The 72,089-nt window shown below is 38.5% G+C and overlaps 1 long non-coding RNA gene across 2 annotated transcripts; it reads left to right on the forward strand.

Annotated features, from left to right (window-relative positions):
• Positions 1-30,537: 30,537 nt before the first annotated feature.
• On the forward strand, positions 30,538-43,037 carry LOC103546388 (uncharacterized). Of its 2 annotated transcripts, none has more exons than XR_543679.2 (4): positions 30,538-30,645; positions 41,250-41,353; positions 41,610-41,726; positions 41,818-43,037. It is a non-coding gene; the product is annotated as an uncharacterized lncRNA (long non-coding RNA). The 2 variants fall into 2 exon arrangements; XR_543680.2 differs by having other exon boundaries at positions 41,610-41,711.
• The last annotated feature ends 29,052 nt before the right edge of the window (positions 43,038-72,089 follow it).

Below are 72,089 nucleotides of genomic sequence, written 5' to 3' on the forward strand. Positions count from 1 at the left end.
TCTCCCCAAAGCCCCCCAGTACATAGTTGTATATTTCTCGTTGTGGGTTCTTCTAGTTGTGGCATGTGGGACGCCGCCTCAGCGTGGTCCGACAAGCAGTGCCATGTCCGCGCCCAGGATTCGAACCAACGAAACACTGGGACGCCTGCAGCGGAGCGCGCGAACTTAACCACTCAGCCACGGGGCCAGCCCCCTCTCAGAATATCTTGATCTTTTATGGCATTTCTTCTACATTCTATAATTTTTTAAAAAAGGAATCAAATGTTGCCACTATATTACTTTATAAGGTGGTATAAAAAATGTGTGTCCTGGAAAGATCATAATGTCAGAGCTGCTAATTAGGACAACTGCTTCAATTAGGAAAGCAATTTGAGACATTCTGCTAGCTGGGTGAAAAAGATGAGGCAGGTGATAACACCACAGTGCTGTTTTGACCTCATTGGCCTGTAAGCTAAATTTACAAGTGTGACAAGCGCTGTTTGAAACGCTTGTGAAGACAAAACCAAATCCCAAATGTGTGTTTCAGAAGAAGGATGGGGGAGGGGCTGGCAGAAATCTGGGTGAAAGCAAAAGAGCTGAATGTCTTATCTTTGGTCTTGGTCAATGAAATATCCATAGCTGACTTTCCCAAAGAGTCCTCAGTCAAGGCACAAACACTGTGACGACCTCGATGGAAAGGACTTTAAGAGGGAGGTCACAGTCTGAGAAAAGATGAAACCGACGGAAGAAAAAGAGCTTTCTTGCATAGAGATTAATTTAGCACAGCAAAAGCGAATCTTTTATGAGATTTTGGCTTTGAGTCCTCATTATCATCTAACTAAAAACATATACTGTGTGGGAATAACATAATTTTGAAAATTATTTGTTTCCCTTAGCTAGCATTTGTGTGACATTACAGAACAGTTTACCAATCAACTCATCAAACGCTTTCATTTTAGGGATGACAAAAACGAAATGTAAGAAGATGATGACTTGACAGACAGGGATGACAACACTACTATTATTTTGATATCTCCAAAATCCACATCTTTTTAATGAATCACTCTGCTTTACATAGATTTCCACATACAGCATGTTATTTTCTTATGGAAAATTCCAACTTTTGAGATCAGAAGCATGTAATTTATGAGCTTCCTTTTAAAGTATTTAATACATCATCCATAGTAATCACATTAAGAATCCCAGCTCCACAGGGATGAAATATTAAGATTCTTGTTTACACAGCTAGTGGATGGGGATTTGGGCCAGCACACCGTTTATGTATTGGCAAACTAGAGACTTGAATAAATCCTAGTGTCTCTGCCTCAGTGAAGGAGTTCAGCTCCATTTCTAATCTGGCAGCCAGCCTTCCCCAAAGTATTTGAAACTTGCTGCAGCCTCCAAACACCTGCGGAGCTTTTCCACAGGAGTGCATCCAGACACTAGCGGGATGCACGCCTTCCTTTTCCTGTCTCCCTGCATTCCACCAGCAGCTGGACCAACGATGACTCATTTATGCCAACTATCAAAACATGACATTTTGATTATTCAGAAATCATAAGGCTCTTCAAAGATCAGGACATATTTTAAAAGACTATTTTCCAAATAAGAGAGTGCTTATTGCAAGTATTCAGGATGCTTTTTGAAAAGAAACTTTTATATCACCACAAAACATCTTATTCAATTACTGGACCAATTTGTCACATCATTTCCTGTAAAATAACATTTTCCAGGTTAAGAAAAAATGTTTGCGTGCCTACATATCAGAAGAAAGTATAAGCTGGAGAAAAATTTTATCACAATAATTTGTTTCTTCTCCGTTTACAAAACTAACATGGAACCAGAGAGAGAGATGTAGTTTTTTTCTAGCCACACCTAGAAACAATGGTTGTGATATTTCTTTGAAAGTGTATATATATCTGCAAAAAGTAAGATGAGCATAAGAGAATCAAAAAGATACCATGGATACTTGAAATCCCAAAAAGTTGAAGTTCCGAAGTCTCTAGAACATACTGGCCTAAAATTTTCTACATGGTCATACCTTTATTTACTTTTCTAGATTAAAAATATACAAACATGACATTCAAATTGAGAAGAAATTGGAAATAAATAAGAAAAAATTAAAGCAAGAAAATAAGAATAGAAATTAAGAAAAAGAATTGAGATAATCAACATAACATATTTTTCTTTAAAAAGTTAAATTCTCTGACTAGATCAGTCAAGAAGAAACACAAAATTAAGCAACATTAAAAGTAAATATGAGAAAGTTTCTAAGGTACTGTAGAAAATTGAAAAAATATAAGTGAAAAATGTAAAATATTTACGAATCATTTGCAACATAGATAAAAGTGAAAGTTCTGGAAAAATATAAATTATCAAATTTAATCTCAGAAGAACTAGAAGTCAGATCAGATAATTCACCATTAAATTATTTATAAAATATTCTGTCACTCTCTAAAAGTTGTCAGCCAAGATCATTTTATGGATAAGGTATATCAATATTTTTCAAATAAAAGATAAGAAATATTTTATACACACTGTTGAAGATCCATTTCACCTTATTAAATAATCTTAATACAAAAACTGGGAAAATGTATACAAATAAAAGGACATAATAGACCAAAGTTTCTTAAGATAATGCTGGTAACTAACATTTATTTAGAGTTTATTGAGATGTAATTCACCCATTTAAAGTATACAATTCAACTTTTTTTTTAGTTTATTCACAGGGTTGTGCTAACATTACCACAAACTAATTTTACAATATTTCCATCACCCCAGTAAGATCCCCACACTAATTAGCAATCTTATCGATCCATATCCCCCACCCCATCCCTAGGCAACCACTAATTTACATCCTGTCTCTAGAGATTTACTGAATCTGGCCAATTCATACGGAAGGAATCATACAACATCTTACCTGTTGGGACTAGCCTCTTTGACTTCACGTAATATTATCATAGCTCATCCATGTTGTAGCATGTATTAGAAATTCATTTAACTGCTGAAAATTATTCCTTTGTATTAATACAACATATTATATTTATCTATTGAATAAATTGATAGACATTTAAATTTTTCCAAATTTTGGAAATTCTGTAAATTTCTGCTATGAACATGCATGTAGGAGTTTTTGTGTGGACATATTTTCATTTCTTTTGCATATATAGTTAGGACGGAACTGCTGGGTCATATAGAAACTATATGTTTAACTTTTTGAGGAACTGGCAAGTTGTTTGCCAAAGGGGCTGTGCCATTTTACATTCCCATGAGGAATATATGGACTTTCCATTTCCCCACATCCCTGCCAATGCTTGTATTGTCTGTCATGATTTTGATTACCCTAGAGAGTGTGCAGCCGTATCTCACTGTGGTTTTGACTTGCATTTCTCTGATGACAAATGATATTGAGCCACTTTTTATGCGACCTTTGGTCATTTGCGTATCTTCTTTGGAGAAATAATTGACTTCTTTTTAACTGCTTATTTATCTCTTATTGATTTATAAGGGCTGTTCAGATACTCTGAATGTAAGTCCCTTGTAAGATACATGATTTACAAATATTTCCTCCTTTTTTATGGGTTGTCTTTTCACTTCATTGATGGTGTTATTTGCAGCACAAAAGTTTTTAATTTTGATGAGGTCCAATTTATCTATTTCTTCTTTTGTTGCTTGTACTTTTAGTGTCTAAGAAAGCACTGTCTAACTCAAGGTCACAGTCTATTCCTACGTTTTCTTCTAAGATTTTTGTACTTTTTCTCTCTTATATTTAGGACTATGGTGCATATTGAGTTAATTTGTATGTATGGTGTGAGGAAGCAGTCCAAATACATGTTTTATTATGTGGATATCCAGTTGTTCCAGCACCATTTGTTGAAAAGACTAATTTTTCCCTGTTGAATTGTCTTGGCACTCTTGTCAAAATCAAGTGACCATAGATTTAAGGGTTTATTTCTAGTCAATCAACTGTATTCCATTGATTTCTATGTCTATTCTTATGCCAGTATCACATAGTCATGGTTGCCATTGTCCTAGACTGGGAGCTGGGGGTAAAGGAGCCCTGAGTTCTTAGCCACACCCTCCCAAAGTAGAGCTTCTGTTACACTTGAGAGTAGGGGCAAGTCATGGCTCAAATGCTGTAGATTCTTGCTATTCTTATCAATATTTAGTAGATTTTCTTGAATGAATGCTTTCCCATTTTCTGTATGCCCTTTGGACAATTTCTAGAGACATTAAATAGGTGGTTTATTTTTTTAATATACTTTTCACCAGTTATGATTATTTCTTTCGAATGAAGGTCCATGGAGCTCCTCACAACACCATTTCAGAAGTCCATTCATTTTTTTTTCAGTTATTTTATGCTCTGCTTTTCAGTTTGAATAGTTGCTGTTGCTGTGTGTTAAAGTTCACCGATCTTTTATCCTGTATTGCTTAATTTTCTGTTAAATATCTAGTGAAATTTTCATTTCATATATATTTTTCATCTCTAGAAGTTCTGTTTAGTTCCTTTTGTATCTTCCATGTCTCTCATCACTATATTTATGCTTTCCTTGAATCCTTGTTTATATTTAGTGTATTTATTCTAACTATTTTAAAATCTTTGACTGCTAATGCTATCATCTCTCTCATTTTTGGTCCAGTTTTATTGACTGATTTTTCTCCTGGTTATGATTCACATTTTTCTGTTGTTTGGTATGTCTTGTAATTTTTTATTACAAGTTGGGCATTCCAAATATTATATGTTTGAATATTTGAACTTTTTGTAAAAACAGAACATTAGACTTTTTCCCTGGATGATAATTAAGGAGATTAATAGCTTCAACATTCCTTTGTTTTGTTTTGTTTTGTTTTGTTTAAGGAAGATTCACCCTGAGCTAACATCTGTGCCAATCTTCCTCTATTTTGTATGTGGGTTGCTGCCACAGCATGGCTGCTGACAAGTGGTGTAGGTCTGTGCCCAGGAACAGACCCCAGGCCAGAGCATGTGGAACTCAACCACTAGGCCATGGGACCAGCTGTTAATAGCCTGAAAATTTTGAGGCTGATGTTTAAGCTTGACTAAGTTAGGTCTAGAATAGCTTTTATTTTAAGGATAATTTAGCCCTACTACTAAGATGTGATTTTTCTAGAGTCTCTACTGAATGCCCCAGAGATTAGCAATTTCTGTCCATTTTGGCTAGTCTGATCTGAAATATATGTCTGCCCTATGTGAAATCAGAATTGTTCAAGTTATAACATCCTGGTCCTTCTTTGCCTGGGCTCATGGAGTTTCACCTCACGCATGTGTGGTTCAGTAATCAGCCACAGACTCAAGGGGAACTCTGGACATTTCCGAGACTGTTTTTCTGTCTAGTTCCCTCTTATCCTAAACTCTGGCCCACAATTTCTAGTCACTTCAACTTCACTGAAGTATGAGCTCTACTCAACTCAGCAAGACAGATACTCTGCTTGGAGTCATTCCTGTGCACCACAGCTGTGAGAATGTGTGTATAGGCAGAAAGCCATGACTATGACAAGGCTTGCCTCATTTGTTTTCTTTCCCATGGGGCATAGTTCTATGATGCCTGTTATCCAAAATCTAGAAACAGTTATTGTATATATTTTGTCCTGCTTTCTAGTTGTTTACTGCAGAGCATAAGTCTGGTCTGTTTTACTGCATCATGGCCTGAAATTAAACCATCATGATAAGCTTTTAAGGAGAGGAGTCATATTGTGAAAGAATAGTTTAAGAAAATGAATTTGAAAATGATGGGCAAAATATAAAGAAGTAAAAAATAACCCCAGACCTCAAGGAATGTACAATTTAATATGAACGTTTCAAGAGCGTCTTATTAAAACGTATCAGGAAAATATGATCTCCCATTTTAAAGACGTTCTTGTATATTCCTATGTCCTATCTCAGAGATCCCCATGCCTGGCTATAAAACAGAAACAGTGGAGAACATTAAAAACATTTACAGACAATAAGGCCACACTCCAGACAGCTCTGATTCAGTTAGTCTGGACGGGACCCAGAAATCTGTGTTTTTAAATGGTCTTCTCAGGTAACTTTTCCACAGCCAAACTGGCACATTCTGAATGCAGGTTTAACTGCTTTAGATTGTCTTCTGGGAACCATGAAAATCTCAAAATTGTTCCTGGTTAAGTAGATACCCATCTGGGCTCTTTTGCCTCCCCCTTCTCTCCTGTGGCTATCTTATTACTCAGCTTCTAGAGGAGCTGTAATATTTCTTGGAAAGCCTTGGTGGCCCCCAAGTTTTCCAATCTTTTTAACATAACCCACTGTCCCACATCAAGTCACATAAGGAGATTTGCAGATCTGACTCATTCCATGGCCACTGCTATTTGGAAAAGCATCTAGTGAGTTCCACTCAACACTTCTCCAAAATGTGTGTTTACCCAGATGAGAGCCCTTTGCTTTCACACCTGGCCTTTCTGCCTGAATGGCTCTGATGCTCTGGGGCCCAGACAGAATTCCAGAACACCATTCCATGACTACAAAGATCACCAGGATGCCTGCTCCCTCAGGGACCAGTCTTTTCTTCAATATGACTTGATTTACCCCTCTTTAAGATCTAATTGTTTAGATTCCTCTTTCTACTTAGCACTGTTTACTAAGGAAACATCAAATCTGCTTCTGGAAACTTTAATGAGGGAAAACTATTGGCCTTTTTCTAGGTCCTCTGGACGAGCCAGCTGGCCTGCATTCCCTTTTCTCCACAGCTGTGTGTAAGCTCCATCTGCATTTTCACCTTCACACCACACAGAAAGTCAGTTCTCATCTGTGTGGTCGGCCAGCGTCCCTTGGCAGTGAGTCACGTCATCTCATCCTTCATGTCTGATCTAGGAAATTATTTACGTTTAATTGGGTAACAAGAAAGGCCAAATAGTTTCTAAGGTTGTAGTTACAAACACGCCGCAATGTAGACCTAAGTCTGGGATTTTGGAATGGGGCAATGTCAGACTAGATTTGGCTGATCCATGTCTTCAGAGCTTCCTTTTAGCTCATTCTGAAGAAAACCCCAAAAACCCCACAAATACGGGCAGTGTTGTAAGAGTAAGAGAAGGTCATGTGCTAAATTCCAGAGGGAATTTCTACTAATTGAAATATTGATGGAGTGGGATGAGAAAGATGTTCTGGAACAATGTGCCACTTGCACCAAACTCTGAAGCAAAGAAGACAATTCCAAAAGAGTAGGTAAAAAGGGTTGCTTCAGTACTGCCCTCCCCATGCCTGTGCTATCTGCAACATGCCTTGACCATAAGAATGGTAGCTCTCATATAAATGTAGTCAAGTTTATTCTGAAGCCATGCACTTACCTCCATTATCTCCAATCATATCCCTATCAGTTTCTATCCCGATACACCCATTCAGAGGCCAAAGTGACTAACACTAAAATCAATAAACTAACATGCTAAACAATTATAGAAAATAGAAATAGGCATAGTGCAACCAAGGCTTGCTGGTGCAGGGGAGGAAGACATTTCCTCTACCCACTCTAGGTCCTTCTGGCGGGCTATGAATAAAATTGACATGAGACAGAATCACAGGAGAAAATCAAACAAAGCTTTATAACATGTATACATGGGAGACACTCAGGAAAACTTAGTAATTTGCCAAAATGGTGGGAGCTCTTACCCTAGGTACCATCTTCAGCTAAAGTTGAAGGAGGATGTTGGGGGTAGGGGAAGTCAGTTATGGGAGATTACCACAAAGCATGGTGAACAAGAGTGAGGTTATTATGCCGATTTAAATCCTTGCCTTCCACAGCGATAAGATAAGGTCATCCTCCCTTCTTCCTGGTACAGAGAGGGAGATACGTTTACAGATAGAGATTTCTCTTACAAATGGAAATGTCTCTTACAAAGCGTTAAATTCTACTTTCCAGAGCTTCTCCCATGTCTGCAGTTTCTTGAAAGTAACCAGCCAAAGTAATCTCATGCAGAAGAGACATATTTTGGGGTAGCCAATTCCAATCCCCCACGTTGGTTACACCAGGAAAAGTTTCTAGAAAAGTTAGAATGGTGGGAGAAATGGGTGCTGGGCATGCATCATTCATTCATCCATGCATTCATTTACTTATTTTGCAAGGCACTGGGTAGACAAGAGTAAACAAAAGAGATCCTGCCCTCATAGTAGAGAGACAAAATTTAAAAATAAATAAAAATGAGAAACAGAAGTATCTTTTAATATCAAATCTATTCTATTCATGAGTTTTTTAGTGAGAGATATTATTTTACCTGAATATAATTGGTTTCTATCAAAAGGATGGAAGGGATATATCTAAAAATTTATTCAAATCTATTTGGGTCTTGAGTTTGGATATCAAGAATTAGAATAGCAAGAGATCAGGTACTACAGGATACCTGTGCTTGCAAATTGTGATAGCTAACATAAAGGAACAAAAACAGGTGTTGCGGTTGATAACAAAATGGAAGGCCTAATTTAGATCGGGTGTTCAGAGGACTCCTCTCTACTAAGGTGATGTTTCGGAGGAAATCTTAAGAATGAGAAGGAATTAGCTGAGTGAAAAGTGGGAAGAATGTTTTCTCTCTGACATTCTTTGGAGTTCAAGACAATTAAAATGCCATGTGCAAAGGGTTTAAGGTAGAAAAGGACTGAGAGAAAACTAGTGTGGTTAGAGTCAGGTAGGGGTATGTTTTGAGATGGAGATACAGGGAGACATCTGACCTGGCAGTACCCTGTAGGGTTGGGCCAATGTCTGGATTCATTGTAAGGGAAATAGCTAGCCACCGCAGAGCTCTCCATTACAATGCTCTTGAGAAAGGAACAGCATGGACTCCCTAGGTCCATCAGAGAACCCAAGGTCAGCCCAGGAGAATATCTATGAGTGTACCAGCCTTCCCTAGAGGAAATGAAGTCCTCCTTTACATTCAAATTTGAACTAAGGGCTGTTATCAATGTGACCCTTCAGATTTAGATCCTAGCAAATGGAACTTCTAGCATGAAAGGGAACTATGGGATTGATAAGAAAACAAAGTGACAAATGCTACTTGGATGTATCTCTCCCATTCTCAGCTGAGTAAGAGGATGGAAAAAATAAACAATAACCACAACCAGAAAAGTGACTAACTCTTATGAAGAGATATTGCAGCATAAGGCAAAGAAAAGCCCAAAGGATGAGCAAAGAAGTCAGTGCAATTACCAGGGATGGAAGTCACAGAGGACTATGGAAGTAAAAGATGTCATTTCAGTTGGAGCCCTCGATGGCCAAAATTTAACAGCTTGCAGAAGCATCTGTGAGAAGGCTGAAAGCAGTTGTGCATAAACCAAACCTCATCCCTGGGCTGTGGATATTTACCTGGATTCAACTTCTCACTAATTTAGAGGCTTTATATCCATTACGACACATTCATTTCTTAGACTTAATGGGGCTTCCCTATTGGGTTAAGACACTCTCACAATGTTGCTGGTAGCAACATCAGAAGGGAGACGAGATACAGCCAAACTAATATTTGGAGAAGATTTTGGACCTGAATAAAAGTCCAAATCTGCGAAAACTAGCCTCTTACACAGGTGTTTCTGCATGGAAGTGAATTTCCTCCTTTCAATACTTCTTAGAAGGCATAAGCAATGGATTAGTAATATTAATCTGCATCATCTGGTTCGTTAATTTATGTTGTAAGAAGATGAGTCAACAGAGTTGTCAATTTAAAAAGCAAATTTGCCTGTTATTTTATCTCTCAAAATGAGTTTATTTGGGAATAACCAAAAGAATTGCAATCTGGGATGTGCCTGCTATGGCAAACCTTACACAATTCTAACAAACAAAGAAGGGGAACTGCCTTTATAGAGAAAAAAGGGGAGTAGGAAGGGGCTGTTCTAAAGGAAAGTCCATTGAGGGACAGTAACAGCTCAGGGTGGCAATGGCTTCTCACTGGCTGAGCCGTGGTGTTTCTCATTGGCTGGGCAATTGCCAGGTGTGGAGAGAAATCTCCCTTCAGTAGTAAAGTAGTTTTACTTCCTGTGGAAGATGCAGGCCTCCATCACTTCCTGGTTGGTGTAATTGATGATGTGTGACAGGCATGAGAGCTCCCCGTACAGGCCTTCTTGACTCCAATTTAGTTGAGGGCTTTTATTAATTTCCACAACATCTACAAAGCAACGGCAGGATCATACTATCTTCTGGCCAAATAGCAGGTAAAGATAGAGCTGACTTTATTTGGGGATAAACACCAACAACAATAAAAGAGAACTTGAAAATATTCTGCAACATAAAAGGAGAGGAACTTAGCATGAGAAAAAACAGAGGAAGACATATGAATTACTACGTGAAAGCAAAAGCACTTTTAGTTAGCATTTCTTGGCATCTCAAGGAAGTGAAATCAGAGTGGTTTCTATCAATCAAGACATAAAAATGAAATAAGACAGCAAACAGAAGAAAGAGGAATTGAAAAAAGAAAGAAAACAACTTGAGGATACAAATAGTAGCATAGCATCTTTGTAAACAGTGTTCGATGCTTGAAAGACAGGGAACAACTGCAGAAAGTCTAAACAAAGAGGTGAAGGCAAGGTCAAAAGGCGTTTGATAAAATGGAGGAAAAAAGAAAAAAAATGAAAACCAAAAAATGAAAAAAAATAGACTGTGGTCAGGCAACAGAGATCCAACATACATGAGGCTGGCCTGGTGGCGCAGCGGTTAAGTTCGCACGTTCGGCTTCTCGGTGGTCCGGTGTTCGCTGGTTCAGATCCCGGGTGTGGACATGGCACCGCTTGGCATGCCATGCTGTGGTAGGCGTTCCACATATAAAGTAGAGGAAGATGGGCATGGATGTTAGCTCAGGGCCAGGCTTCCTCAGCAAAAAGAGGAGGACTGGCAGTAGTTAGCTCAGGGCTAATCTTCCTCAAAAAAAATAAAGAAATAAAAAGAGATCCAACATACAGATAACTAATATTTCCAAAGAAGGAACAAGAAAAAAAAAGGACCTCATTAGGCATATCAACCAAATCCACTATCTCCCCTCATTTCTGGCTACATGATAACTAAAGACTGAGTGGGGCTCATTTAACACTCACACTGTGGTTGAGGTTTTGGTCCTTTTTTGTTTGCATTTCTGACTGCTTTGGCTTTATAGATTTTACTGTCATTATTTTGTGTACTGTATTTTATATATAAAGAGCACCTACAAGGCAATAAGAAAGAAGAATATACTCATGGAAAAATTGACAAGGAAAGTCAATGAAAACACACAGTGAATAGACAAAATCAATAAACATTGCCGGTGATCAAATGTAGGACCGTGAAAATGGTAATGAGAACAATTTTCATCAATTAAGTTGGTAAGGTTTTAAAAATTATAATAACCTGTTGAATCTAACATGTGGGGAAATGGACACTTATAACCAATGTAACCTTGCCAGAAGGAAATTTGACAATATATTTATAAGAACCCCAAAATATTCATATTATTTGATGCTCCAATTAAAGGATATTGAAAAACTTGAGAAAAAAGTTCACAGAGCACTGTAAAGAATAAATATAGGTTATAAAATGTCATTATGTCTGCCATATATTAACACATGTATATGTATATACGCATGGATATTAGTGGATGAAAGGAGACACACAAACTTCTAAGAGGCTGACTTCTTTTTGTATTACAGGTAATTTATTTATTCTTTTGTTTCTCTGTGTTTTCCAGGTTCCAAAATGAGTATTGATTGCTTTTGTAATATATGAAAGTAAATGAGTAAAAATGGAATAGTGAAGAGAAAATAATTCCCAAGTAACAGTCCTTATAAACTCAAAGATAAACAAGGACCTAGAATATATTGTTGATCAGAGATAAACAAGGGCTTGGAACATATGTACAATATAGACTATAAAGTTGATTCAATAGGAACCAACTTTTGAATTCTGTGGATCGAATAAAAACCTCCCATCAGGCACTATTTTTTTAAAATTTTCAAGGGGTTCATAGATGACATTAGGCAATAAATAAGTCCTCACAAGTTCTAAATTGTAAAATTTTTATACCACATACTTTGACTACAGTGTGATTGAAGTGGAAATTTTTATCATAGTGAATACATACAAAGAAAGAAAACTCTATGAATCATAGATTTTTAAAAAAACTCCAAATATCGACTTGGCTGATTCTCACGTGTATTGCTCACCTAAAAATTCCAAATCTATGGCCAAAGCTGAACTCACAGGTACATCATTGCAATTATGCTGTCTTCTTTTGAAAAAAGCAAAGTATTCATCCTTCAAAACGTGAAAATAATCTAAAACACTAATAAAATTAAGATACAAGTTTAAATTGATGAATTAGTAAATACGAAAGAAGTAGTGTTGACAAGTAACATTAAGAGCTGGTTTGGGAGGAAAAACAACAAACCTCTGTTAAATCTAAAGGAAATAAAAGAGAAAATATTAACAAAATTGGACACAAGATACAGAATGAAACAAAATGTGGGCAGTTTTTTAGAAGGCACTGATTCTCTGATCTATCCTAATTTGCCTACCTTCCAGACAAGCACTTGACTTTTTTGACATCTTAAAACGAGGGAGGTAACCAAATTACACCAAGGCCACATGTAGCTTGTTTCGTTTTGTGATTCCCAGTTTCTTTATTGCTGCGATAGACTGAGTGCGTAATACCTGATTTAAAACACTAGAGGGAAGAAAAACAAAGAAAATGGGAAGGCATGCAGTGTCCACTAGCAAGCGCTACCGATTCAAGAAACATGGAAGCCAGTTTAGCATTGTGTAGACACGCCTCACGGTTCAGCCCCAAGCACAGCACTAGAAGTTTCCAGATAACAGCAAAAATAGTAGTTCTGCCTTATTGGGCAGTCTATTACCAGGAGCCTCCCTTCTCCCCACGTGTCAATTCTGGGTAAAGGCAGGTGTTAGGAATTCACTATAGACATTAACCTGTGACCTGCTGGTTTTGCATGATTTTTGTGGAGTTGACTATTCTGTCACTCCTCCCTTCAGACAGGGCCAAAGCCAGCATTATCTCATGTTCTGTTCTTCTAGCCTCTCTTGCAGGAGTCACTTACCAAAAACAATGCTTTTTCTTCTTTAGAAACCTGCTCGGGGCTTTGTTGGGACACTTGGGGCCATACAATGGGGTGAATGTGATCAATAGAGAAGATGGGTGGTGTGGGATTTGTGTGTCTTTAGGGGTTGAAAGGGTAGCGGCTCCATTGAAATAGCCCAACTGTGTGGATTGGGAGTTTCCGCAGAAACAGAGACTCCAGTCTTGGACCAACTCTGCCCCCTGAAGTGAAAGGACCAGGGAGGGGAAAGTCAGTGTGGCCCAGGCCTGGCAACCAGGTCCAGTGACCTTGCGAGCCAGTGTGAAGGACCTGCCAGGTCCTCTTAGTGCAGGGGCTCCTGGGAAGGTATCCTGACTCCATGGCAGAGCAGTGGTGTCTGGCAGCAGCCTGGTGTGACAGACAGAGCACTGCATCCATTTTCCAAACCTAGTCAGCCCACAGCTTCTTGTCTAGAGAAAATAGGAAAAACTCTGACCTTGCGCTTTGGCTACACTTAGTGCCTGGATTTCAAAACTGGAGTCTATTTTATTTAAATCTAAGCAGAGGACCAAGAGTAAGAAAGGAAATAGTCAAGAGAAAATTTAGCTTTATCCTAACTTCATAACTTATACCATGGTTTATGAAACCAACTTAAATTTATTATTATTTATTTATTTGTTTTGGGTGAGGAAGATTGTCACTGAGCTAACATCTGTGCCCAGCTTCCTCTATTTTTTCGTATGTGGGACACGGCCACAGCATGGCTTGGTGAGTGGTGTGTAGGTCCTCTGCTTGGGGGAGTGGAACCTGTGAACCCGGGCAGCCAAAGCAGCATGTGTGAACTTAACCACTATGCCACCAACCAGCTCCTTAATATATTTTTTTTAAAAAATGAAAAATCACTGTGAAATGAACTGAGTGTCCTGAAATAATTCATACCTGATAAACATCTTTATCTCATATAATCCTCGGGACATGAGAGAATGATTCTGATCTTCATTGTACACATGATAAAAGTGGGGCCTATGGGGTCACACAGTATGTAAGTGACAAGCCTGCCCTTTTTTCTCTTCTGTCTGTCCATTTGTTAACTCTGCACAGACAAGTTTTCAGATCTTCTCAGGAAACACAAAATCACATGCAGTTACCCACTAGAAGTTCCCAGCATACAAACTGAAAGACCTATTTAACGTTTGGCGTTTAACGCCTGTCCTTCATGTAAAGAGCGGTAAGTTTTTTCCCCATCTTGTGAAATAGGAGGATAGGACTCCAAGGAGGGTAGGTCCCCAGAATTATCATTTAAGTCTCCTTTAAGATCAGCGCAAACTCCTAAATTCCTGGGCAATCTCACGTGGTCATATAATTTTTAACAAGGAGATGTATATATATGAGCAGAAAGGAAGTACTGGCAGAAAAAATTCAAAACCAGTTTGAGCTTCCCGCGATACCTTTCATGGAGGTGCACACAAGAGGATACTCAAATATCTACTGAAAGATGGTCGCTTCAGGACTCCAAGTCAAGTGCCTGTTTCTGCAACTGGCATGATAGAACAGCTGGAGTGCTGTTGAAGAACAGAGTCTCAGGTCCCCTCCCTGCAGATTGGGACTCGGCAGATCTGGGGCAGAGCCTGAGAATCTGTATTTTAAAAATAGGCGAATCTTGTGGTTACATCTGGGAAACACTGAGAGGATTTCCTGGTGAGCATGTTCCATATTTACCTATGAGGGGCAGAGTCAGATATCTGCTTCTCAAGAGAACCAGTCAATTTGAGCAGTGGAAGAGGATTCATTGGTCCCACGGTCCAACCTTCTCTTTTTACAGTTGGGGAAACTGATGCTCAGAAAACTGATTTTAGTAGTGTATTACTAGGAATATATATATTATTATACTATATATATTACAGTAAGAAAATGTATACATGTATATATAACATATTTGGGGATCTTTGTTTTGTTTTCATTGGTTTATTTGTTTAATTAAGCATCTGAGTTCTAAGTAATGATGAAATATGACCAAAGGTCAAAAATAAACAAAGATTTAAAAGAAACAGGCAGCAAAGCCAGAGAAATGCTTGACAATTATATACCATCTCAGAAATTTTAAAACTTTTATTTAAAAAAATTTTCCTATGTCCATATAGGTCCTCACTACCACCTTAGGAGGATGGCTCATTCCGGCCATTTTCCAGACAAGGAAAGTAAGGATCCAGAGGTTCGATGAGCTGTTGGAGGTCATCGAGCGGTGAAGGACAGAAGCAGAACACGACCGGCCTGGCAGAGCACCCCATCTTTTCATTACTCTGAGGCGTGGCGGAAGCACCAGTCCAACATCAATATCCAGGATGAACAACGTGGTGGGAAAAAATGATATGAAACATAATGACTGTAACGAAAAAACCTCAAGCCTTCTTGCGGTGACATTTATCAGTCTGTCCAGAAGTGAATGCATGAGCTGGATCTGGAATCTATAACAACCACACTTGCAAAGAGCCCCATTTTCTGTGTGTCTGCAACTCGTTTGGTTGCGGTAAGTTTTTCTGCGGTAGCTCAGACCAGAACCCCTAGATCCACGAGCAGTTTGCAGGTCTTGGATGATCAGGTTTCTGAGGGAGGGAGAAAAAGAAAGCTCAGAAACCAATACAAACAAATGCGCTCCTCTTGAGGCATCTGCTGGTGGTTACTGGTGGGGATTGGAACAATTTGGGAGTTGAACCAATTGGACTTGTGAGGCTGTGGGTGAAATGCGGGTAGGGCAAGTATTCCAGGTCCCCAGCGCCAGCTGCACTACTTGAAAATGGCCAGGCATGCAGCCATATTTGAAAGCTTCTGTAAAGACAGAGGAAGGGCCAGCACAGAGGGCTCCTTTAACGCTTCTGCCTAGAAATGCTAACTGGGAACCTTGGGCTGGATTATCTGCCTCATCTTGCGTTAACAAAATGCTCCTTTTCGCTTTAACCAAGTCCGCTTCCAATTTACAGAGCCTCCCCTTGTGCCAGACATGATGCTGGGCACTCGGCATTCAGGGGTGAAGACAGCAGAGTCTCTGCCCTTGAGAACCTGAGATCTAAACATGTTTCTATGAGGTTAGCTGTTTTCCTGGTCCAGTGTGCTACAGAGTGATGGTGGTTCCTTGCTTCCCGCTTGTGAAGCCACCCACACTCTGAGTCCCCACAGGCAATGCATTCATTGATCCAGAAGGTACTTCCACAAGGATTTAGTGCCCAGAGCCACAGAAATCCAGAGAAATAAGTGACCTTATTAGAAACAAGCAAACAAACAAATATCCTCCCCTCGCAAATGCTCTCATGCTCTTGTTATGACCTAACAGTAACCACAAGAATCCCTCTTTGCTGTCAGCTTGGCCTGCCAAGGGATCTGCTGGCATCCTCCCCCTGACTTCACGGGCATCATGGAAACAGCAATGGTGTGGGTGTTAGGAGACCCAAATAAGCTTTTCTGTATCTGAGCGAGCCCCGTACCAGCCACACTGGCCTCTGTGCTGCTCCCTGAACAAGCCAAGCACACTCCCAACTTTGGGCATTTGTCCCTGTCTTTCCTTCCCTCTGGATTGTTCTTCCTCTAAGTATTCTCATGGGAAGCTCTTGAAGAAAAGAAAGAAGAAAGGAAGGAAGGAAGGAGTTTCCCCAAAGACGGGCAATCACAGTTCACTTTGTGTAAAAGCTGTTTTGGTAGAAAGAGCATGGGCTGAGATTCAGACACTCCAGTCATCATCTTGGGCTCTGGGCATTTGTTAAACAAACTGACTTCGTCAGTGTCATCTCAAATGCCTCCCCATCTCTAGCAAATCTATCCATTTCGTCTGGGGTCTCTCGGATGAAGCTTTTCTCTCTGTATCCACTTATACCGCGAACTTCTTCACTGAGCAGCTCCTCCTCATCTTACCGATCTCCCCTCAAATCCTCCTGTCTCCTCCCAGAAGACCTTACTGACCCCCCGCCCCTGATGGGTTCCCTGGGCTCCCCCAGCCTCCTGGGTCTACCTGTCGCAGTTTGAGCACTCCCAGCTGTTGGCATCTGGTATGTGCCTGGCTCCCTTTTTGATTGACTTTAAGAGGAACGTGCTTTGTCCCCAGGACCTTGGGCAAAATCTTGCAAGATGGGCGAGTTCTTCAAATGTGCATGAGCTTCAATAACTGCATCCCAGTGTCTTTGGGAACACAGAGGAGGTTTACCTAATTCAACCGGGAGAGGCAAGGTCAGAGATGAGGAGACTCAAACTCAGTCTTAAACCAATGAGTAGATATTGGTCAGAAACCAGGGAGTTGGGAAAGAGAAGGTTGGAGGCTTACCTAGCACTGTGAGTATTCCATGACCATATTCTGATACTATTTTCACGTATTCTAGGGGCTCTCCAGAGACTCTGGCCTGGGGTGGGGCCGGAGAGTGTCTTGGTAGGTGAGCAAGAACAATGGTTCCTTCCCCCGGCACTTCCCCCTTGCTGCCACTAGAGGGAGGCCTGAGCCCATTTATCATGCCCGTCCCTGCCTCCTCCCCACGTCTGCTACTAACAGATCACCATCATTCATGGGGGAAGCTTCTGCTTTATGGCCACATTGTGTGTCAAATCACAGAACTGTCCAACAGCCCAGCTTCTCTGAATGAGTGGTTTGCATATATTCATAGCATTAGAATAATATTAACCATATTTTAAATAATTAATTGCCACTTTGCCTAGATCTTAGAATATACTATGGTGGGTGTTCTCTTTGCATGATCTCTCGGAAGCTTCACAAAAGCCCCATGACATGGACAGTCTCATTTCCCCTTTTGTCAGATGGAGTGGCCGGCCCGGTGGGGCAGCAGTTAAGTTCACACATTCTGCTTTGGCGGCCTGGGGTTCACCCGTTCCGATCCCGGGTGTGGACATGGCGCTGCTGGTCAAGCCATGCTGTGGCGGGCGTCCCACATATAAAGTAGAGGAAGATGGGCACAGATGTTAGCTCAGGGCCAGCCTTCCTCAGCAAAAAGAAGAGGATTGGCGGCAGATGTTAGCTCAGGGCTAATCTTCCTCCAAAAGAAAAAAATCAAGTGTTTCACCCAAGTTCACCCACCCTCTTAGCCATGGAACTGACTGGAGGTATGAAGTCTGCATCTCTGCCCTCCACTCCCTGCAGTGGGGGACAAGCGGGAGCTGTTGTCTGGGGGGAGTGGGAGAGCAGGACTCCCTTAGGAATGAAAGGAAGGAGGGATGGAGAGTAGAGACCCTGAGATCAAAGAATGAGAGGAGGGAAGAGGCACGGGTGCTCGCTCAAGTATCATACACTTGATTTCACTGAAGCAGAAAATCGAAAAGGCAGTGTTGAGAGCTGAGGCCAGACATATAGCAGAGACCTGATAATACGGAGCCCACAGGCGAGAATGAAGAGTGCCGTTTTATTTCAAGGGAAAGGGGAGCTCTGGAAGTGTTCAGCCGAGTCATTTGTTTGTCAGCTGTATCCGCCTAAGACACTTTTGTGTTCTCGATCTTGAATACTTTGTATACCTGTTGGTTCTACTGCATTCTCTTTAATGAATTTGCATTGTTGCTTCCTATTGTTAATTTCCATCCTTATCTATTCAAGTACATTTCCAATGCCTATTTTATTTTATGTTTTTTCCTCCCCAAAGCCCCAGTACATAGTTGGATATCCTAGTTGTAAGTCCTTCTAGTTCTTCTATGTGGGATGACACCACAGCATGGCTTGATGGGTGGTGTGTACGTCCACACCCAGGATCTGAGCCTGCAAACCCTGGGCCACTGGAGCGGAGCATGTGAACTTAACCACTACACCACAGGGCCAGCCCAGCCAATGCCTATTTTAAAATCCTGGAATGCGTGTTCTATAATCCCTTGGCAGTGGTACCAGAGTGTCCTGCAGGTGTTGGCATTCCTGCCGTGGTGACTGTACTACTTGGCTCGGGAATTATTTTGCCCTGTGAGCTCAGGTTTCTAGAAGAGGACCAGCTACTCTGGCTGATACAGTGTGGTGGGGACAGAAAGAAACCCAAGCCGTAGTGAGGGGAACTCAGAGCAGGAGTCCACAGCAGGACGGAGTTGCTGTGCCTCGCTCCTGGTTATGGAAGACTGTTTAGGGCCATCCCACTGTGAGGCTTTCCCTCTCAACAGTTAGAAATAGGCAGCACTTGGAGGCAAACAGTCCCCTGGTTGTAATCCATCATTCCAGAGGGTTTGAGGGAAGATGGAGAGGAGTAACTGAGGGAGATGGAACAGACTGCACGAGTGCTCAGTAACTTCTCATCTCATCTCTGCCCTGCCACAGTTTTCTGAGAATGGACTTTGGTTAGGGAGCAAATTCACCATTTTGGCAGGAAACCAAAGTATCTCTGTTCCAAATATTGGTTAAGTTTCTACTAAGCGCCACACATTTTTCTAGGATATAGGGAAAAAAGAAGAAACGCAAAGCAACAATAACAAAATGAAGATCCTACCCCTCCTGAAACTTCCATCACAGCCACTGGGGGAGTGGAGGATGGGGGGTCGAGGGAGGGAAACGCAAATGCCCAATTAAATCTGAATTTCAGATAATCAAGAAATAATGGTTTTAGTATAGTTGTCTCAGACGGGTCATTCAAAAAATAGTTGTTGCTCAGTATATGTCAAATATTGAATGGAACATACTTATGCTAAACAATTTTCTTAGTATATCTCAAATATTGCATGGAACATACTTGTACTAAAAAGTTATTTATTGGGGCAGCCTGGTTACACAGCAGTTCGGCGGCCTGAGGTTCGCCAGTTCGGATCCCGGGTGGGGACATGGCACCGCTTGGGAAGCCATGCTGTGGTAGGCATCCCACATATAAAGAAGGGGAAGATGGATGTTAGCTCAGGGCCAGTCTTCCTCAGGAAAAAGAGGAGGATTGGTGGTGATGTTAGCTCAGGGCTAATCTTCCTCAAAAAAAAAGTTATTTATTAATTATCTTGAATTCAAAGTTAATTGGGGATATCTATTTTATCTGGCAACTTAGCAGGTGAGTGAAGAGAAAGATAATAAAAAAAATTAACTTATAAGACATATAGTAGGTCACATGGTAAGACGTGCTGTTGAGAAAAATACAGCCCTTCCATTTAGAGAAAGGAAAGGAAGAGACATCCTCACATTGAGGATCTAAATACCAGCCACATGTAGGTCTCTCTTGATCCCCAACCTTATGTCCTCGCTCCTGATTCCAAGGGCAGATGATTATGTCATGGGAAAGAGGAGGATGTTCTGAAATTAGCAGAAGCTGGGGAAAGATGCCAAGGGGAAAGTGATTTCTCTTGAGCTGGAAAAAATATCAAAAATTATAGTTTTGATCTAGTTGGGAGAGTTTGAAATCCTGACATCCCACGGATGTGAAGTAAACATAAAGAGGTAAATTAGATCTCCAAGGCGTTCTCCCAGCTTGGATAGTCATGTCTTGTATATTTTCATTTGAGAGTAACATCCATAAAGGTCAAGGATTCTGTCAACAGGGCCTGGGTACCACTAAAGTAACCTTCTCTGCTCTCTCCTAAAGACGCATCATAAAATTAGAACTGTTCATTAAGGGCTCAGGGTCACTGAGTATTGAGAATGAAGTCTTCTCTGTCGCATCAGAAACTTAGAAGAAGCTTTGACAAAGTAGACTTCCCACGAATTTTCCACTGAATTGAATGTTCACTCAACTGACCATTCATTGTTCGCACCATGTGGGTGTGGTATGACCACATGAGGCTCCCCACAACATTATTACAACTATTGCAGGGACTGCTTCAAGTTTATTTCTACCAAAAGAACTATCTTCAAACTCGTGTAATAAACAGAAAAGTGTTTCAAAAACTATAAGCACTAAATAGCTATAAGCCATTATTATTACTACTAGATACGGTAGAGATTCAGCATGGATCAATCTGAATGATGTTAAGAGCTGCTCAATATTCATAGCCTTAGGAGAGTTTTTGCTTAAGGAAACTAAACTATCTGTCTAAATAATGATGTGATTTAGATGTTTAGGGTCACCATCAATGGCAACTTGATACAACCCATGAATGGATCCTATATTCTAAAAGGATCTGGTAGAGAAGCTAAATATATCATTCGGGGTCCAGTCAGAGGGACTTCAGAAACCACACAGGAATTTGAACAAGAAAATGTTACTGTGAAGCATTAGTAAGTCTAACAGGGGAGTGGAGTAATGAAGGATTGGCTTACTGGAAGAAGTCAAGAGAACTCTGAAGAATGCAGAAGCAGCAGGTGGTAGGAGACGCTACTGCCCCCTAGGTCTGAGACAGAGCACCCAGCAGAGAGCTACCCACCCCTTCCCCCCACCCCACACTCCTCTGGGTTGAATTCCGGTCCTTACTGAAGAGGATGTGTCATGGCTCCCTGGATGGCAGAGAAGTTCCGAGTTTCTGTGCAGGTGCCACTGGCTGGAAGTCTGCCCTCAGGGTTGCTGGGAGTAATCTGTCCACAGGAAGGTGCTGCACCTGGACACTTAGTGCAAAACTGCCTGAGGAAGTGCTAGAGGGACGGTTCCTGGGGAGGTAGTGTACCCATGCAGTCTGCTGCCACGGTGCCCAGGGGGTGTCGGGGAAGCTGCTGGCTGTGGACACCGCTGGCCAATCTGCACTGCAGGAGCACTGACGAAGCTGCATATTGGAGCAGCCTAGGGAGAGGAGCCCCCCAGATCCAGGAAGAGAAACCCCTTCCTCCTACGACGTGGTGCCAGCTGACAAAGGAGAGCTATTTACAGGGCCTGTCTCTGTTATTGCAGAAGAGCACAATGAAGGGGATTGGGAGCTGCGAGGCGATACGCTGATAATGCCCACAGCAGGTGTTAACCACGAGGTTTTGCTCCTTAGGAATAAAGTATCTGAAGACACAAAGGAACAAGGTGTATTGTGAGACTGGATCATTGCTTCTAAAACTTTGGCACGCAATGAATTACCGAAGGGCATGTTTGAACGTGGATTTCTGGGTCCCAACCTGGGAGTTTCTGATTCAGGAGGTTTACAATGGGGGCTGGTCATTTCCCTTTCTTACCAGTTCCCAGAGAATGCTGATAATGTCCATCCCAAGAGAAGCTTTCTTCTCCCTTGACGTGATTTATTTCTACTGAAGAGCGTCTTATTTTTCATTTTATGATCAGGACCACACTTTGAATAGTTTTGTTTTGGTCCATTTATTCTCTTCTAATTTGGTTATCAAATACAAGAAGCAAGGAAGCTTTATCTTTCTAAAAGCACATATTTGAAATTTTACTTTATTTGGAATTTTTGGAATAAGATCTCCCCCATCCAATTGTACATTTGATTATTTTAAAAAATGTATCTTTTTAAATTGAGATTTCTGAACAGCTAAGCAAAGAAAACTAACTTCAGCAATATTTTCTCAATTATTTGAGTAAAATGACTACCCAGATCATTCTTTGAATATGACTTGAAATTGTCAGTTTCACACATGACTTAGCATTAGAAAATAATTCTTAAAAACCTGAAGAAACTGTAACAGACAGGATTTTATATTGAGAAATTGTGATGAAATGGATACAAAGATTTAGAGAAGAAAAGTCAAAACCATTCTCGGCAGTCTCTTTGCTTTTCTTTCAATTTAAGATCAGGTGTTAAGATGAAAGGTAATCCAGCCCAGCTCTGTTTTTCCTATATAATTCCTAGGTTTATAGAGTATTTTTCTTTCACATAACTAAAAATTATAGCAACTATGATATCTATCTTTTATCTTAATCCTAATATTTTTTATATGACAGTAATGAGCTTCCCTTTGAAATGAGGCATGCTCCTGAGTTTATGTCCCCCAAGAACTTATTTTGCTTTCCAGGCAGCAAGCCTCACTTTGTACACATCGCGTTGTATCACAGGGTCTTTAATTTTAGTCCATAAAATGATGATTGCGCTTCTCTCTTCCTAATTATTTCCATGACTTCCTGACGTGCTCTCCAATAAATTAGTGAGATCATCTTGTTAATGAATAAAGCCAAATTACAGGAAAATACCTAGCTGTGAGTCACAATACCTGGGGTTTTAATCTGGATTTACCAAATAGCTCTGAGGCCTTCCACAAGCGCTTATAATATGTTTTCCTCTCTGGCCCTAAGTTTTCTCATACGGAGAATGACAAATTTAAAGAAATTATTTCTAGCGAATTTTCTACTTCTCTGATTCTATAAATTTTTAATCAAAGTATCTTAAAAATTTAATAGTGTTTGGTTTAGTAAACAGATAATGCAACAAGGTCAATAAAATTATTGGGATTTTCTCTTTTATTGTGATTTTTAAAAATAACTTTATGAGTCTTTTGTCAAGATAGAGGAACAGTGCTGGCTAATGGTGGGCCTGTGCTAATGTCTGGATTGTCCTTGCTCTGATTTTTTTTTTTAAATAATAATACCTACAATGGCAAATAGATTGTTCTAGCTGCACTACCAGAATAAGATAAGCCACTAGGTGGCAGTACAATGCAGAAAATGGTAAGAATCACGTCTCCCTAATGAGATGTGCATTGTCGCGTCGTCTTTAACGTGAATTACTTACTCAATATAAACTACAGCAAGCTGGTGAAATACAAGATATTAATATCACTCTCTGACTGTTTTTAAATATGGTCAACATTTTACATGTTATGGTGAAATTCATTCCAAGAAATAATTCTGTAAGGTTGGGATTTCTCAATATTTCAAGAATTTTACAAGATTATTGAAAAAGTATAAGGATCAAATAAAGTGATTATTTAAAAAAATAGGTGCTATAAATTATTAATTGTGAGAAAAGGATATGGCAAGAGAAAAAGGCTTATTAAATTGTTCATTTTTTATGTATGTCTAAGGTTGGGCTGCTGAAGGGTTTTTGGTGTCATTGCCATGCTTGGTGTGAAGCAAGATGTTTGTAGTGGTCCAGACTGAGGCAACGTCCCTACAGGAGAGGACACCACATTCTTGAATCGCGGAATCGTCATCACTGGGGTTCATCCACCTTCCCACAGAATTCTTGAAAGAAGATTCCAGTTCAGACTCTAACACCAACCGCCACCCGCCCTTTTCTCCTCTATCACCATACACATTAGGAGGGTACTGGGACAAAGTGGTGAGTTCAGTGATCATGGGGAGATTGTTCTTTCCTCTCCCAATGGGAACACGGCATGGGCTTCCCACCAGAACGGGGAGACCCAAAAAGACTCACTTGTGAAGAGTTGGGAGAGCGGAACACAGTCAAGGTGGGAACTCAATTGCTGCTCGGACCTCCGCAGCAGAGGGAGCAAAGACTGCGGAGGATTGCAGCCTGATGAGTTTGAGGACAGCACAGTTGGGGGAAGTTATCGGGGAAAATACACAACAGTGTCACGTGCATACCCCAACCAGATGAGATTTCTGACATACCTTTATCACAAAGCTACTTCCTCTGCATTACAGCTAAATTTCAGCCGCCAGTCTAATTTCCTACTAAAACAGCACATTAGTATGTTTGGATTTGGCACTAACTATTTAAAGATGCATCTTGAAATTCTCAGTTTTTGTGTCTCAGTTCTGGCACAGAAAAGTCACTCAAAAAATATAGAACTAAAACAGACCTAGTTCGTGTGTGGGGTTTTTTCCTCCAGATCATCCTGTTTCCAATACTCAATGTTCTACATGCTGTTTCTGAGGCAGCTTTTGCTACAATAAACTCACATTAGAATCATTCACAGAACTTTCAGAAATTACTGATGCCCAGATCCTTTCTTCAGAGATTTTAATCTAATTCATGTGTTTCTAGCCTGGATGCTGGGATTTTAAAAATTTCCGGGAGATTGCAACATGCAGCCAAGATTGAGAACTATTGGGTGGGTGAATATTCCTTCTTAACAATTCTTTCTCGAGCTGTATCTAATTTGTAGTTTTACGTATTCATTAATTTTAATGACTATGCTTTTAATTTCTAAGACATCTATTATTATAATTGACCTGCTCTTTGCTATAGTCCTATTTTCTTAGGTTCTAAACACCTTTAATCATTCTAAATCTATTTGTTTATCACTTCTATTTGATGATTATTTTACTGGGAATTCTCAGGATTCTACCCCTACTTTTTTGCATGTGCCGTCTCTTGCTTACGGAGGCTTGTTTACTTGCACTATTTATAATTTTGGATTGGGAACCTAAATTAAGAAGAATTCTATCTGGGAATCCCGATGGCATGGATCTAAGGCAGTTTTGTCTTTTCTTTTGCCAAGTGCCCAGTAGTATCTCGACAGGCCTAGGAAACCTGTTTGTTTTTAATGTGAAATTCTGGTATTCTGTGTTCCTGGATCACAAATATTTGTACTTTCCTATTCCAAACCACCTTAGTGGACAGGGATGGAGTTTAGAAGCATTTTTTCCTCTAGAGCCAACAAAGGGTAGACAAGGTTGCTTCTTGTCTTCTCATGTGGGTGAATGAATTTCTTAGGTGCGTTATTTTCCTCAAGGGTGCAGATGCCTTCCTAATCATCACTTGCTTCATGCAGGCTAAAGGCCTTTATTTTTGGTTCTACTAAGAAATGACAGCCCAGTCCCCTACTCTGGTCACTGTCCCTCTGTTACACCTCCTAGGAAAGCTGTACATCTACTCACATTGTTTCCCCTGTGGTTTATTTCTGCCATATGTGGTGATTTTCCTTCTTTCTTGGCACCTGAGCTATGCATTGAAAATAATGCTTCTATCCTGTTACCAGGAATTTCTGTGAGTTTTTCTCAAGAGACTTTCCTAATTAGTCGGTCTTCTTGTGTTAAGTAACCCCCATCCTACCCCCACCCCACCTCAACACATTGTGTTTAACAGATGCTCAACAATATTTTCTGATTTCAATGTCCACCCAGGCTCACTTATTCTATCAACCCCTTCTGTCCTGCTGGGGCTCTCATTTACCCTGAGAAACATTCAAGATCCCTCTACCTCCCCTGTGGTTTATTAACTCAATTTCTTTCACATAGATTCGCAGCACTCAGAGCGTTAGCATTTTTGGGCTACTAAGCTTGTTCCTTTTTCTGGATGAAAGAGTTTCTTGAAATCCTACGTGTCTCAGGATGTTCACAGGCCACAAAGTGATCATTTAAAAATAGACATGGATTTTTAAAGTTGTTAATAATTTTGAAAAAAAAAAACATTTCACTACTTCTACTCCCCAAACAGTCTTGCATGGATGCATATTCTTAGTTAAATAAGTTCCACAAAATATATGAGTTTGCTAGCTTTTCCAATGCATTTTTAAGTAAGTGTGGTCCAGACCATGTGCTTTACCTTGTAAACTGAAATAGAAGCCTATATATTGAAATTTGGTGAGTTTGTTGATGATGAAACTGGTGTATTACGCTGAGACTCTTTTCTTGATTGATTGTGCTTATCTTTATGGGTAGGAAGTGGCTTACAAAAGACATTTTAAAAGACTTCCAGCAAGGTAATAATAAAAATAAGCAAGAAAAAGAGGTGGTCTCTCCTATTTAATATTGAGGGAAAACACAATAATAAAAATAACAGATATGTAATTGGAAATTAGTTTTTAAATTGCTTTGGTTTACTTAGATTTTCAAGGGACAAAGGAAATAAAAGATAATGAAAGTAACATTCATCATCAGATTTCTCAGATTGCATGAAAATGTCCCCGCCCTGAATTACAAAAAAAATAATCAGTGCCTCTTGCATATAATTAGCCAGACTTGGTTTTGATTGTCTCTATTATCATCTTCTTGTTAGAGTGTAATGAGATTCAGTCCTGCACATATGAATACCCACCGCCTGTCACTGAGCCATCTGTCCACGACTTAGAGGCATGAGCATGCTGTCTGCAGTGAATAGAGAAAAATGGAAATTTATATTAGAATTGTTTCTCTTTGTTCTTTGTTCATGACTTAAAGCCACTCGGCATTATTCTCCGGGACTTAGATATTTAGCAGGCAGCCTATCTAACAACTTTAAAGTATGTCCTAAAACAGGCGTATATTTTGACATCTGGACATTGACCAATCTTCCTCTTGTATCATCTATTTTTTTAAAGTTCTCTTTTTTTAAAAAAATAATAGATTTTATTTTCTAGAGCAATTTTAGTTTTACAGAAAAGTGGAGCAGAAAGTATAGTGCTCGTATATCCTCCCTCCATCTCCCCTGTTATTAACATTTTGTATTGGTATGGTACGTTTGTTACAACTGATGAACCAATATTGGTGCATCATTGTTAACTGAAGCCTGTACTTGCATTAGGGTTCACTCTTTGTGTTCTGCAGCTCTATGCGTCTTGCCAAATGCATAATGTCCTGTATTCCCCATTACAGTATCATACAGAATATTCACTGCCCTAAAAGCCCTGTATTCTACCTATCATCCTCCTGCCCCAATCCCTGGCAACCACTGGTTATTTTTACTGTCTAGACACTTTTCATTTTTCCAGAATGTCATAGAGTTGGAACCATGCACCATGCAGCGTTTTCAGACTGATTTCTTTCATTTAGCAACATGCATGGACCAGCTTTTAATTACTTTGAGTACATCCTTCATTTCATACCAATTCATTCCTCTTTTCTTCTATTTTTTCCTCCTTTAATTTTGATTTTTTTGCTACTCACCAGTCATATCGCTAATGGCCATGGTCAGTTAAAACAAAAAAAACTATGTTAGGATAATATTTAAATAAATTGTCCGAGGGAGACTTTAAAATTTACTTAGTAGTTCTATTTTTATAACTGGAGAGAAATAGGAAAGGCACATAAAACAGAGGATGATGTAGTGAAAACAAATGTGGGTATACCTCTCTGACTTTCTGAGCCTCGTGTCTTCATCCCTCAAGGGAGGATACTATTATTGAATTCCAAGTTCTCCAAGAGAATTAAACATTTCATGTGGTGTATATAGAAGACGCTCAGTGACAGTGAAAGAAACAGACAAGAAGTAGAAGATGAGAAAGCAGAACTAGAAGAAGGTGAGGAAAGATACAGGCATAGGAGGGAGAAGATTTTATTGTGACCCAAACCAACAGGCAGTTGTTTCTAAGAACAGAGTTCCATCATCAAGATATGAAATCTTTTTGAAGGGTGTGGAATAGAAAAATGTTTACCTTTCAGAAAGTCCCCATGACTGTTGGAACCTAGATGATTTTTTGTGGTCGTTTCTCAAAGTCAATAGAACAGGCATGATATTCAATGCCTATTTCTCTTGTCTAATAATTCCAAAAATAAATATAAAGGGGAAGAATTTGCCTAGCCATTGTGGAAAGAAAATAGTGATAAAATATGATATTTTAGCTATTTCAACCCCAAACACCCCGTTTTCTGATTTTCCATCAGTCCCGTCTTCAGAGATGACATTTCAAAGGGATCTTATTAGTCTTCATACATATTGTTGTATATTATGGATCAATGGTGCATGTACTCTTTTGACCTTGCATTCTTATCGTTGCACTTTTGTAGTAATCATAGAACTAAATAAGAATTTGTTTAAACACAGGAGATAACAAAAGGAAATAATCGTCAGGCATTCTGCACACCTGGATTAATGCGTTTTTCCAAGGAGAGAATTGCTTCTCTGAGTTTACGCAACAGAGTCCATCATCCTGGCCCTAGGGTCTCCTGGCGGTGATCGTTCCTGGAATATTACCTGAGAAGTACGGGAACTCTTTTAGTATTGCGGGCTGGGATCCTTGTCTCCCCCCGAGCCACCAGAGCTCCATGTCTTCCAGAGACAACATTACATTTGCAGCCTCTACTACTGAGAAGAGGCACCGAGAAGATTATTCACAAAGTGGGTGAGAGTGAGTCCTACACATTTTATAACCATAAGGCCCTGGTCCCTAGAATCCTATGCCTTAATCCACAAAGCCCAGCTACACTCAGGGTGAAGAATTAGCCTGTCCCTTCCTGCTCAGACTTGGGGATGCTGAGTGATGGTCCTTAGGCACATCTACCTTCTCAGTGGTGGTGAACCAGTGTTCTATCTGTGAAGAACTTCCAGAATCTTCTAGTTCATGTTCATTTATGATTCCTGGGGACAAGTCATAGTCTCCTTTGGTGTCCGGGGTGAACAGTCGAAGTCAGCCCTGTGGTAGCCTACTCTCTCTCATCAGGCTCTGTAGAAGCTGATGCAGACTGTCCTTGTTCGTGTTCTGGGATGACGCATTCACAGAGATATGCCTCTCAGATCCCCCTTCAAGATTGCCTCTTTGTAAGGACCAAGGTTAACTGATGACTTCCAACTGTTTGTTCCTTCAGGATCCACGCAAGTCATGCCCAGGGCTCCCTCCAGACCCTAAGTGAGCAAGGCCCTAACTGTTTCTATCCAAGGCAGGTCACATCTAGTGGGAAAGCTTTGCCCCAGAGCACCCCCTTTGGGCTGGCAGAGGCTTTGGCAGTCTGCATGGGTGTAGTATGGCTCCTCCTGCCCAAACCTGTTCCAGTTCCTTTTCTTTCACTAGTGTTTCTCCTTAACAAGCCTTTGCCCTCCTAACTCTACCTCTGTGACCATGTCCTGTGTCAGATATTATCTGCCTAAGTGATTAAACAACACCTTAACTGAAGAGGGTGTGACCTATGTTGGGGCCCCAACATCACGATTAAATGATAAATGGCTAGAAGGCGGGACCACGTCTTCTTGATCACCCACAGCAATTGCATATGGTAACCTTCCAATAAAGGCTTGTTGAATTCAGTTTTCCAGAATTCTTCTTTGGCTCCATTTTTGTTCTTTATTAACACAGACTTTACCCTTCCCCCCAAAGCGTGTGTATGTATATCCCAGCCTGAAGGTCTGTACTTTATTGCTTAGGCATAATGGTGCTGATTAAAAATCCCCAGGTAAACTCAGGTTAACTAAGTGACTGCCAAAACCCTCCCGCCTCACACAGGACTCGCAAGACGGCCCTCCTGTTCTTCAGCCCTCCTTCCTTGGCGTGACTTAGTATTTCTGCCGCTCTCTTGGCAGGCTGTGCTGAGGTGTCATTTTCCAAGAAAGGGATTCACTTATAATTCAGCTGACTGCCTCCTTTCTATGTTGAAATATGTTTTGGCAGCTATGGCAAACAGAGATTAGTCGTGGGCTGCTCTGCCTTTGAACACAACTTGCTGAAGCAGTGAGGGACACGTCCCCCCTATTCTGAGACATGTGCAGTCTAATGAGTCACATATGAGTCCCTGAGATTTCCATTCACAAAAGGATTGCTTTGGGTAGACTGAGTACTATACGGTGCCCTGGGTACGATATTTATATATAGGATACTTCTTCGTAATGACAGGGGATTATTTTCCTTGTAAAAGCTGTGTTCCCTCACTATTCATTAGGAGGTTTTTGGGTGATAGAGTTAGAGATTTTGGTGATTAGCCTAGCCTTCTTTTTGAGACAGACTTCCATGCAATCAACATCTGCCTCCCCCAAGGTGTCCACCAACTGTGGTCTGAATGCGTCTTGCTACAAATCCAGATGTTGAAATCCTAACCCTTAAAGGTGATGGTATTGGAAGGTGGGGCCTTTGAGAGGTGCTTAAGTCATGAAGGTGGAGTCCTCATGAATGAGATGATTGGCTACAGGAAAGGCTCCAGGAAGATCCCTGGCCCCTTCCACCATGTGAGGACACAGCGAGAAGGCACCAGCTATGAACCAGGAGGAGAGCCCTCATCCGACCGTGCTGGCAACTTGAATTTGAACTTCCTGCCTCCAGAAGGGTGAGAATTAAATTTCCCTGTTTATAAGTTTCTGCATCTGTGATATATTGTTATAGCAGCTCAAACGGACTATGACACTACCAGTCACCTTTTTTTTACTCCCTCCTTTCTGGTACCAACTACAAGCCACTGAGGACCACTTAGTCACCTGATCCAGCAATATTTTGTTTTATCCTTTTTGTATTGATCTCTCAATATTTATTCTAAATCTCTACCTTTTCTAGTGTGATATTCTGCTGTTTCTTTCTCCTTGCTCTTGAATCCTTTCACACCTTCCACCACCTGATGATAAGCCTTCCATCAGGCTTAATTTGGAGATAATTATTCTGTCACAAGAATTTATTCTCCTGGCTTCCCAATCCATATAGCATTCACTGAATATCTGAATGTAAATATTACATTGCACGAATGTCTGTTTGATTTTATTCAAGATTTCCTACCATCTATTCAAAATTAATGGTTAACTTGGGGTGGACACAGGCCACTCAGGAATGCAACATGAAGCCAATCGTTTAAAAACTTGGTTTCCTTAAGAGGATAAGCTCCCTTTCAATAACCAGAAGCCTTCAGTGTTTTTCTGGAAACCTGTTCCTCCCTCCTGCTATTTCCTTTGATGTAGAGAAAGATGAATTGAGCAATCTCCTGGCATCTTTTCACCCCCTTGCAGGAGAGGAGGAGCATCTGACCTTAGTTTAAAAAACAGTGAACATGCGACTCAGCTCCCGCCTTCTCTTTTCGTTTAGGAGATGCCTGGCTGTCTCTCAGTCATATGGTCAACTCTGCCCAGGAAGAAGCCCCTGGTGGTCCCGAGAAGCTTGATTGGTTGAAGTAGTCTCTAGATCTGGATTTACTATCAGCGATCCCACTTGGCGAACACGCTCAAGTCTTGTTCTCCAACATTGATATCAGCTGATTTATTATCATTCTTTTTTTTTTTAAAGATTGGCACCTGAGCTAACATCTGCTGCCAATCTTTTTTTTTTTTCCCTTTCTCCCCCAAGCCCCCCAGCACATAGCTGTAGATTCTAGTTGTAGATCCTTCTAGCTGTGCTATGTGGGCTGCCTCAGCATGGCCTGATGAGCGGTGCCATGTCCGTGCCCAGGATCTGAACTGATGAAACACTGGGCCACCGAAGGGGAGCTCAAGAACTTAACCACTTGGGCATAGGGCCCGCCCCTATTATCATTCTTAATTTTGTATTTCAGGTATCGTTCTTGTTTCTAATTTTACTTGTATTTTATTTCTTTTTCAACATTTTACTAGGAAAAATTTCAAACCCAGCAAAGTTAAAAAAATTTTCTAGCAAATACCCATAAACCATTAATATTTTACTAAACATGTTTTGGCACACACTATCCATTTACTCATCTCTCTATCCACCGATTGACCCCTCGTGGTTTTTGAGGCACTCCAACATAATATCTCAAAAGAAGACAACACGTAACTTTCCCCTAAGTTCTTCTCAGCATGCACATCATCACAGTTCATTTTTGTTTTGATATAAACTAAACATTCTGTGAAATGCACAAATTTTAAGTACACATAGGTTGAGTTTTGACACATGTGTACACCCAGCTAGCCCAAACTCCTGTTAAGGTGTAAAACATTAGCATCACCCCAGAAAGTCATCTCACGCCAGTTCCCAGTAAATTCTTACCCTTGTGCCTCAAAGGCAACTTCTGTTCTGATTGTTTTCCTGCTGTAGATTAGTACTGCCCATTCTGGAACTTTATATAAATGGAATCATGCATACAGTACAGACTGCTTTACGTAAAGTTTCTTTCACTCAGAATAATGTTTTTGAGACTGATCTGTTAGCTCCATATATTAGTAGTTCATTCTTTTGCTATGGCTGAGGAGTATTTCATTGTATGAATATACCACATTTTATCCATCCTCCCACTGACGGACACCAAGCAGTTTCCAATTCAGGGCTATTAAGATAAATATGCTATGACCAATCTTGCAAAAATCTTTTGGTGAACATACATTTTCATTTCGTTTGAGTAACTGTAGAGGATTAGAACTGCTGAGTGAGTGCATGCTTATTTTTATAAGAAAATACCAGACCTTTATCCCAACTAGTTGTACCATTTTACTTTCCCACCAAAAATATATGAAAATTCCAGTTACTCCATACCCTCAGCAGCAATTAATATTATCCATCTTTGTATTTTTAGCTATTCTGTTGACTAGTATAATGTCATTGTGGTTTTAATTTGAATATATCTAATGACTAATTGTGTTGAACATTTTTTATGGGTTTATTGGCCATTTGTATACTTCATTTGTGAATGGCTGTTCAAACTTTTGCCCATATTTTATGGGATTGTTTGTATTTTTGTTACTAGGTTAAGGAGTTGTATACATTGGATACAAGTACTTTGTCAGAGATGTTTTGTGAATGTTCTCTCCAGATCTATGTCTGGCCTATTAATTTTCTTAATGAGTTCTTTGATAAGAAGTTTTTTTTTATTTAATGAAACCTAAGTCATCGATGTTTCTCATTGCTTTTTGTGATCCAAGAAATATTTGCCTACCCTGAAGTCATGAAGATATTCTGCTATGTTTTCTTCTAAAATCTTTAGTTTCAACTTTTACATTCAGGTCACTATTCCATCTCTAATTACTTTTATATGTGGTAGAAAGTAGGTGGTCAAAGTTCATTTTTCTCCACATTTATATCCAATTATTCCGGCATCATTTGTTAAAAAGTTACTTTATACATGCCTTGGGAGTCATCTGCCTATAGAGACAATTTGCCTTCTTCCTTTATGATATTTACACACTTTGCTGTGTTCTTTGTTTCTTTCCTTTCCTTATTTTACTGGCTAGATTCCATTACAATGTTAAAGAGAGAGTGGGAGTGTGCATCCTTGCTTTGTCCCCAAATTTAAGAGGAAACATTCAATATTTCGTCATTAAGCATGATGCTAGCTGTAGCTTTTTCATAGCAGCTTTTTTCAGATGGAGAAAATTCCCTTGTATTCTTCGCTGAGAGTATTTAGCATGACTGAGTGTTGAATTTTGTCACATGATTTTTCTGCATCGATTGACATAACTGTATTGTTTTAATTTTCTGTTCCATTGGCATGGCATCTTACATTGATTGATGCCACCTTGTGTTATTGAGAAAATGTTCTTTTGTCATGAGGTCTAATCCTTTTTACATATAAGTTCTATACTTCTACGTTTATGAGGGATATTTTAATGGATATCTGTAATGTCTGTTGGGTTTTGGTGTGAGTATTACACTAACTTCATAAAATGATTTGGAAAACATTCCCTCTGCCTCTATTTTCTGCATAAGATTAATTTCTTTCTCAAATATTTGATCGAATTCACTAGTGAAACCATCTCAGCCTGAAATTTTATTTGCGTAAAGGTTTATGATAATGACTTCAATTTATTTAATAGATGCAGAGATATTCAGACTTTCTTTTTTTATCATATGTCAGTTTTGATAAATGGTATTCTTTGAGAAATTTGTTCATTTCTTCTAAGTTGTCAAATTTTTTGGCATGAAGTTGTTTATGATGTTGTCTTATCATTTTGATCCCTATAGGAGCTGTGGTTAACAACTCCTCTTTCATTTTTAATATTATTAGTTTGTGTTCTTTCCCTTTTTTTCCTCAGTCGGTCTGGTTAGGGGGTGATCAATTTTCTAGATTCTTTTTTTTATAGAAACAAGCATTTGCTTTGATTATATTCTCAATTTTTGTCTCTTTTCTATTTCACTGGGTTTTTGCTATCATCGTTATGGTTATTATTATTTCCTTACTTTTTCTTACCTTTACTTTACTTGTAATTCTTTTGTTGGCCAGTTAAGGTCGATTCTTTGGTCAATGATAGTCTTTTCTTTCTTTTTCTTTTCTTTTTTCCAAATATAAGCATATAAAGCTCTCTGTCTCCCTCTATCCAGCTAGCAGCATTCCAGAATTGTTGAAATGTATGTGCATTTTCTTTAATTAGAAAGATTTTCTACTTTCCTTTGTGATTTCTTCTATGACCCATTTATATTGTTTAACTTACAAATATTCTGTTTTCCCAAATAGTTTATTATTGTGTATTTCTAATTTAATTCTATCTTGGTAAGGGATTGTGTGAGAATGCGTGACCAGTTATTTTAAATTAATGAAGCATGTTTTATCGTTCAGCATATGGTCTATCGTCATAAACTTATGCACACTTAAAAAAGAATGCATATCCTGCAATTGTTGGTGTGATGTTTTATAAATACCAAAGGTAAGGCAGTTGATAGCATTGTCTAGATTATCTATGTTTTTTTCTGATATTGTCTATTGGTTCTATCAATTGTTGAGACGGGAGTTAAAATCTCTTACGAAATTTTCTATTTCTCTGTAGAATTCTGTCAAATTCTGTGTCATATTCTTTTGGAGCTCTGTTACTAAATTCACACATATTTATGATTATTATATGTTCCTGAAGAATTAAGCATTTTTATTATTATGAAGTGTCCCTTTTTATCTCTGGGAATATTTTTTGAAGTCTGTTTTGTCTGATATTAATATGGCCACTTCAGCCTTCTTAGGCTGTTTGCATGCTACATTTTTTGCCATCCATTTACTTTTCAACTGTCTGTGTTTAAAGTGCATTTTTACAGGGAGCATATAGTTATGACAATTTCTGTCTTTTAATTGTAGTGCTTTGGCCATTGCAATTAATGTAATTTTTGCATGGTTGGCTATAGGTCCACCGTTTTATTAGTTGTTTTCTGTTTCTCTATTGCTTGGAATCCTGTTCTTTTACTGATTTTACTTTTTAAATTATTTGAATATTTTTAGAATCCTACATTAATCTATCTATTTGCTCTTCAGTTATACTCCTTTGCATTATCTTTTGAAGTTTAATCCTTTGTTTTCCAGAGTCTACTTAGACTTAACATTATGCCACTTCAGGTTAAATCTAGAAATCTTGCAACAGTATAAGCCCAGTATCCCCATATCTTTTATGATATACTTGTCATATGTATTAAAATATGTACTATGTAAGCTTCACATAACAATGTTATAATTGTTGCTTCTGAAGAGGGATTTAAAGAAATGCTTTAAAGAAAAGTGCTTTAAAGAAATTAAAAGAAAAATATACTCTTTTATATTTATCCATAATTTTACCATTTTGGTTGGTATTCATTTTGGTATCATTTCCTTTCAGCCCAAAGAATTTCCTTCGCATATTTTCCATGTGAAAATTTCACTTAGTTTTATTTTATCTAAAAATGTTTTACTGTCAACTTTATTAGTGAAAGATACATTTGCTTAATATAGAATTTTGAGTTGATAAGTTTCTTCTTTCAGCACTATAAAGATATACTCCACACTATGTCAGTATTGTAGTTTTTGTGCAAAGTCAATGTTCTTTTGAAAAGCTCTTTGTATGTATTGTGTCATTTTTCTCTGGCTTCTTACAAGATATTTTCTTTATCATTGTTTTTTAGCAATTTAATATGATGTGACTAGGCATAGTTTATCTTTATCTTGCTTGGTGTTTACTGAACTCCTTAAATCTCTAGATGTTTTACTTTCACCAAATATGGGAAACTTTGGGCTTCTACATTTTTAAATAATTTCTGCACCATTCTCTCTCTTCTCTCCTTCTCGAACTCCAATTAGACATGTATGTTAGATCCTTATATTTTCCCAAAGGTCTGTGAGGATCTGTCAACTTTTTTTTCAATCTCTTTTCTCTGCCATCTTCAGATTTGATAGTTTCAATGAACTCAACCTCCAGCTCACTTTATCTTTCCTCTTTGACTCCGTTCTGCCTATCCCATGAAGTTCTAATGACCGAGAGATGATTTTTAAGATCTAGATTTTCCACTTGCTTCTTTTTATAGTTCTGTTTCTTTACTGATTCTTTCTCTTTTTATTCACTGTAACACTATTTTTCTTTTAGCTCATTGAGCATAATTTTAATAGCTGCTGTAAAACGTTTGAACGCTCATTCCAGCTTCTGGATCATTTGGGAGTTGTTTCTGTTAATTGTCTTTTCCTTTGAGAATGGCTTTCCATTTGCCCGGTTTTTAGTATGTCAAATAATTTTGGATCATATCTGGGTATTGAGTTCTATTATGATTTTCAAGAGTGTTGAGTTCGTTTGCTTTGTTCAAGCCGGGAATTCTCTTTGTTAAATTCAAATGCAAATGACGTGGCATTTAGTTAAGGAGCAGTTCAAATCTCATTTCAGTTCTTTTACCTGAGCTGGGCTGCTTTGAGACATCTTCATGTATGCCACATTCAGAGTTCACCCACAAATGTTGCTAGAGTTTATAAACCAAATGTGAGGCTCCCTGTCTCTGGTTTGCTCCTTACTGATATTCCTACCTCACTCATAGTAATTGTTGAGACCTGAACTCTATCTTCTGGTTTTTCAGATTAAAAAGATTGAAACTGAGGGGCCCATCCGGTGGCTTAGTGGTTAAGTTCGCATGTTCTGCAGTGGCAGCCCAGGGTTCGCATGTTCAGATCCCGGGCACTCGCTTAGCACTACTCGTCAAGCCAGGCTGTGGCAGCATCCCACATAACATGGAGAAAGATTGGTACAGATACTAGCTCAGCAATGGTCTTCCTCAAGCAAAAAGAGGAAGATTAGCAACGGATGTTAGCTGAGGGCTAATCTTCCTCACAAAACAAAAAAAGACAGCAAAAAGAAAAAATCGAAGCTTGTCTAGAAAAGTTTTTCACTCCATACATATCACTGATTGTAGCCTGCTTCCATGCTAATAATAAAGCCTTAAATAGGAAATGCATTGCATGCTGTTCCTTTCTTTCAAATGTTGATTCTTTTCTGGAATTTTCCTCCTCTTGTATACCTTCTAATGCCTTCACTAGTGGGTCTTTTTTTTTTTCCTCCATATTTTCTCTCATTTGTGGTTGCTATCTGTGGTAGGGTCAGTCTGATAAGAATTTACTTGGCCATACTAAAAGCAAATTCCTTGTAGTAATTGATATTTTGATCTCTTATCTTCTTGTCTCCTCTATTTCTCTACATTTTCAAGTAGCACAAAATTGGAACCAGATATTAAGATGTGGCAATAATCGTGATGAAACAGAAGGGATCAAACTGGAATAATTTCAAAAGGAATACAAAGAAGGGATGGATTTGCAATACCATAAAAAGACAGAATCAATTGGACACAGGTTGATATGTTAAATTAGTAACAATTTAGTTCTGAAGTTGAGTGATGAGTTCATAGATATTCATTATATTATTATGATTTAAAAATATTCTTTTAACATGAACATAAATATTTTAAAATAGAGAAATACATAAAAATAACTACATAAATAAAACATCAAAATCTAAAATGTCTCATGTTACATTATATTCTATATACCACAAAGTCCCTTAATACACCATAATTTTGTAAATAGTGTTGTTAAATTCCATAAAAATGTCTTCAGACTTTAAAAAAAATCCTGAAAGTACAAAGAGAAAGAAAAAGTTTTAAAAAGTTTTATTGTATGGCACATCTAAGTTCTCATAGAGGAGAAAATTATGACAGATACTTCATTTCCGGATAAAAATATGTTAGTGAGGAACAGAACAAAGGGGTCTAACTAGGGAAGCCTTCTCAGGAGCAATGGAACAGCTGGTGCCACAGAAATTTTCCTGTTTTTCCTCGAGGGAGATGAGACACTGACCATATATGTTTTTCTAGACTAAAAATAAATATTAGCCTTATGCTTCAATGGAATATTAGTCCAGCATGTCCTGAGGGAAATCCAACTGCAGAACGAGGAGAGTCAGTGAGCCTTAGAGAAAGAGATCACCCTTTATTCAGCTTCCTTCTGATTTTGTTTTTACAAGGGGGTGTATTTGTAACATTTAAAAAATAAATAGGAAAAGTAAAAACTGCATAAATGAGACAAAGATACGTCAAATTCAGAACAGGAGAATGGGTGGATGGGTAGGTATGCACAAGAAACTTTGATCAGTAATGTTTGTTTTCTAAGCTGGAGAGTATGTTGAAGAGTATGCACTGTACCATTTCATGTTTTCCACGTGTCTAAAATATTTCATAAAAAATTTAAACAAGAAACCCCAAAGCCCATTAAATAATGATTTACTCTGCAAAAATTTATTATGCACCCACTGTGTGGTCAAAGGTCTGCAAAAGACATTTCTTTTCTGTGGGAAATGAAGATACAAGATTTGAACTTAAACACTACAAAAGAAATGGAATTAAGAACCCAAATAACTCTGACACGTGCCTTGTGTCTTATGTGCCTGAAAAGCAGTGTAAACACAGAGCCGCAGATATTCCACAGGAAGTGGCTCTTCCGGTGAGAAAGGACTGCACGGAGCAGTTGTCAATTCACCTGGGACTTGGGGATGAGAATACTCCGCGTGGAAATGATTGAGTGTGGGAATGATTCTAAAAGAGGTTCATGATAGCATTGGCTTTTAGTAGGGAGTATATTTGGAAGAATATTTGTAGGTGGATATTGAGGAGCAAGACTGCAGCTTAGAAAATCTCTAGAAAGCATCATTTTACATTGTAAAAAGAAGGATATTTGTCATTAGATGACCTGAGCCTTCCTCCTAGCCATGTCACTTACTAGAGGTGTGGCAATTGGCAAGTTACGTAAACTTTCCGAAACACATTTGGTAATTGAGAATAGTGAAAACATCACTCTCTGTTTAAAAAATATATAAATCAAGTAATGTATGCACTCTGACATTAGAATACTTGAGATAAATGTTGGCTTTGTCTTTAAGCAGTAGAAAAGAAGGCTGGAAAAGTTGATTTGGTCATTTGATGAATGACCATGTGGAGACAGATTTATAGATTTTTATGATTTATTGAAAGTGGAAGAAAAAATTATAGATGAATGAAAGGTATTAAGCCAGGTTAATCAAGAGATTAATGAATTGTGGCATTAATAGACCTTAATATTAATAGACATAGAGAAACAGAGAAAGGGAAAGAATTTATCTGAAGGTCAAGATAATACACTTTGTTTTAAGCATGCAGAGTTGTAGATATCAACAGGACACACAAGTAGAGATGTACAGGGGGCATCTGGATGTGTAAGGAAAAGACCAGAGCTAGAGAAAGTCTCTTTTTCTCTTCTCGTCAACCTCCCTTTCACCGAAGGACTTCAATGGCTGAGAGATGTAAGCTTAAAACCAAAACAGCCATGCGGCTGGCCCTGTGGCTGAGTGGTTAAGTTTGTGCGCTCCGCTGTAGGTGGCCCAGTATTTTATTGGTTCGAATCCTGGGCATGGACATGGCACTGCTCATCAAACCATGCTGAGGCAGCGTCCCACATACCACAACTAGAAGGACCCACGACGAAGAATATACAACTATGTACCAGGGGGCTTTGGGGAGAAAAAGGAAAAAAATAAAATCTTTAAAAAAAAAAAAGGCTCCACTAAAGTGAATTTAAAAAAAAAAATCAGCAAAATGGCCATGGTTGTTGAAACCACAGATTAGATATGAAGGGTAGATTGTAAAGAGAGAGAAAATGAGAACAGCAAAGTCACCACGCATGGAATGTTCCAGAAGGAAGAAGAAAAACAGAAAAGGAAAAAAGTGAAAGCGTAAAGAATAGAATTGGAACAGTGCTGGGAGCATGGAAAACAGAAGTGAGGAGTAAGGAATGTGAGGAGACAAAGTAGGGGTTAGAAACTGTGCAAAACACGACAGACAGATTAATACTAAAGATGAAGGATTTTCATTAAATTTGGTGATTTGCATGGATTGATTTCAGTTTGGTAATGTCAGTAGAATAATTTGGATGGCAAGATCCTACAATGCAAGCAGATATCTGGGGGGAAAGAGTGTTTGGATCATTATTTCAGGAACTTTGAGGAAAAGCGAACGGAATGGTGGCAGTGTCAATGGAAGAGGAATGTTAGGAAGCTGTCAAATAATCCTGAAGTTACCGTATTTTCTTATCCTAGCAGCATGGAGAGCAGCATGGAAAATGCTTGCCCAGGAAGGAAGCTGGCGGATTTGATGCTCAAATGCCCGTGTTCATGGTGATTTGAGCAGTCGTCCATTATCAGGCCCACTGACTCTCTGGGCCTGCGTGTTCTTCACATGGACACATTGCAGATCATATTGAACAAAATCAAAATAAGCAGCATTAATCAGTCTCCTGGTAGACACACTGTTGTTTTCCCACTTCATGTCTGCTCAGGCTGTGTCAGCATTTAACCGAAAGTGCAAGAAGCCTCGTCTGCCACTTTTGTCCTGAGCGGAGAAACCAGCCTCTCAGGAGACGTGATCTGTGGAAAACAAAACAAGAGAAAGAGAAAACAAATGAAGAAACAATCAAACATATTTGAAACACACTGGATCCAGTTACTTTTGCTTTTTGCCCAGGTGAAAATTTTAAAAGATGATGTCAACATGATTAAGATTTTCCTTGTGGTGAAACCAGCAAAGATGAACAGAACTTGGCTTAAAGGAAATGTGACCACTCATGGCCGGTTTGCAGGTCTGGCTCAGTAGCCACCTCCTCTGGAAAATCCAGGCAGAATTAATAACCACTTTCTCTGTTCTCCCATCACAGCTGATTCATTCAAAAATACAAAATCCATCATCTTACATGTTTGTTTCCTCTTCCAGGCAAGGAACTCCTTCTAACAAGGACAACATGGAGTACATCATTTTATTGTTAGCTTAGAATTTTGGAGACAGACAAGCAAAACATCCAGAAAAAAATTGAAAGGGTATGTACTGAGACAAAATCAAAGTGAATGTAAAATGAGTTATATCTATAAGGATTTAAGAGTTGCAGAGAGTTAAGAAATGTTCATAGCTCACCAACCTTTATGGGGATAAATTACAGTCCTCTTTAAGCTCCATTTTTTGAGCATGCAGAGTTTGTGTGTGTGTGTGTTTGTGTGAGTTCATATTTATGTTTCTTATTTAACCCTCAGAACACCACATCCCATGTGTTTTGGCATTCTTATCTCTGTTTTGCAGATAAGGAGACTGAAAATTGAAGAGACAAGTATATTGGGCTGAATGGTGGCTCCTAAACAATGAGATCCTAATCCCAGGAAGGTGTCAATGTTACCGTACATGGTAAAGTCTTTGCAGGTGTGATTAAGTCAAGGTTCTTAACTCAAGATGCAGAGAGTATCCTGGTTATCCAGGTGGGCCCTAAACACAGTCACATGTATCCTTATAGGAGAAAGGCAGAGCAAGATTTGACCACATGCAAGAGGGACCAGAGGGAGATTTGAAGATGCTGACCTTGACATGATCAGCCACAAGCCAAGGAGTGCTGGCAGCCACCAGAAGCTGGAAGAGTAAAGGAATAGATTCTCCCTGAGAGCCTTCAGAGGGAGCCTGGCCCTGCTGAGATCTTGATGTTGGGCTTGTGGCCTCCAGAACTGTGAGAAAATAAATGTCTGTTGTTTGAAGTCACCCAATTTGTGGTAATTTGTTACAACAGCCAAAGGAAACTAATGCACTGAGTAACTTGCCGTGAGTCTCAAAATTACTAACAGAGCCAGAACTGGAACTCAGGTCTTTCAGATCCCCAAACCCAGGCCCTGTATGAGTATGATTTAGTCTTTCCAAGGTCAATGGAGGAGACAGACAGGGCGGATAGACCATGAAAAGAGAACAGATAACTGGTTAATCTTTCATTCACTCAACCACTATTGAGCATCTACTCCCCACTTCTTTTCCTTAGAAAATGATGCGTTGAATGGCCCTTTTCCTTCCTATCCTCCACTCCATTTCTTTCTTCTTTGGAAGAAATATAAGGAAAGTTTAATATATAGACCTAATTCCTCTGTCCGTGACTTCTATATGAATCTTTGAAATTAGAGATTGTAAAGCCGGAGAGGAGCAAACCACATCTAATCATTGCGTTGGTTTGAAATGACAGCACTGAGAGAATACAGAAAGAGGTGGGACTGCTTTAGAAAGGCAGCTGCAATGTAGAGATGTTTACCAAATTGAAAACAAGATAGTTACTTTGTAACATACTGGCATCGGTTGTTTCCAATTTCAAGCCCGCCAACCATCAGGTGCGCTGAGTTCTCAGCGCTAGGAAAGCTCCTTTGGGGAATTGTTTTTGCTTTAGTTCAGGTGCACAAAATCCTTGATTCAGGACATTTTCATTACATGGATTTTAAAGGTAACGCTTCTCGAGTTTCCCCAATTAAGATGCTGCTTCTGGTAGGTAATTTGTAGATAACCTTTATCAAATGAAATTCCCTTTTATTCTTAATTTACAAAGAGTTCTTGTCGTGTTTTTATGTTGACCTTTATCAAATGCTTTTTCTGTAGTGATTGACGTGTAAACAGAGATTTTATCTTGTGATTTATTAATGCAGTGAATGGAATTTTTAGATTTTCTAAAATTAAACTGTTCTTGCTTTTCTGAATCATATCTAATTTGGTTGTGAGTGTCATATTGTTTATACATTGTTTGATTTGATTTGCTAATATTTTGTTTAGGAATTTTATATCCGTATCCAAGAGTTATATGGGTTGGTAATTTCCTCTTCCCAAACTGCCTTTTCTGGCTCTAGAATCAAAGTTATCCTGAAGAGATGGGGAAGGAATGACCTAAAACTACAGCTTTTATTAGAAAATACCTGTGGATTTATTGCAAAAGACCATACTATTGTTTCAATTACTTTAATATTTATAAAATTATTTAAGCTTTCTATTTCTTACTGGACTAGCTTTGGAAAGAAGTGTTTTCTGGAACTTTGTGTTTTGATATCTGTTGGTTAAAAAATTGTTGATATTCTCTTATAGTTTATACGTCAACTTTATCCATAGTTCTCTCCTGGGTTCCTTTTATATTATATACGTGTAACTTCTTTCTTTTCTCTTGATCAGTTTTGCCAGAAGTTTCGTTATTGTTAGTCTATTAAAAGGATCATCTTTTGGTTTTAGCGATCTGACTAGATCTTCATTTTCTAATTTATTGATTTCACTTTTTTATTATATACTTTCTTTCCATTTCTTTAAATATACTCTGTTCTTTTTCCAACTACTTAAGTTGAACACTTAGCTCATTTGTTTTCAGGGTTTTTTCTTTTCTGATCTGTTTAGGGCAACACATTAAAAATACTGGGGGCTGCTTTTTGTGCATCCCTCAGGGTTTGCTATGTGTTCATTTTCATTTTGACTCAGTTCTTGGTGTTGTTATGATTTCTTCTTTGATCCATGAGTCTGGCTTATATCTGTCCTTACAAATGTATTGAATTTTGCTTTGTGGCCCAGTAAGTGGGAAATATTAAAATATCACCTACTAGGCCCTCAGAGTGTATGGGATCATGCCTGCCCTCAGTTCCGCATCCTGCAGGAGTTCTCTGTTTCACTCAGCGTAAAAGCCGGTGTCCTCAACGTTGCTTACCTGACTCTAGGACATCCTCTTCACCACCCACACCCACCTCTCTGACCTGCTCTTTGTCTTGCTCCCTCTACTTTGGCCACGCAGGCCTCCTTGCTGTTCCTAAAAGGCACACGTGTGCTCCTGCCTGAGCGTCTTTGCCCTGTTGGCTCTGCCTGCATTGCTTGACCCCATCACCCCAGGATAACTGTCTCATTTCCAAGTCTCTGCTCAAATCTTGTCTTCTCAGTGAATCTTTTCTATTAAATACTACCACCTACCACTCCTCCCTCAGCTTATTTCTTTCCATAGCTCTTATTAACTCCTAATGCGCGGTTTAATACCCTTAATATACCTTTTAGCCTTGATTGGATTACTGTCTCCTCAAGCTTCTGTTTCTAGGTGAGTAAAATTACAGGGCTAGTCTCTCTCTCTCTCTCTCTCTATATATATATATCTCCCCTCCTTTGCAAGTAGAAAATTCTGTGATTTGCTCATTTGAATTTTAATTATTAACTCCCAAATATTTCACAATGCATGGTTCTCAATTAGGACAATGCGGAATGCATGAGTGTGATCAGAATTATTAGAAAAGAACAAAAAACCCAAGCATTTACAAGAGGATCAGTGAGGGTGAAGATGGGGCCCATCTGGGGGAAACCCCAGCATGATCATGCAGCAGACAAGGAGTGATGTGATCTGAAGGAGTTAATCCTCATCTTTTCTGGGTACCACGGTGTCCAGTGGGTGCTACAAGTAGTTACTACACTAATTATAACTTGTGGACACTTTATCCTGGATAAATACCAGTCACCTCTTTCTGTGCTAGTGATGAGAAATAACTTAGGAAGTACAAAAAGGATATTCCTTTAAAATAAAACTTCTCAGATTACTCTAGGTTAGAACATGTATCCCGAAGTAGCTATGAAAGGGAATCTGAAAGACCGCAAGATTGTCAGAAGCAGGCTTTGGTTAAACAAAACAAATTTTATTGTTCAAGGAGAATATAGTAGTTGAGAACAACTATCTCCAGACAGACTCCTGGGTGGCCATGAGGACTTGACCTTGAAAATATTGTTTAATTTCTCTGAACTTTTGTTTTCTTCATCTCAACTGTGTTTCGTAGTATTCCCTGCCTCATTCAATAATACAGGTAAGTCCAGTCTCTGTTCCGGGACCCAAGGATACAGCAGAGAACAATATATAACATGCTGCTCGCCATGGAGTTTGTTTTATTCACTGAACAGCCAAAGGGGCTAAACTGGCAGGCAGGAAGCAGCTTCGTATACTTGGCTGTTCTGACTCACACTTAGATGCACAAGGTATTTGCGTCAATAGTTTTAATTTTAGTGAGGTGTTTAAGTGATGTCTGCAATTCGAGAAGGAAAAGAGTGAGGGAAAATTATTTCTAGTTAATATATTCTGGTGGAAATACTTGTAATTCCCAAACTACTTAAAATGCTTAGCAGCATTAAACTACATGCAATAAAAGCAATGAGTGAATTAAAGTGAATTTGGCCTTGAAGTTATTGAGGGACTCCTGATTTCATAGTAAATTGTAGCAGGATGTTCTCGATGACTCCCAAGCAGGAAAGCAATCTAAAAAGGTTATTCTATTTAAAAACTGTCACAATCTTTTTGGGGGTCTATTTGTCACTTTCTCACCCAGTGTGGCTGTTAAAAAGTAGGTGATGAATTTCACTTTATCCTTACCATTTCAGACATCTGGCAAAAGCAGTTTCAAAAGAAAATGGATTCAGCTGGAGTAGGGTCATCTTTAACATTTTTGCTGAGTGTGCATCTCAAAAGGACCTCTGATCAAATTAGGCTAAGTTCTAAAATTTACAGCAAGTTTTAAGTAGTTCCATGTCTTTCACAGCTAAACATTTCCCAAATTATATTTGTGGCAATAAGTCAAATAGTCATAGATCATAGTCGTTAGAAAGCTGTCTCAAACATATTAAAAGATGACAGCCCCAGGGAGGGAAAAAGATTTAAAAGCCTCTGAAGTTAGAATAAACCATTTTATGAGTAACCTTGTACCTACATACGGTGGATATGCATTGTGACTTGTAGCACACTGATCCCATTTATCATATTGGAATATATAGTTGTTTTCATTCTTTTTATTCTACCAATTGTTCATTCATTCAACAAACCATTGCTACAGACCTATCATGTGTCTGGTTCTCGGGAATACAAACCATGTGGATCCTGTCCTCCAGTATCACAGCATTTGGAGGAAGACAAATCTGAAAATAAAGACGGTAAGGACACTCTGCTGGAGGAAATGCCTAATGCTTCCTAAGATAGTTACGGGAAAACCTCATAGATGAAGATATGATTAGGTTGAATCTTGAAAGAAGAGTAAGAATAAATGTGGCAGAAAAATGGAAAAGAGGGTTTGTTTAAGACAGATGGAGCATTCGCAGAAGCTCAAGGAGGTGGACGACACTGTATATGATACAAGCTCAAGTAGCTGATGCTGTCTGCCCCTTAGGATGTTCAGTATGGCGGGAAAGTGTCACTTGATGAGGGCTGCCTGTGGTGTTCATGTTGACATCCTCAGTGGTTAGAATTGTACTTGGCCTGAATAGATTCTTGATAACTTGGCTGGATAGAATTGGGAAAGCCCTGGGTAAGGTATAAGAGATACAGTTTCTATACCTGGCTGCCGCTGACTGTCTAGCTATCCTTGTGAAAATAATTTGTTTATTAAGTATCTCCTTGTGTAAGGTGAAGGTGTTTGGTTTTTATGAGTCAACATCAAATATTTTGTTGCCTTCAAAACCTTTCAAACTGTATTCCTTTGAAGTTAAAAATGTACATCTATCTTCAGTATAAAGGTATAAAGAACACAAATTTTACAAATCAGTAAGTATAAGACAACCAATCCCATAGAAAATGGGAAAAATGGAATCAGGCAATTCAGAGAAGGTAAACCTAAATGGCTAATAATTACATGAAAAGATTCTCAAACCTCACTAGTAATCAGGGAAATTTGAATTAAAACGACGAGAGGATTCTGTTTCACATCCATCCAATTGATAAGAAATAAAACTCGTAATATTATTAAATCTTTGAAAAGATTTGGAGTAAAGGAAATTCTTGATTATGCACTGCCAGTGGAACGAATGCATCAATACAGTGACTTTGTAAGACAGTTTGTTGTGATCTAGCGAATATGAAGATACTTGTGTAATGTGACTTCCTGCGGTACACTAAAGCCACTCTTGCAGAACACCCCATGGAAACACACATGTGAAAGTTCCCAACAGTATTTTCTGCAATAACAAAAAGTGGATTAACCCAAACATCCATCAATATGAGAATGAATCAAGTGAGGTATCTTCATAAAATAGAATATTATAAAGAAACAAAATTGAACCCAAAAAGCTACACATATCACACAGATGAATCTTACAGATTTAATTTTGAAGGGGAAAAAATCTGCAGAAACATAGATTCACTATAATGCCATTTATATACATCCCAAACGATATGATATATTGCTTTGAAATATATGTGTGTGCGTGCACGTCTGTGTGTGTAGTATATGTGTGTATATAAACTAGAAGCAATGAATGGGAATGGAGACACCAAATTGAGGATAGGAGTTTTATCAGGATGGAGAAAGAGGAATGAGATCAGGGAGCATTATACAGGGGCTTCAGTTCTATTTTTAAGGTAGGCATTGAATATGTAGGCTTTTATTATTTTCTACCATTTGTAGATATAAATAATTCCATAATGTAATAAACGATGGATAGCTGCTACAGTTGAAGCAGGTGGCAGGAAATGGAACCCGCCACGGAGTCTGCATTTCCCCTGCCTCACCCGCTGTAGCCCCTGAGGCATAGATTTTACAAACACTTGACTCGAGCATATTTACATTTTCATTTTGCTTTATCACCCTGTGTCTTCACTGTCTTAACATTTTTTCCTAAAGGCATAATCTGGAAGAATTTGAGTTATGCTTTTACAATGTTCCCGTCATCCTTCAGCCCTCAGATGACACTTTGCATGACCAGTCACTGCTATGGAGATAGTCAGCTTCCCAGATAATAGAACATATAGACGGTGGGAGGGACTCCCTTGTACCTAAATAGAAGCTCTGGTTCTAGCTCTGAACCTGTCAGTTACTAACCATGTAGATTTCTTATATATAAAATGAGAGGATTCGATAAAGTTTCTTCAGATTCAGAACTTCTATTCCTTTATACTTCTTTCTGACAAAATACATATCAATTTGTAGCATGGTATGTTGAAACTACAATGGAGACAAATGTTTCTGGATAAAACAGAAAGCTCCAGGGCCTTAGATGGAGGAGGGACCTGGCTATGGAGCAGGACGGTCAATAGTCAAATTCATTCCTCATGTGGTCATATACTCAAGTGTCGTCCAGATTTCTGTTGGTACCTGAAGGAATACAGAAGGAATGTTTCTGGGCAGTTGGATCCCTTCTCGTGAGTAAAGTAGAGGATTCTGGTTCCAGAATGTTGGATGGTCCTTATCAAAGGAACCTCATTAAGATTTCCAAGCAAATGGAGTTGATATTGGCTAATCGGTTTGGTAGGGCCCTAGGCCTCCATACAGGCTGAAATTCAGAGCAGAGCTTTGTGGGGGAAATGACAGGTAAGCATGAAACCTTAATCATATGGGCTAAGCCCATGAATTAGAGTGTGGAATAAAAGAGTCTACTTAACATGCATGTTACAACATTCACCACAGGCAACCCACTGTTGCCTTACTCACTGGTAGAGATGAGAACATTAATATACAGCTGGGATGGCATCCCATGAGATCATCTGGGTCTAGATTCTAGGCCTGTGGTTCTCAAACTTCACTTTTCCTACAAACCAGGCAGGGGGCTTTCTTTTTAAAAATACATTTTCAGAAATAAGATTTTGGTTAGCTGCAGGTTAAGGGAATTGAGCTCAAGCATAAAGCAACCAATTTTACTTGGCTGTGAGAAATTGAAGACCAACATTCCTAGGGAAGAGAATTACAGAGAAGGTGGCCATCTCAAATTGTTGGCTGACTCCTAAGCTATGCATGTAAAAGGTCCAAAATGTATAGAAGGAAACAGCAGCTAGGAGGCTAAAATGATGAGAGATTTCAGTAGTCACCTATGCTGGGGAGACTGAGAATGGAGTTTTAAGATTTTCTAAGTTATAGAAACCTTTATAAACTCTAAGGGCTTTTCTCTAAGGCTCCAGAAGGCTCTTGCCATAGAAGGAAGGCCTACACCTAAGGAATAAGAACAAGGGTTTATGAGTAAAAGATATGACCTAGGAGTAAAAACAATTCTGAAATAGACCAGTCCTAATTACAACTAAAAGCCGGGCTGTAACAGAATGGCCAATGGCACTGCATCTGCCCGCCTCTTTTGAATGGAGATGATTTTTTTAATACCACATCCATTATTAAATAAAGAAAAATGAGTCTTGATTTAAAAGGCATTTGATCAGAACCAAGAGAAACAATAGACACTAGAAACAGGCACACAAGTGATTCAGATATTGGAGCTACCAGGTGGAAACTCTTAAAAAAAATAACCAAACTGTGATTAATATGTTCAAAATTATAGAGAAAAAGATTGAGAATTCTCAGCACCATGGCGGCCATGGAAGTGTAATACTCAGATCTCCTTTCAAGAGAAAACTCGCTGTGAGAGATGTAGTTACCAGACCACCTCCAGCAGCCACACACTTAGGATCTGCTGCAGTGTTTATCCCACTGCCATGGTCTCTCTAGGATGCTCTCAGCCAATGACTGAGCATGGCAGGAGTACTGGTTGGACATTCCTGTTCAACAGAGGACTGCTTTGCAGGTGATCTTTGCTCTGGTGCTGCCATTAGCCTGATAGAGACACTCTCAGAGCTACAAAGAACTCTGGCTCTTTCCACTCAGACCTCCTGATGATTCTTGATCAAGAGAATAGCCATCTTGACTCCTACCTCACATCCTATGTAAGTATTAGTTCTAGATGGATTGTAGACCTAAATGTGGAAGGTAAAACTATCCAACTTCTGGAGAAAAACAGTGAAGGCTATATTCCTGATCTCAATGCAGGCAAACACATTTTATAGCCAGAACACCAACAGTACTAACCATGAAAGAAAAGATTGGTACATTAGACTTCACCAATTTTAAGAACTTCTCCTCATCAAAAACACCATTAAGAAAGTAAAAAGGCAAGCTACTTTCTAACAGATATTTGTTATACGTATATCTGACAAAGTGTTCATATCTGCACTACATAAATAACTGTTACAAATGAATGAGAAAATAACAACCCACCCGATTAAAAGACATTGGCAAAACACTTGAACTGGCACTTCAAAGGACCCCTAATTGGCCAAAAAGCAAAGATGCTCAACATCATTAGTCACTAGGAAAGTGCAAATTAAAATTACTGTGAGATAACTTTTCACACTGACAGTAATGCCTAAGATGAAAAAGAATGACAATGTCAAGTTTTGGTGAGGATGTGAAACAACCAGAAATCATACGTTACAAGTAGGAGTATAAATTGAAAAACCAGTAGTATTTAGTAAAGACAAACATATGCCTAACCCATGACCCAACAATTCTTTCCAAAAAACATATGCACGAAACGTTAATCCAGATATCTGTCAAAATACATGAACTTTACTTACAATAGACATCCTCATATCACTTTGGTGTTTTAAAAAACAATCATTCCATTCAAGGAAATAGTTCAGAATCCATGAGATTTCCCAGAAGTTGTACAAATTTTCATGAATCTATCTTCAGGTTTTCTCAACCTCAGTTTGTTGACTCTGACTCAGTTTCATATCCTATAAAATGAGGAGAAACATCACTGGAATTGTAAGATGGATGTAAAGATCGAATGAACTCATATATTTCAATAAAGTTTGAAAATGTACAAAGGAATTTTGTGAAAGGCCTAGCAGACCCCAACCACACAAGAGCCTGTCTGTACCTTACACAAGCAAGAGAAATGACACAAGAAACTATTTCAATTTTCCCATGACAATGGGGCAACTGTCCTTTATTCTTTTCTTTTTCAAGCTTTGTTGGGGTATGATTGACAAATTTTTATTGGTGCAATTGGTACGGGGTGATGATTTGATATGCATATTGTAAACTGGTTATTGCAGTCAAGCTAATGAACATATCCATCACCTCGCAGAGTTACCATTTTTTTCCTTTGTGGTGAGAACGCTTAAGATCTAATCTTTTAGCCAATTTCATTTGCACAATACTGTATTATTAACTATAGTCACTATGCTGTACATTAGATCTCCCAAATTTATTATCCTGCATGACTGAAACTTTGTACCCTCCGACCAACATCTCCTTGTTTCCTCCCACCCCGAGCGCCCTTATTTCTTGACACACTTGGGCTGACCTGCAGGGCTCCAAGTGAGGGGAGGTATCTTCTCTTATGTAAACTGGAAGAGTTAACAAGGTATTGCTGTAGCTACACACTCCTATCCTGAGCCATACGGAGTACATCCATCCATGTCACCACCACCAACACCCACTGTACCATTGGTGTCATCTTCCAATGCCATGAGTTACAACTCATTTGGGATTTCTGCACAGCCCAAGACTACTTCTTTCTCTAAGAACTGCATCCTTACCACTGGATTGATATCCTGGTAGCCAACTTGACTTTGGATGGGCATCTGACCCAAACTAGGCCAGTTCAATGAGTACTTGGAATTAGAACTGAGACCGAGTCTGGTCAGTCCAATAGGGACTCTTCAGAGAAAGGAGATGAGCTTCAGAAGCTATTGGTTGGCCATGCACTGCCTGCCATATATGGAGGAGGCATCCAAAGTCTGTCTGCTTGATCTAGGAGGCAGAGATAAGAGACAGAGGTATGGCAGTGACAGTTTTACAATTAGTTCCTGGTCCTAGTTCCCACGCAGCCTGTTGACATTCCTGACTTCTAAGAGATAACCCTGTTTCCTTTTAATGAGTTCCCATTTCATAGTCAGCTAGCTAGCTGGTTTCTGTTACTTGCACAGAAGGGTGTTGACTAAGATTCCCGGGATACATCTCCCAAATGTTAAAATATAAAATATGTACTCGTTATAGGATAGCGCCATTCCTTCCGCGAACCTTCACGCCATTTTGCATTCTTTCTGTGAGAAATACCGATTCGAGTTTCAAATCGTGGCTCATACATATTTTGAAGAACTTGCCTTGGAATACGGGGACTACCTGTTCGGCTTTGACTGTTCTCTCTGCTTCCCTTTTAAACAGGACAGACATATTTTTTCTTTATAAACGACATACGAGCTAGAGTGAATGCCTCTATCCCTAACCTGGCAGCCAACCTTGGGTTGAATCAGGCTGCCTCTGACTCAGCTGGTGTTTTCTGAAAGCCATTAAAAATAGTAGTTAAAATTTTTCAAAAAGCAAACAAAGAAGCAAAGTCAAATTCATTACGATTCTTGAAGGATCACTTCACCTTTTCCCCCTAGTCTCATGACTATAAAACTTTCAAAATAAAAAATGTTCAGGCTGGAGAATTTTTTTTTTAACTGCTAATTTCCTCACAGATTGACCAAGAGTTTCCAGCAGGATGGAGCTCCTGGGTGAGTAATTTCCAAATAGGTAATTTAGCTAAAGGGTTGCATTCTTTGCATGCTTCCCAGCATTTTTTGGTTATCCATCTGCAAAGGCTCTTGTTTTGAACTCCATGATGTCTCTCATTCCAGCAACTTTCCTGCCTGGTAGCCAGGAGGTCGGTAGAATCGTGTAACTTCTGGCGTGAGCTGCCAGTGCTCCGTGCTACCACACGCTGAGCACAGAGATGTGAACTCGTTTCAAATGTTTATTACATTTTATGATTTTAATTCATTTCCTGCTCCTGTCAGGTTACCAGACTATTTGCTGGAATATGAAAGTACACAAGGGCCTTCCAATGATGAAGTAATTTAATATTTTTGGTAAAAAATTCTCAAAAAGTTTGCCAATTATACACTAGTCAGAAAAGAACATTTACACTGGGTGTAGAGGACTCGTAGCTCTGGCTGACAGGCCTGGAGCAAAACACAGGGTTTCTGAAAGAGCTTTCAAAGGACTCAGGGGTAACAGACCCCTTGAGTAAAATTCCTTTAATGGAAACTGAAAATCAAAACAAAACAAGAAACCATTGATTTCATTCACTTAATGTCATATATATATATATATATATGTATATAAATCTATTTTACACACGTATCTATATCTTTAACATCCCACCACTGCAGCCCCAGCATTATAGACTGTCTAAACAGCGATGTCACTTAAAGATATTCCAGATCAGCTCTTCAGTCCCCTTCCTTTTATTATAAAATGTTAGTTTTTTATAGATATATATACAGAACGAAAGAAAATAATACTTTATAATTTCACTAAACAAGCATCTTTCTTTTTAATACTTTTGCATATATGATTTCATTTAATCTTCATGGTCAACCAGGGAGGTGGATGATAGTCCTCAAAGCAATCCCAGAGGTGGGTTTTTTTTTGTTTTGGTGAGGAAGATTGGCCCTGAGCTAACATCTGTGGCAAACTTCCTCTATTCTATATGTGGGACATCACCACAGCATGGCTTGATGAACGCTGTGTAGGTCCACACCCAGGATCAGAACTTGCAAACCCTGGGCCACTGAAGCAGAGTGTGTGAACTTAACCACTATGCAACCAGGCCAGCCCCACAAGCACCTTTCTTAATAGTAACGATGAAATAAGTAAATTATGTACGTGGTTAGAAAAATGCAAACCTTTAACAGTAAAGTGCAAAATAAGAAATAGAAACTCCCTATCCATGTCCATTCTTGCCTCCCAAAAGTAGCTCTATAAGCAATTTTTTTATTATTAAAAAAACATAGTTAATACACATGTGGGTGTGCTTAGACTGGCAAAAACTACAACTTTTAAAAATAAAAGCATCAATACTTTAAAAAATTTAATAATATATCCGTGACATATTTCCATGTTATAAATTATGAACTGTTTCAATTATTATTCCTTGAAAACATATATTAATATGTTAGACCTAGTCACCACTAATTTTTCTCTCTCTTCCCCTACTCCAAGGCTGACGTCTTCTGTCAATGCCCACTTTTTCTTTACCCTCAAGATAGATTTTGGTATTATTTTGTCAAGGCTGTATTTCCCACACACAAAATAATAATAATAATATGAATTGCATTTCATTTATGCTTATAAGTAATATTGGTGCTTCCAATTGTCATTGATAAATACTGGTGAATTTATTTTTTCTTATCTCATCTTTTAACACGTCATTGCTTTTTCTTTATTACTGTGCCAGGGGCCTTTAGGACAACATCAGATAGAAGAGCTAATGAGCATCTTCAACTTGGTTGCAAGTTCAAGGGGAATGAGTTTACTGTTTCCACACTGAACGCAGTATTAGCTGAAGGTGTTTGGTAGACACAATTTACCTGATTAAGGAAGTTCCCTTCTATTTCAAGTTTGCTGATTTTTAACACGAATCTCTTCTGAGAACCATGTGGTATTTTTCTTTAGTGTGTTAATGTAGTGACCAACATTTATTGAGTTTTGAATATTAAACTCATCTTTGCAAGGTTTTCTGATGGAAACCAAATTGATTATGATATGCTACCCCCATGTATAGTATTAAATTTGATTTAGTATAATTTTGTTTAGAATTTTTCCTATGTTCATGAGAAATACTAGCCTACAATTTTTCTTTCAATGTCCTTGTCAATTTTACTATCAAGTTCATGTGAACCTCAGAAATGGACTGGGCAGTCTTATGCCTTATTCTATTTTCTGGAAGAGTTTATATAACTTTGTGTTATTCCTTCCTTAAATGTTTGAAAAAATTTGCCAGTGAAGCCATCCTTACCAGGAACTGTTTTGTGAAAAAAATTATTAATTTCGCATTCAATTTCTTTAATAGTATAGGGATATTCGTATTTATTATTTCTTCTCATTTCAGTTTTATCGTGTTTCTCAAGTGAATTGTCTACTTCTTGTATATCCTAAAATTCATTGGCATAAAGTTGTAGACAATTGTGGTAGATTGAATTGTGTCCCCACTTCTTCCTTCCTCTGCTCCTCTGTACCTATGCTTGTCCTGGCCTTCAAGCTGGGCATAGAGCAATCAGCTGAAATCCAGCAGACCCCCAGCCATATGAGACACTGGGGAAGGGTTATGAGAAAGGATTATGGTTTTAAGCCACTGAGTTTTAGGATGTTTTATTTTACAATAGTCAACCAATAAAATAAAATAAAGTCATAATTTGCTCTGGAAATGTATGTGGTATGGTTAATTTGTGTTTTCTTTTTCTTGATCAGTCTTGTTAGAGATTTTACAAATTTATTGATCTTTCAAAAACCTTTTGTTTTGCTACTGTGTGCTGCTTTGTACTCCTTAGATTTTTGCTCTTGTATTTTATTGTTTTCTTCCTACTTTCTATGGGCTTGATTTGTTGTTTTTCCTAATTCAAATATTACTTCTTTTCATCCTCTCATAGTAGAACTCTTAATACAAATATGTTAGACAATTTTTTTTTGTCCCAGATGTCTCATGTTCTTTTACTGCATGCATAAATCTGTATCCTTTCTAAGACATGTCATCTAGTCCATTAGTCCTTTGCCCTGCTGTTTATGATCTTTTATTAAAGCCATCTAGTAAATTGTTTGCTTCAGTCTTGTATTTATCAATTTTCAAATTTATATTTGATAATTTTGATGAATTTGGAGTCTCTCATGCAATTTTCCATCTTTTTCTCTATTTTCTTGGCATGTTAACCCTAATTATTTTAAATATTCTGTCTGAAAACTGCAATATCTGAATCATCTATGGATCTGTTTCTATTACTTCTATTTTCTTTTATCTCCAGCTTTTTGTTCTGTATTTTAGCATCTTTCATATTTTTGATTAGATCCTGAACACTAATAATGTGTAACAATATAGCGGTTCCTTCAAAAATGCTTAGTTTTCTGTTGAAGGATAGATAGAGGTCTAGTGGAACAGCTTGGGCCTGGTGCAGGGTCGTTTTAGGTTTTGGTAGGCACGGACTATCTCAGTGTTGGTGTTTTCCTAGGGCGTGACCCTTTGAATTCTCAAGAGAAAACTTTAGTTGTTTACCAAGCCTATTGTGGCAGGTAGAATAATTCCTACCAAATATATCCATGTTCTAATCCCCAGGAATGTGAATGCATTAGGTTACATTACAAAGGAAAATTAGGTTTGTAGGTGGAATTAAGGATGCCAATCAGCTGACCTTGAGATGAGGAGAGTGTTCTGGATTATCTGGGTGGGTCCAGTGAAATCACAGGGGTTCTTCTTAGTGGCAGAGAGATGTAGAAGAGAGAAATGGGAGCATGAGAAAGACTTGAACAGCCATTGATGACTTTGAAGATGGAAGGGGGTCATAAGCCAAGGAACACAGGCGGCTTCTGGAAGCTGAAAAATACAAGATGATGAATTCTCCCCTAGAACCTTTGGGAAAGAATGCTACCCTTCTGACTACTTGGTTTTAGCTCAGTGAGACCCATTTTAGACTTCCAACCCCCAGAACTGTAAGACAATGAATTTGTGTTGTTTAAAGCCTCTGCATTTGTAGTAATGTATTGCAATAGCAATAGGAAACTAATACCCATTGCTATGGACTGGAGTGTGCTCTCTCCAAATTCATATATTGAAGCCCTAACCCCCAATGTGATGGTGGAGACAAGACCTTTAGGAAATAATTAGATTTAGGAAGGTCATGGGAGTGGGGCCCTCATGATAGGATAGTGCCCTTGTAAGAAGAGACACCAGGGAGCGTGCTCCCTCTGTCTGCCACGTGAGAACATAGGGAGAAGGCAGCTGTCTGCAAGCCAGGAGGACAAGCCTCACCACAAATGGATCCTACTAGCACCCTGATCATGGACTTCCAGCCTCCAGATCTGTGAGAAAATAAATTTGTGGTTGAAGCCACTCAGTCGATGGTATTATGTTATGGTAGCCTGAGCAGACTAAGAAATGCATCAAGTTAGACAAACTCAGTTTCTCACTCCCAAGCACCAGGCAGCTGTCAAAAATCTCTGCTCAGCTGTTTATCCTTCCAAATCTGTTTTCCAGTGGGTTTCTTGGATTCTCCCTCTGCATATATGCACATCTTAAGAGTTTGCCCTTAGCTTGAAGGGAATTTCTTTGCAGATATATTTGGGCTCTCACCAAACCAGTTCTGTCCTTTCCATTGCCCCTCAATACCCAGCCACTCTGACCAGTCCCACCTCTAACTTATGTCTCCTTGGTCCAATCAGACTGCCATTTTCAGCTTGGATCCCATTTCCTTCTGCTACATCGAGCTGGAAAACACCTTTCGGGAAAAGATGCATAAATGTGGAGCTTCTATCTTGTGCCTCCCTACCTTTAAGGGCCTGTAGTCCATCCAGTTCTTGTGTGTCATAATAGTTCACTAGGGCCTACAACAGGTGTTTTTTCTTTTTTGTCCCTTTTTTACAATAACATCATTGGGGGGTTTAGTTCAATTCAAGCTACTTTGACACGACTAGAACTGTAACTGTGATCTAACCGAATTTAATGCAAAACATTAATTTTGTATTTTAATTAAGTTGTAAATCCCAAAGTTTTAGTAGATTATCCAGGAAGAGAAGTTGCGCAAAGGAAGAATTCATCTTGTCCTTCTGGATGAGTCTATTTCATTGCTTTCAATTTTTTAGTGTTTTTTTTCCCCCAGAAAGTCAAATTTCTTGCACAGTCATTGTATCAGTTAGGGATACTTTCAACAACAAGCAACAGACAACTCTGTCAATAGTTTAAAGAAATACAAATTTGTTCTCATGTAAGAAGTCTGGATGGAGCTCTTTAATGTCTTCAAAGACACAGGGTTAAGCATGTTTCTGCTTCACCGTTCTCATCTTCATGCTTTTAGGGTTCCTGGTAACAGGAAAGCTGCTACAGTTCCAGCACCACATCCATTTCCAAGTCAAGTAAAGGAGGGAGAAAGGAAAGTATCAACTTAGTATATCCCCATTTTATACTTTGAAAACATTTTATTGTCGAAAATTTCAAACATTCACCAAAGTAGAAAATTACGTGTAAGTAACTCCATATACCCATCAAATAACTCCAATAATGATCAATTAATAGCTGACCTTGTTCATCTATATTCTCACCCATTTCTCCCACTCCAGAGATATTTCAAAGCCAGTCCCAGTCATCATCATTTCATTTGCGGACATTTCAGTATGTTTCTCTAAATGAAAAGATTACTTTATTTGGACATAAACACAACACTGTTACATGTCTGAAAAATTTAACACTATCATCAAATATCTGATATTCTCATAAATGTCATACTTTTTTTTATAGTTTCTTTTGAATCAAGATCCCCTGCAAATGATTGATGTGGCTCTTAAATCTTTTTTTAAATCTATAGATTATATCTGTTTTCTTTTTCTCTGCAATGCCTTTGTTGAAGAAAGAAGGCTGTTTTTTCCTGCGATTTCCCATGGTCTGGGTTTTGCTAATTTCATTCCTCTGACGTCGTTTAACATGTTCCTCTTTCTTCTATATTTGCTATAAACTGATAGTTAGATGCAGAGGCTTGATCAGATTCAGATTCACATTCAACATTGTTTGGCAAGATTACTTGACTGGTGGTGATGTAGTCTCCCATCAGGAGGCAGATATTTGCTAGCTTCTTTAAAAGTAAACTTTCCCAGAACACTGTCTCTCTCCTCTGCCAAGCAGTCTTTCTGCTTCATTCTTATTGGCCAGAATTGAATCATATGACTATCCTTAGTTGCAAAAGAGGATGGAAATCCAACATCCAGCAAAGTGAGCAGGATTGGGGCTGGATCAATAACCATTCCAAACTAAGTCAGGGTTCTCTTGCAAAAGAGAAGAGCAACAGGTATTGTGTGGACAGCGAACACTGTCTGCCACAAAATCCATGATTAATGCAAGTAATAAATATTCTTTATAAAACGTTATAAATAACATTTATAGATGACTATTAAAGGTTAACAAGGAGAGAATGATTAAGGTTAATGATAACTTGTCATAAAACTCTGTTATGTTCTAAACGATGAACCTACATTGACATATCATAATCGCACAAAGTCCATAGTTTACACTAGGGTTCTCTCTTAGTGTAAACTTTCTTCTCCTCACCCTCAACTCCTGGCAACTAGTGGTCTTTTTACAATCTCCATAATTTTGCCTTTTCCAGAATCTCATATAGTTAGAATCATACAATACGTATCCTTTTCAGATTGGCTTCTTTCACTTAATAATATGCATTTGTTTCCCACATATATTTTCATAGCTTGATGGTTCATTTATTTTTAATGTTGAATAATATTCCATTGTCTGGATGTACCCTCCTTGGGTTTGATAGATCAGGTAGAACATTTGCTAGAATGGCTCACAGAACTCAAACACTTACTTACACACTGCTTCGTTATATAACAGAGGAGATGACACATAGGGTGAGGTCAAGAGGGTCCCAAGCACAGGAGCGTCTGTCCCTGTGGAGTTGGGATCCGCCACCCTCCTGGCACATGGATGTGTTCACTAACCCAGAAGTTCTCCAAACCCTGTAATTAAGGGATGTTTGTGGAGGCTTCATCACATAGGTATGATCAATTATTAACCCAATCTCCAGCCCTTCTCCCCGCCCTGGAGGATGGAGGGTGGGGCTGAAATTTCCAAGCTTCTAATCATGGCTTGGTCTTTCTGGTGATCAGGTCCTATTTTGAAGCTATCCTGGAGCCCACCAAGAGATGTTCCTATCACACAGGAAATTCCAAGGGATTTGGGAGCTCTGTGCTAGGAACCAGGGTCAAAGACCAAATATTAGAACAAAAGATGCTCCTAACAACTCTATCATTTAGGAAATTACTAAGGGTTTAGGAACTCTGACCAAGAGCCAAGGATAAAGACCAAAATATGTATTTTTTATTGTATCACAATATCACACTTACAGATGACAGATGTGAAAGTCTTGCTCTATTGGTTATAGAATTTGAGGATCCAACCCCAACACAACTTTTTTCTTATCCTACTAGAAATTGCAAAAGTGTCTTAGTCCACCTCCTGCCAGGTTTTATTTTAATTGAATGCATACATTTCCTAATGTATTTTGAAAGCATTCTGAATTGGTTGTAATTCTGTAAGCTACTGTAGTAAATTTTCATTCTTAAATCACATTCTTGGTTTTGAATTGGTTATTTCTAAAGATTTAGCTGGTTTTATTTCAGTGGCCTTTTTGGTTAAGATTTTGAAGTACTCTTTCCCATTCCATAAGACCTCAAGCTAACTGCTAAATTGAAATGAAATTTCTAGAACTAGAAGCTAATCTCTTTCAAAGCAGGCATGTACTTTCCCCATTCTAGGTGTTCAAGATAGGGAATATTTTTCCATACAACTGAGGCAGGTGGGGGCAAGATTGGTTTCTAACTAAAAGCTTTCAGGCCATTTTGTTATGGTTGGAGAGAGGTGGAGGAGATAGTGAGGTATGGTGGCAAAAAAAAACAGTAGTGTTCAAAATGTTAAAGAAAACACCTTTAGCAGTTTTTTAACTACTTTTTTCCTAACATATACAAAAATGAAATTTCATTAGGGCAATAAATAAAATGTCACTGTTGTGTACATAAATATGAACTATAAAAGAACACAAAAAGGGAGAAACAGCATATATATATATAAGGCATCTGAGATCCATAAAACATATTAATATTTTTCCTTGAAAAAAACGAATTTTTGTCCATTGAAACATGATATTGATATTTATGCACGTATATCCTTTACCTTTAGTGAAAATTTAAAAATAAAAGCCCTAGCAATACATAATTTAATTTTAAATATTAAAGCATGTTTTAAATAGTCTTTTTATAATTTGAATATTATTTTTACTCTAGAATATTACATATATTACTGTCAAGGAAAAACACACCCTCATTATATCTATTTTGAAACACCAGAGAAGACAGTTCAATGTCTAACCTACGATTATTCACATAACATCAGGGCTTTGCGTGGCAGTGAATTTTTTGATTTAGTCAGAGAGAGAGTAATCGTCCTTGGCATAGGCAAGAAAAATATGATGTTCTAAAAGCATCGGAACAGCGCCCTCATTCTCCATTAGAGTTTAATACCATAATTATAAGGAATGTCTTTTACTTTAAGAAATCCATTTTTTCTTAGTACAACAACTGTGTGACTATATTTACTTTGGATTAAGCCACTCTAAATCTCAATGCATATTCTGACACTATCCATTACAACCAAGAAACTCATTTCCATTTCATTACGTATTCTTGGGTCTCTCTGTTTTTAAATCTTAATTCTTTCAAAGAGTCACTTTTATGTGGTTTGCAGCTCATACTGCTCTTTCTTCTTTTCAAATTCTTGCTGTTATAAGTTTGATATTGTAATTTTTTCCCTTCTAGTTTGCCACAAGTAGTGATAAAAGCATTCAGTGTAGGTCTCATTCTATTCCTTTCTAGTAATTATTACGCATTATAACTAGTGTCCAATGATTAATTTAATTAATTCATAAACAATCTTTTATAGATATACTACATGTCGAGCACTTTGCTTGGTGCCGAGTATAATTATTTTTTTTAAGGCATGGAGTTTGCAAGCAATTTGAAGCCTAAGAAAAAAATATAATTTTATATAATATTTGATAAATTCATTTACATTATCCTTTGCATGATATAAGATATACAGTAACTAAAAATTCAAATATCATGATGTTTTTTCTTTGTCTATAAAAAGCTTTAAAATGGGAGCAGAGGGTTAAACTATTTTAACCTGAGATGACTAGTACTTTAAGGCATAACTTCTCATTTCCTATGAAGCCAGATTTTTACTGTGGCCAAATGTCTCTAATTCCATCATGTGGCTATGACGTCTTTTATATTTATTAATAACATGTTGGTAAATTTCATTTTTAAATGAACACACATCTTTGCCTAACACTTCTGAGTAGTATTTAAATTGGGAATTAAAATAATAACCTTCATATTAAATATCCAGCAAACCATCAACAATTCTGAGCATCGCTATGTAGAAGCCATGTCAGAAATAAGAACATAAAAACTACCATAATGTTGAGGAAGACTGCCCTGGAGTCAGACACACCGAGTACGGATTTTTCCTTCACTACTGAGAAACTTCTTGGTCTAGTTACTTCACACCTTAGTGACTCCATAATTTCATTTTTAAAATGTTATATACAATAGTATGTGCATCGGCAGATTGATGTGAGGATTCAATGAATTAATATATATAAATCACAGTGCCTTGTGAATTATGTGAAATCTAAATAAACGTTAGCCGTTATTATTAACATTAGTGTTCCTAGTATTGATAGGTCAACTCTCTGATACATTTAACTTTCACTTTCTTCTTTCTCATTTTTATACTCTTGTTTGTTGGAAATATAGTTCCTGGGTCAGCTTTTTCAATATTTCTAGGTTTATCACCAAGTCATAAATAGAAAGGTACTATGCGGAAGGGCCAACACATTTCAGCTTCTCCAACAATCACAGGGCAACAGATTTTTAAATGATATTGTTATAACAGCATGAAAAACTTAAATTTTTCTACTCAGAGAGACGTACATAAGGAGAAGGAACTCATCTTCGGAAATCCAGTAGAGGAATGTCCATCCAGTTCTGTTAAACACCTCTAAAGACCTGTTCTCCTAATTATCTACAGACAAGCATTACCTTCCTTCCACAGACCCCTCTCTTCCATAAATGTAGTAGCAAGGTCCCAGTACCAAGGGCCATCTGGGTGTTTCACCATCCCACCTGGTTCATGCCTCCCACAGCTGCCAACACGTCTTTCAGGATCAGAGGAATCTCCTAGGCTCCCCATCTGCCATCACAGCACTCAGGGAAGCCCTGCTCCTACCAGGTAAGTTGAGTCAAAATGTGTTCCTAAAGTCTTTGAAATGTATTTCTCATAAAAACTATTACATATGACATTTTAGTTACTAAATCGCGCTATCAACCTTACACTCCAGCATAATACCAGGTGTGTAGTTGTTTTAGATTAACCTGAGGACCCAATCCATATTTATCACATGGTTTCTAAGGAAAGGTGAGATTTTCTGCCAGAGAAGTGCCTGAAAAATTGACTTTTTTAGAACACAATCTCTTCTTACACCAGAGTCTACTTTTATTGTCCTCCATCACATGTCCCCAAATCAGATATTTTGAAGTATGTACACCTATTCTGAAGTTTAAACTTTTCCAGAAATCTGATCTAAAAAATGCAATAATATCATGAAGAACCATTATTAATTTTCTTCTAGGATTAGAAGTGAAGAGAGGTGCTTGTATCCACTGAAGAAACTTTGTTTTCCTCCTTACCTCTACTTATGGAAGATTATAGTACATTTTCCATGCATTATATGTTGCAAACATTCTGAGACTCTTCTTTGTCCAAACTTTGGTACTTTACTGTTGCTTCTCTTTCAAGTAGAATTTTCCTTTATCTTCCAAATCTAGCGGCAGAGTTGGCTTCATGTGGGTGTTACCTATGTAGCTGCACAGGGCCCTGTGTTCAGAAGAGCCCCATGCTTAGTTTAATGCTCTCTAGTTGTGGTCCTGAAATTCTTAGTACTTTTATCTTTGAACCTGTGTTTTGTTAAGTGAAGTCTGATGGGATAATGGGGCACACATGTGGTCAGAGGCTATGCATTCAATGTGCATGTTCATGGATCCTAGATGCCCCATTCAAGTAGAACATTCGCAAGGCGCCGTGAGCACAGAATTCCAGTGGACCCAAAATGTGTGGGAGGTCAGCGTGACTCAGAGAGTATAAAGAACTTGTGTAATGTCTGTGACTGAGTAAGCAGAAACACTGACAACTGGGAGGGGCCATTCTTTCCGTTCAAAGAACTTATTTTGAATCCATAAAGAAGGCAATCCATTCTAAGAAACACAAAAGACCAAGGAATCCTAATGTATTCATTCTTTTGCACATTACTTCCCTGTATTAGCTAACTGCCTATGGATGGAGGAACCCACAGCTCCTTTTCCTTTAGGTCCCTCCTTACTCATCAGTAAACCAAAGGTAGAGAAGGTTGGTAGAATGTGTGCATGTCGAGAAGTGCTATAAAAACAGTTGAGTTAGTTTTGAGCATCATTCTGGTAAGAATGCAATATAGATGCATGTACACGCTATGAAATAGGGATTGTGTCCTTTTGACAATTCCTCATACTCTTGCAGGACATTTGGTCCTGTCCAAAACATCCATTATGGACATTCTGGATGAGATCACATGTTTGCTAATCCCACATACCAGTCAAGTGCTCTAAAATATGCATCTGAAGCTGGTCTTGCACAATGTGAAGATGAACCAAAAAACTCATACTAATAATTTAAATTTTTAATTTTTCTATACTTTGAATGACATTAATTAGTAAATCAAAACACCATGACGAGTCAAGAGAGAAATCACAGAGGACAGGAAAAAGCATTATATGTTAATACCTTAATGGCACTTTGCTATTTTTGAACAACAAACTCCCCATATTTTTATTTTGCACCGGACACCACAAGTTATCCAGCCAGTCCTGTCTAATAATGTGTGTATCAAACACAATTATAGTGGGTACCTCTACTTCATTGCTTTTCAGAAAATTAATAATATAAAAGGTGTGAAAGTAGCTTCAATTCCATGTTAACTAAGTAATAAAAAGCCAAGATGGTAATTCATTTAAAAGACTGAAATTTGGCATTTTTCATTGTACTTACTTGGTCTTTTTAACCTCTGTGGTGCATTCATTTGATTCCCTCCCCATGCCACACCCACGGCTATGTGGTTTCAAAGCACTTTACAATAGTCATCAAAATATGCTACGTCTTATTTTCTTTGTTCTTGTTATTGAGCAAGGAAATTCTGTTGGATCCAGGAGGAGACTGAATGACAGAGAGCTGCCTTCCTCCCTCCATCTCCACCTATTGTCTAGAAAATGCCCTCAGCAGGTTTGTTTAATACCAGAGCAGAAAGCAGACAGCTCACACCTAGCATCAACCATTATGCATCAGTGATGCATTTGTGTGCATATGCAATTTATTTGTTCCAGATCCCAAGATATCATTCAGTCCCAGGCTTATCCCCTTCCCCTGCCTATTTCTTCCCACCTGAAGGACCCCAAGCCAAAACTGCCTGCATTCTTGAATCTGCAGACTCGAATAAGCAGATACTTGCTCCCAGCCCAGAACTCTGCGCTGCCCATCTCAATCTCTCTAAATGCCAAACCTGGCCCTTTGACTGGGCAGCTCAATCTTGCTTGAAGCTTCTCCAGTTTTGTCTTAAAGCCTAGCTGAGGTCAGCTTTACCCTTGGGACTCAAGGAAATAATCCAACCCTACAGGCCAGTCTGTGTCCCAGCAGTGGATTTGGGTATCACCAGTCTCTAATGTGAACCACGGACGGGGAAATGATGTTCTCAGCCAAGTAGTAGTGGAAATAATGTTGAGCAAGTAGGAAGATGGAAGCTATTAAGGGAATCTTTTAATAGTGTACTCTTTGTGTCATTCAGTCACTCAACAAGTATTTCACTGGGTAACTACAATGTTGTGGGTTCTAGAAACTAATGGTGACGAGGAAAAAAACCAAAAACGTCTTCCAGGACTTGAAGTTTAATACAATGAGATATTCAAACTGAGGATACCATATGCTGCGTACCTTCGTTTTTAAAACTTTTATTTCTACCCTGTACGTGAGGGAAAGAGAGACCATAAAAAATAAAAACAAAAAAACAAACCCACAGGGCTGAGAAGAAAGCTGATTATGTTAATTTGGGCTTGGAGGACCTCGCGTGAAAAGGAGAGATTTAAGCACCAATTTTAAGAAAGGATTTGCATCGTGATTCCATTCTGGGTAATAGTCGAAAAAGGCTGAAGGAATGAATAAGAATTCAGTAGCATTTAAAAAGAGCCATGTTAGCATCCTTAATAGGGGAACAAAAAAGCAAACTCTCATCACTCATTAATTATTATTTTGGCTTCTTAGTATCCAAGCTCCTTTCCTCCATTTGTGAAGTCCCTCATTATTCGGGTTTTGGTGGGATCAATGTGAGCATTTACAATGCCTTTGAAGGACGGCTTTGTGTGCAGAAAAGATTATTCAGAAGACAACCTTTTTAAAAAGAATTAATATTTAATTATTAAAATTCCAAAACCAAAAACCGAATTCATCTTTAAACTTTAACTTTAAATTATGAATCTTATTATTCTATTTATAAATCAACCGAATTTTGGCAAATAGCTTTTAAGGGAGCCTGGGCTAACTATTTGGTCTTATTTACAAATTGGATTCATTACATTCGTTGAAACAATTTCAACTGAATTTAGAAATTTAGGATCGCTGATTTTCTTTTTAAGTACTGTTTTGTGACAGGAAAGTCTCAAATACTGTGGTAAATTTTCCAGTGTAATGAATTGAACATAAATATTATAAAATGACTTCTTAAATTGATTCAGAGTGCAGGTCAAAGTTTCGTCGCAAGGGACTAGCCTTTCTGAGCAATTCAAAGAGTTCAGCTTTTTCGTAGAGGCATTTTATAGCAGGAAAAGCGGTTAGATAATCATTTTAGACTAGATTTTTAAAATGCTTGTTAAGGAGACATTGCAAGATTGGATAAACAGTGATTAAATCTCCTGAGGCATTTCACAAGGTAGAAAGTCAGCTGGGGTGTTCTTAGAAGAGGTTCTTAAGCTAATTAATGTCTATCAGAAAATTGTTCAAGCATTTTCACATGTAGGTTAATAATTATATCCCAGAAGGGGCTGCTGGTCACATCACACCACAGAGTTCTGCCTCAGCTCAGAATTGGAACAATTCTCTTTTTCAGGATGGTGTATCTTAACTTAACATGCATGTTCCAATAGCGTAGTCAATTTCTACTTAAAATTCTACTGTTATCAACCTTAACTGATAACAGTTGGGTTTAGTGTTAGCGACATGATAACAATTTGTACCTAGGGATTTCTTTAAATCACATTCTAACTTAAGTTCTATTTTAAAGCATTTTATACTAACTAGGTAATCTGTTGCTTTGCTAAAAATTAATATATATGTATAAAATCTGGAAGGTGCATAGCAAATTATTGAAGGTGATTACCTTTGTGTGATATAATTATAGATGGCTTTTTTCTACTTGTATTTTCCAATTTCCTAAAATAAATCTTTACCACCCAGGTAATTTTTAATGTTTTGAGGTTGCATATTTGTAGAAAATAGTTTATGTGTCTTGAATATTGCTATTGCTTTTTAATCAAATAGTTATAAATGTAAACATTATCAGTGTAAGCTGTTGAGGACAATACCCAAATAGTAGACACAATATCCAGGAGAATTAAGTTGGCATCTGTAGGGCAACCAGAGAAACCCAAATGTGTTAGACTTAAGGAAACAGTTCCAAATCTCATAAGATTCTTGCATAAGACTGTGAAATAATAAATTGCCTTGTTCCGTTATTTCAAATTATCTCAGATTTGTTCTGTGCTTTTAAATAACGGCAATCTTGTTTCTTATTTATGTGTACTTATAAAAGACTATCAGAAATAGCATTGTATAAGAAAAATAGTACTTATTTTAACCTGTATTTCATTGTTCAGTCAACCCTTAAGCTTCTAGTCCTTCATTATTGCCTGAATGTAGTATTCTCCTTGGGAATTTAATTTGAGAAATGAATGTTAGAGAGAAAAAAGACTGATACATAGAGACATTGATGAACCAAACATGAGCAATAACATCGTAAAATATTTTGGGAAAATGATACTGCTAAAATAGCGTTTAAAGCTATAAATTTCTCTCTAAGCACTGCCTTAACCACATCCCATACATTTTGGTATGTCAAATATTCATCATCATTTAGTTCAAAACCTTTTCTGATTTCAATTACAATTTCATATTTGACTCATGGATTATATAGAAGTATCTAGCTTCATTTCAAAAGTATATAACTTCAAACAGCTGAATAAATTGAAAAACATACCATTAACTGAAAGACTAGATATCAGTTTTCTGAGAAATAATTGTGAGTCTAAGGAAATTCTAATCAGTGCTCCAAGGAGATTTCACATGGCATCCCAAAAAGTAATTCATTAGTTTATCTGGAACAATAAAAGAAGTAAAAATACCCTGTAATCCTGTACTTTTCCATAACTGTCAATTTTACATTTCTGTTTGAAAACGTGAGCTTCCGGGTGTTAATTCCCCAACACCGGAGTTTCTGGACCCTGTGTTCTGCTTCTAGCTCTGTGACTGGCTGACTCTGTGACCTGAGGGATTTCTTTAAATCACATTCTAACTTAAGTTCCATTTTAAAGCATTTTATACTAAATAGGTAATCTGTTGCTTTGCTAAAAATTAATATATATGTATAAAATCTGGAAGTTTTTATATTCACTTTATACGCCACTTCCTCACTCTTGGGATCGCCACATTTCCATTGTCACATTGAGCAAACTCCTAACAGTGTAGTGCTTGGGGACTTCCTGGAAATGGGGGAGACATAAGGCCAGGCAAAGTGATATAGAGAGGGGGAATTACCCAAGGCCTGTAGGTGACCCTGCACCCGAGGGAGCAGCCTGTCCAATGACCCCTCTGTGGGGCCTTTCCCACTCCCATGAGGAACCCGCAATCTGGGGAGAAATAGCAGAGACATACTGGGCAGGGTGTCATGGCGGCGGTGGATCTGGTAGCTAGTCGGGTGTGAGAATCTTTTGTGAGAAACTTTCCCCAGATGCCAGAGGCCTGGAAATAGATCCAGTCCTGGGTACGGTCAGCCCCTAGCTGATCCTGTTTGTATTCTGGACAGACACAGCTTCAGCAGAGATCGAGATTATAGACTTCAAAGCAAGGAATTTGCACGTTTGATATTTTAAGCATTGGAAACATGAAAGAGACTCTAACCAACGAGAATAAAAGGTCAGTTTTGTGATTCCTCTTCAGAATACAGAACTGAGTAATGGTTTAAGCCATCGTATTTTTAAAATAAACGTTTTATTTTATGAGAGTTTTAAATTTACAGAAAAAATGTTCATATAGTACAGAGTTCCCATACACCCCCCCCCCCCAACACACACACACAATTTTCCCTATTCTTAACATCTTACACTAGTGTGGTACTTTAGTCATCGTTAATGAACCACTATTGATATATGCTTATTAACTAAAGTTCATATGCTTTCAGATCTCCTTAGTTTTTCCCTTTTTCCTTTTCATGTGTCAAGATCCCACCCAAGATAGCACATTACACTGGGCTATCCTGTCTCCTTAGAGCCTCAGGGGATAAGCCTTGAAGGTGGAGTCAAAAATATCTTACTCTCCCGAAAGCGGGCAGCCTCAAGGTCCCACCCCACTCTGAAACTATGAGTTTATTTAATGCTGTGGCAACTTGTGGGAACAGGGCATCTCTGAGATCATTCTCAGTCTGATGATGACAGTGATTGTGTTATTCTCAAGGTGCCTTTGGGCAATGGATGGGAACGGTGCTCGAACAGTGCCCTAAGTCTTGAAGATATGACAAGGAAATGTTGGGAGTATCCAAGCCAGACACACGATTTGGAAACAGCAGACACAAAGAAAACAACAAGAAGGACTTTCTCTCATGGCACTTTGTTTTACTAGCATATTATACTTTCATTCAATGCTGTGGAGGACTTTGGTGACACTTAAAATAAGGCCGTTGCATCAGGCAGTAATGTTGACACAGTTGGACTTAGCAAATGAATGTATTTTTTTCTAAAGTATATGTTTTTATTATCCTTGCTGGCTATCTGAAATATTTGGAATGAGAACCATTTCCAGTAAAACCATGCTGGTATTACACATTATGTGATAACTTGCCAAGAATGTGCTTGTGTCTGTTTGAAAGATAGGGTGTCTTCGTGCTGCTCCTCTGAGTGGTCTGTAGGTAGAGCTGATGCTGATTCTGCATTAACAGCCAAAGGGTTATGGGTCACTGCTGGGATTTGCTGTACAAAATAGGCACAGGTCAAAAGAGTATCAGTGTAACTTTGCAAACATAGTCTATCTTCTGGGGACACTGGCTTAGAAAACATGAGTGGACGTAAGGTCTCATGTATATCAGGACTGCCTCTGATTGATAACACGTGCTTTTGAGGATACCAAGGCATACTAAGGACTTATATATATGCAAATATATGTAATGTTTGTGTATATATACGCACACGCACAAATACGTGTGTGCATGTGTATGTGTCTGTCTACATGTATAGTTTTGTTTGTTGTTTGTGCTAATGACCATGTATTGAGCAATCAGCTGCGCCCAGTTATATGGGTTACCTCACTGAAGATTCCCAACAACCCCAAGGGAGGGGTATCAGTCTGTCCCTCTCACTGACGTCAGAGGAACAAAGTACATTCTTCAACATCTCAGATCTAGAAAGTGACAGAGTCGAGATCACAGCCCAAATCCAGTAAAGGAATGCCTGGGCTTTTACCAAACAGGTGACATAATGCTTCTAGAGTGGGAATTCATACAATGAGTGTGTGTTCCTGAGTTTACACCAAGACTTTCCAAGGCTGGCACAGGCAAAAACTGGTGTAAGGAATCAACGTCCAGATCCCTGTCTCTTCCTTATGAGCCCTTCCCTAAAACTGATCTGTCCAAGAAAGCATCAACTGTTGAGACATCTCGAAGGTTCTTCTTTTCTACTTTCTACATTTCACAGCAGTGCTTACCCATCCTCATTGTAAAGACACAATTACATCCATCTCAGATCCTCTGCCTCTGAGTTGTCACTATTTTCTTTAGTTGTTTACACTGATGATTGTTTACGATTTTAACACATACTGTTCAGTTCTTTCTAACTTTATTGAACAATTTTTCCTCACAGAGAATGGGTAGATAGCTAATTTCCAAGAAACATTTAAAGCATTTTTCCCTTATAATCACTATGTTTCCATTTTTATTTTCCCTTTCCTCATAGAAAAAAGGAAACAAGTAAAAAACAAACTACATGCTTCATACAATTTGGATCTTAACAAACCTGGTGACCATGTCCAGTCCCCAAATCAGGAGAAGTATGTTGGTGACATGTCACTCACCTCTTAGCTGGTCAGCTCAGCCTGGAATACAGGGGTTCCACATTAAAGATGTCAATTTTTAAAAGAATTTTCAACAACTCCTAGAAGCTCTTAAAAAAGCTCTGCTAGAGGACTGATCATTCTTGAAAGGGATAAACATGTTTCTTTTGAATATTTTAGAACATAATCAAAATTAACAAAAATCAAAATAGACAAAATGCCCTATCTGTAGTCTAAGATTCAGGCAGTGCTTTCCTTACATTCCCTCTGATAGCTGCGTGCTGCTCTCACCTGGCTCTTAGCCACGCCCAGCACGAATAGACCCCTTTTTTAACAGCACAGTCAATTAGAGTGAGCTTCCAATTTTTTGTGCTCTTATCTCAGTCTGGCTCATTCAAAAATGATATGCTAGAAAACGGTAATTAAAATTTGGAATCGGTGTCAAAGTACACAGACTACCAACAACCCAACACAAACTAACTTGGTCAGCACAAGAAACAAAAGTTAAATAGCCTCACCCCAAGAAAAAAAACACAAAAGCAAAATCGATTTCATTTCAGAGGCATTAAAGATCCAAGCTTCCGATACAAAGCTATCTTAACAGAAAAGCAAAATTGAGCTAATCACAGGGGACTGGGTGTTCATCACACCAAAATGTTCATTTTAGTTTAATGTCATGGTGCTTAGAAGATGGACGACTTTCCACTAGGATGAAAAGTGTTTGCAAAAATAGACGCTGTGTCTCTTTCCTGGCATGATGAATGATGGTGAAACCTGACCGTGCATGAAGCCTAGCTATTCTCTGGAAACCATGGATGAAAGCAGCTTGAATTGGTACCAAAATGAGCATTAGAAACCCTGCAGGTGTCTCTTCAAGTTGAACCCTCATTTTCTAAGCAATTAATGCTGATTCAAGCCAGTAGAATAATAACAAGGGCCACACCTAGAGGAGCCCTGCTGTTTCATACAACTGTGTCTGCTGCAGCAGCTCAGCCACAAATCCTGGACAAGAGATCTCCT

Source organism: Equus przewalskii, chromosome 5 (assembly GCF_037783145.1).
Source record: "Equus przewalskii isolate Varuska chromosome 5, EquPr2, whole genome shotgun sequence".
NCBI classification, from domain to species: domain Eukaryota; kingdom Metazoa; phylum Chordata; class Mammalia; order Perissodactyla; family Equidae; genus Equus; species Equus przewalskii.